Source organism: Anguilla rostrata, chromosome 6, assembly GCF_018555375.3.
Source record: "Anguilla rostrata isolate EN2019 chromosome 6, ASM1855537v3, whole genome shotgun sequence".
Taxonomy (NCBI): Eukaryota; Metazoa; Chordata; class Actinopteri; order Anguilliformes; family Anguillidae; genus Anguilla; species Anguilla rostrata.
The window spans coordinates 24,044,849-24,115,798 of record NC_057938.1 but is presented as its reverse complement, the minus strand read 5'-3'; the positions used below and the strand labels follow the sequence as shown (position 1 = coordinate 24,115,798).

At 40.7% G+C, this 70,950-nt stretch overlaps 6 protein-coding genes across 11 annotated transcripts in view; 3 read left to right on the top strand and 3 right to left on the bottom strand.

The window, feature by feature from the left end:
- The window catches only part of LOC135256883 (microtubule cross-linking factor 3-like), a 15,111-nt gene extending 14,627 nt beyond the window's left edge, over positions 1-484 (top strand). For both annotated transcript variants that reach the window (XM_064339126.1, XM_064339125.1), the window contains one exon: positions 1-484. This exon is cut by the window's left edge and continues 239 nt beyond it. The gene's annotated coding sequence lies outside the window, so the exon portion shown is untranslated.
- Positions 485-19,875: 19,391 nt separating this feature from the next.
- On the bottom strand, positions 19,876-27,302 carry cenpw (centromere protein W). Of its 2 annotated transcripts, none has more exons than XM_064339123.1 (3): positions 27,156-27,302; positions 21,930-22,043; positions 19,876-20,373 (listed from the first exon to the last, which is right to left on the bottom strand). In XM_064339123.1, the coding sequence occupies exons 1-3, from the start codon at positions 27,300-27,302 to the stop codon at positions 20,347-20,349; spliced, it is 288 nt and encodes a 95-aa protein (XP_064195193.1). In that variant the 3' UTR covers positions 19,876-20,346. The 2 variants fall into 2 exon arrangements, with proteins under 2 accessions (XP_064195193.1, XP_064195194.1); XM_064339124.1 differs by lacking the exon at positions 27,156-27,302 and adding an exon at positions 22,579-22,912.
- LOC135256878 (nuclear receptor coactivator 7) lies at positions 27,303-48,543 on the top strand. Of its 4 annotated transcripts, none has more exons than XR_010330538.1 (17): positions 27,303-27,441; positions 30,344-30,445; positions 31,863-32,095; positions 33,686-33,756; positions 33,952-34,059; positions 34,490-34,582; positions 35,568-35,690; positions 37,581-37,765; positions 38,303-38,976; positions 39,287-39,458; positions 40,813-40,960; positions 42,130-42,255; positions 42,384-42,536; positions 42,853-42,948; positions 43,044-43,117; positions 43,986-44,530; positions 44,571-48,543. XR_010330538.1 is itself a non-coding variant. In XM_064339118.1 (16 exons), the coding sequence occupies exons 2-16, from the start codon at positions 30,411-30,413 to the stop codon at positions 44,119-44,121; spliced, it is 2,394 nt and encodes a 797-aa protein (XP_064195188.1). In that variant the 5' UTR covers positions 27,303-27,441; positions 30,344-30,410; the 3' UTR covers positions 44,122-48,543. The 4 variants fall into 4 exon arrangements, 2 of the variants coding, with proteins under 2 accessions (XP_064195188.1, XP_064195187.1); XR_010330539.1 differs by having other exon boundaries at positions 43,986-44,701; positions 44,746-48,543; XM_064339118.1 differs by having other exon boundaries at positions 38,336-38,976; positions 43,986-48,543.
- Positions 48,544-50,092: 1,549 nt separating this feature from the next.
- On the top strand, positions 50,093-66,508 carry LOC135256881 (adenosine 5'-monophosphoramidase HINT3-like). The gene is made up of 5 exons (XM_064339121.1): positions 50,093-50,324; positions 63,355-63,472; positions 64,310-64,379; positions 65,397-65,523; positions 65,641-66,508. Exons 1-5 carry the CDS (start codon positions 50,241-50,243, stop codon positions 65,695-65,697), a joined length of 456 nt encoding a protein of 151 aa, XP_064195191.1. The 5' UTR covers positions 50,093-50,240; the 3' UTR covers positions 65,698-66,508.
- LOC135256880 (uncharacterized) lies at positions 50,968-53,716 on the bottom strand. Its single transcript, XM_064339120.1, has 2 exons — positions 52,869-53,716; positions 50,968-52,436 (listed from the first exon to the last, which is right to left on the bottom strand). Exons 1-2 carry the CDS (start codon positions 53,689-53,691, stop codon positions 52,243-52,245), a joined length of 1,017 nt encoding a protein of 338 aa, XP_064195190.1. The 5' UTR covers positions 53,692-53,716; the 3' UTR covers positions 50,968-52,242.
- Positions 56,497-60,470, bottom strand: LOC135256879 (uncharacterized). The gene is made up of 2 exons (XM_064339119.1): positions 59,378-60,470; positions 56,497-59,169 (listed from the first exon to the last, which is right to left on the bottom strand). The coding sequence occupies exon 2, from the start codon at positions 58,808-58,810 to the stop codon at positions 56,861-56,863; it is 1,950 nt and encodes a 649-aa protein (XP_064195189.1). The 5' UTR covers positions 58,811-59,169; positions 59,378-60,470; the 3' UTR covers positions 56,497-56,860.
- Positions 66,509-70,950: the final 4,442 nt, after the last annotated feature.

Below are 70,950 nucleotides of genomic sequence, written 5' to 3'. Positions count from 1 at the left end.
TGAAAGACTGTTTTTAATTTGTATATATCTTTCCTAGCATTGAAGTGGTTTAACTGTGCTTAAACTGTGTCTGGACACAGCGCATTTTAAGAATGCATTACATTCAAGAAGATTTTCACACCTCAACACTGAGTCTCCAGTGTTTCAGTGGCCTAATGATCTCATTTACTAAATCCAATCTTTACATTCTACCTGATTTTTTTTTTTCCTGACTGCCGTGTTCTACAAGTTTCATGGTTCTGAGCATGGCTCCAGAGTGGTGGGTGCATGTGTTTGTGAATTAATATTTCGGATGTACAGTATAGGTCATTGTAATTAACAACAAAGGGTTGTTCAGTTATAATTAGCAGCAGTATTAAATGTGGTGAATATCGGGTGCTCTTAAACCTCTTTAAACTAAATGGTGATTTTAAACATTATGTAATTATGTAAAGGAAAGTATGCTTTTTTTTCTTTTCTGATAATAAAGACAACAGTGAGCTTACTTGATATGTGTTTTACTTTAAGTTACCAGATATATGTTCTTGGGTTGTGGTTGAAGTGCTGAACCTGAGCCGCATCCATTTTCAGGGATGCTGAGGCAATTTTAGAAGGATTTATTGATGCTTTGCAGTATTCTTTACATAGCTTACTGAATTGTTTTTGGGGTCAAATTTAAGGGAATTATAATCCAAATATATATGTATTAAATAGCATCTATTTAAAGAAAGATTGACTGAATGTTAATAGGTGAACAGCCAGCGTGGCAACCAATTACTCAATATGAGTGGAAGAGACACAATGAAATCCTGCCTAAGATAGGACAAAGACACATCTGCAGTGTGTGTGTGTGTGTGCATTTACAACCCACCACTTTATTACATTTATGGATGGGTCACTTTATTGTATTGCTGTGGTGCCATGTAAGAAAGAACCTGTGTATTGTTTACAGTAATCTGATTGGTTTCCTAAGTATTTGTTGATTTCTTTTGAAAAAGTTTGTTATTTATTAATTAAAATGGTTTTCGAATAGCCAACAATGTTCCCATATGATTTTTCAACAATAGACTGCTAATGATGAACCTGTTAAAGGATCCCATTAAGCCAAAACGCATCAACATATGGGTGATGCATAACAGTGAGTGATGCTTTTGGGAAATAAAATGTAAAAGCATTAAAATACATCATTGGACAGTTCTTTTGTTAAGCTCTGTATGACTCTGTATGGCAAATCTTGAGTGAGGGCTATTTGTGCCCGGAGTACTGGCAGACCTGATCTTTATTTTTTATTTATTTTTTATTTTTCTGGAAAGATAAGCGCAGATTTAAACTTTCAACAGCAATGATATTGACAGACTCATTGAAGAACAGGTATCACAAAAAGTTCTGAAATGCATTCAGTATCATACATTTTTTATGGAAAGAAATATATACACAATATATGCATACCATCAATTTGACACAAGGGTGACATTATGCAAATTATCACATTGGGCAGTGAAATGGAAAATAATCTTTTCCCATTTCACTGCCTGAAGTCTGGGGTTCAGTCAAAATGGCAGAAAAATGCGAGAAGCCAAATTCATACAGTCGCCATTTAATTAGTTACACCTATATAATATTAGTCTCCACAACAGTCTGAATTTCTTCACGGCTTGGATTCAACATTCTTTCGGGATTTTGGTCCATACTGACTTAATAGTATGACACAGATTTCTGCATTCCTGCAGAGTTTTGGCCACACATTCCTCCTGTGAACCTCCTGCATCACCTCATTCCAAAGGTGCTGTTTTGTATTGAGATCTGAGGACTGGGCAGGACATTGGTGTAAACTGAAGTCACTAACATGTTCATGGAAACAGCTTGACATGATGCCTGCTTTGTGACATGACACATTATCCTGCTCGAATTATCCATTTTAACAGGGGTAGACTGTGGCCATGAAGGGATGCTTATGGTCAGCAACAACGCTTAGGTATGCAGTGGGACTGAAATGATAATTGGCATTAAGAAGCCTAATGTGTGCCAAGAAGACAGTTCCCAAACCATTACACCACCATCCGCTTGCACGGTTGACACAAGGAAGGAAGGATCCATGGATTAATTCTGTTTGTGCCAAATTCTGACCATACCATCTGCATGTCGTAGCAGAAATTGGATTCGTCTGACCTGGTGACATTATCCTGATCTTCAGTCACCCAGTTTTGGTGATTTACCCACTGTAGCCTCATCATCCTGTTCTTAGCTGACAGGCGTGGAACCCGTCATGTTCCTCTACTGTTGTAGCCTATCCGCCTCCAGGTTTGACACATTGCACATTCAGAGATGCTCCTCTGCATACCACCGTTGTAAAGAGCTGTTATTTGAGCATGTGTAGCCTTTCTTTTACCTTGAACAAGTCTGTCCATTCTCTGACCTTTTTACAAGGTGTTTTTAGCCACAGAATGGCTGCTCACTTGGTGTTTTCTGTTAATTGCACCATTCTCTGTAAACTCTAGAATCTGTAGTGCATAAAAATCCTAGGAGGGCATTGATTTATGAGATGCTGTAACCCATGCTGAACTATTCTTACTGACTGGACAAAAAGGCAACCTGCAGAAGCCATATGAACAAACCATGGACTTCAGAGTCCAATGAAATTCTCACATGCCCCCTGAGTTTGTGCATGGTAGGCACTGGCTACATTATGCTGAATACAGAGTTGGTGCAGGACCTGAGCAAACACACAACACATAAAATTATAGCCATGATCAGTTTGGCCCACCTTAGGTAACCCAAAGTTTGAAAAAACCTTTTAGGTAACGTAAAGGTTAAACGAAAGCTTTCAGGGGTGATATTACAGCACGTAATGGATATGCTTCAGGATATCTAGAGGCTTGGCACATCTCCATTAATAAGTATTCACTGTCAGACTTTGAACATGGGACTGATCCCACACAATCATGAATAAGATGTTCAAATGGTTTCCCTACAGATGAAATAGGGTACAAGGGAGCTGGCTTGGTACACTGATTTGGCTTACCAGTGATGTGACATGTGTTAGGCCTTACAGAATGTAGCCACATCTTTCTAACACCCAGGCCAGAAAACATGTTTTTTTCTAATGGCTAAATGGCCTGCAGGGCCATCGGGAAATTTTAAAGATTTGTTCTCTAAATACTGAAGGAATTACTATTTGCTTCATGGCCCCACCATCAGAAAAGCCTGGTCTAATCCATTTTTGTATCAACATAGGATTATGGAGGCTGTATCGCTGGGAGCTGGATTTCAACTCATCCCCAAAAAGAACTTCATAAAACAATATAGCCAATGTAGAATCAGCTTTCTGCTCCATGATAACCTCCTGGGGAGAAATTGACATAGGGCCAACTACCTTACCGGATCCTTTTTCACTCATTAAGGCTCTATCTCCAGGCAGAATAGCTTCCACAGTGTCTGCAAGTAAAGTCTCATATGTAAATCAATCAATGAAAGGGATCCTTCCTTTATAAAATTGTCAACAGGGGAATAGTGCTTTTTCAGCTCATAGCCCGAGTAATGGCACAAGACATTGTGGCATATTCTTGATAGGCACACTATGGGCCATATGCCATATTACCTAAGCATGCTGCAAATTACCATCAGGGCCGCAAAATTCTGCATTTCCGCATGTTTTCATTTTAGCAGGGTATTTATTAAGGTGGTGCAGTGGGTAGCACTGCTGTCTCATAGCAAGAAGGTCAGGGGTTCGAATCTCGCCTTGGGCCTTTCTGTGTGGAGTTTGCATGTTCTCCCAGCCTCCACATTGGTTTCTTCCGGGTACTCCGATTTCGTCCCACAGTCCAAAGACATGCAGATAGGCTAACTGGAGACTCTAAATTGCCCAAAGGTATGAGTGTGGGAGTGAATTATGTGTGTGCCCTGTGACAGATTGGCGGCCTGTCCAGGGTGTATTCCTGCCTCTCGCCCAATGCACGCTGGGATAGGCTCCAGCACCCCATGCAACCCTGCCCAGGATAAGCAGGTATAGATAATGGATGGATGGATGGATTTACTAAGACTGGTTTTATAAATATGCACAGCCACTGCAAGTAAATTTAAATGCATAAGATGCATGTTGTATATAACTGTACAAAATAAGTATTGCATCTTATTGAACCTGTGTTTTGTAGTTGGTCCAATGACCTTGATATTCACTTTTGTACGTTGCTTTGGATAAAAGCATCTGCTAAATAAATAAATGCAATGTAATGTAATGTAGTGTAATGTAATGAAGTGTAATGTTGTTTCAGTGAGAAGAAAAACTGTATGGGAGGAAATTACAGCTAAAGTAAATAGCGAAGTGAAAAGATCTATAACTGACTTTCAAAAAGAAAATGTTGCCAAACATCAGACAACGCACCAAAGAAAAGATGGCATATAATAAGATTGTTAATTAAAGGGATGGTTGACACAAATTGCATAACTCTGTAGTAGCTTTCTTCTGCTTCTCCTGCTATGGTATGTTGCAGTTAATAGTGGAATTGGACCCTCAAATCCATTATTAGCTGCACCGTAGCAGGAGAATTAGAAGGGGTATTTTATGCACACTACTTCCCATAGACAATTATTATAGAAGTATGCAATATTGGTGAACTGTCCCTTTAATTTGGACTTATTTTTGCACAGGTGAAAAATTCAAACAATGCTCATGATAAAAAAACTAATCATTGATTCTTCTCCTCCTCTCTCTCGTCTTCAAACAATTCCACTGCCATTCTCTTGTGCACTGCAACATTGTGAAGAATGCAGCAGACCATAAACAGCTGTGCCACTTTCTCTGGGCTGTACAAGAGGGCTCCACCATTACAGTCCAGACCACAGAATCAGCACTTAAGAATGCTGAATGCGTGTTCCACCAAATGTCTGAGGCAGATGTGCGCCTCCTTGGATCTTCCATCTCTGGTGAAGTCCGGTTTTGGAAAGGTGTCAGCAAAAGATAGGCACTGTCACCTTAAAATGTGCAGAGAGAATGTTACCACATCTCATTCGTAAAAACTTCAGAACGCAGTTTTAATATGGAACGGTACTTCTCTCTAGGGTTTTCGACACACTTGTTCCTGGTTATGGTTTCACACTTTGTTGTACGTCGCTCTGGATAAGAGCGTCTGCCAAATGCCTGTAATGTAATGTAATGTAATATTTCATGTTGTTTAATTTTGTACCCAATAGCCAACATCTCCATCGCCATCTCTCAACTTCTCAAACAGGCAACTTAAGATGAAAGAGTTGCAAGTGCATTTGCAGCCGCATTTGTGATGACAAAGCGGACATTGGTAGAATGCATGTGCTTTCGGTTTCTGTACACATGGTCATTTGCTGATGGGGGTATCAGTTTTACATGTTTGCAGTCAATTGCACCAAGCACGTTTAGGGAATCGGCAATGGTTTCCAGAAGGACTTGTGCTGTAATGGGACATTCGATGCAGCATGGCTTTCAGCACCAGCGACAGCGCATTTGAAAACGTGCCCTGCAAAATGCCATCTAATGTCAAGACTGTGTGCTGGAATGACCCAGGAGCCAGCAAATGCAGCGCCAGATCATCTCTAAGCTGATCCAGTAACAGGGATATGGCGTGACTTGGGAGCCTGTAAGTTATTCTCACATTCTTCTCTGACATGCCAAAAAGCAATACTCAATTTAGAAAGACTCTCTAAACATACCACACCTCCTCCCAAGAATGGCAACTGCCGAGATGCCAATCTTGTGCCGAAAAAAAGACAAGCTTTTCCCAGACATTAAAAAACAGTTACGAAGTTAACGCAATTATATTACCACCAGAATACTGTAAAATACATATGCATTAACCAAAACAGAAATTTTAGAGATTCTGCTTTTCGTTCAGTTTACCACCTCAAACCTCCAGTGCAGCACCTTAGTAAATATGACTCAATAGCATGTATAAAAGCAAAAAGTAAAACCACTTCTGAAAGAAATGATTGAGTTGCCCTGTATCTATTATAGTATATTGGTGCACAGGATTTGTTGATTATCAGAAACTGCTACCACTTATATAAAAGCAGAAACTTGGACAGTTTGGTCTGGAGCATTAGGTTTGTGTTAACACAGCATGACAATGACAAAAAGTATCTGTGATGATCTCAGAGAAGCAATTGTTGCTGGTCATAAGTCTGGGAAGGGTTATTAAACAATTTCCAGACAGAGTTCCAAACAACATGATGTCTATCACGGTAATTCACCCAGGAGCGCACATGTAAATGCACCTTAATATTAGACCAGAAGATGAGATCTTGCAAGGAACAGTAAAGCTACATTCAGGGTTATACATGCCTCTGTTAACAAGGCAAACGTTTGACTCCACCACTGGGAAAAGACTGAACAAGTATGGTTTCATGAAAGGGTAGCCAGGAGAAAACCCCTTCTCTCCAAAAAGAAGATTGTGGCATGGCTTCGGTTTGCAAAGTTGAACCTGAATGACCAAAAAGACTTCTGGAACTTAATATCAAAGTGGAGTCATTTGACCATAATGTGCTATGCCATGTTTTGTGAAAACCGAATCATTAAATCCACCATGAATTCCTCTCTGTACCACCATATTTTGGAAGAAAATGTGAAATAACCTGTCCCAAGCTAAAGCTTAGCTAAAAGTGCAACCGGTCAATGATCCTAAGCAGGCCAGTACATCTATGACTGAATGGGTGAAAAACAAAATGATCTTTCAGTCATTGTTCAATCCAATTGAGATGTGGTGACAGGACCTTAAGAGAACGGTTTTGTCAGGACAAATTGGCCAGAAGTCAATGTACTGATAAACTCACTAGAAAATGATTACTTCAGCTTATTGCTAATTACTTTTTAGAACTTGGTGAGGACTAGAGGAGGGTGAGTTATGTCCAAATTTGTGAACCCATAGACCTGAATTGTAATTAACAAGGTTCAGTCCTCTCAAATAAATTGAACCTGAACATTGTTTAAGTAACAAGGTTCAGTCCTCTCAAATAAATATGAAATAAATACATTAGTGTTTCAGGTGGTCGATACACCCCACCCCCCCTACATCTAGCAAAGTGTTTTTGTAGTCAGGGGTGCAGTATTTAGTATTTATTACGTTTGGAAAAGTATAATTAATCCAATGTGGTTTAGAATAAGTGACATAGCTGACTGTCTGCTAACGATACCAGTAGCTAAATACATCATACCAGCAATAGATAACATGTTTTTTTTTTTTCGTTGTTAGTCTCTATGTCTTTTCTTTTTTCATATGTTTTTGATAGCTGGTAGTGATAGACAACTCTGTAGAATCCAAATTCTAGTGCCACCTACCTAGCGTTACACGTTCTTTGGGGCCAGTGTCATAGATAGCCAGCTTAGTCAGTGATCATTTAGCTAATTTATTTTACTCATAATGCCATGCTGTTAAATCACGTGAGCCAACATGCAAGCCACACCACCAGAGATGTCAACCAGACAAACAATCACTAGACTAACAATCCCACGAATGTTGGCCCTTTTTCGTTAGGTCTGATTTTACGGCCAGAAGTTTCTCCCCATTAACCAGATTCAGCGGCCCACTGTCTTCTGGCACTCCACCCGGAACTGTCCGGTGGAAACGCTGTCAAAGGGTGAATCACTTATGGGTCGTTAATTCCCAGTTCGACGCCATCCACAGTTACCCGACCCAGCCCGACATCTGGCACTTCTGACTGAAATAGCGGATGAGGCGTTGTCCTGGAGCCAGAAATCTTATACTGGCGGTGATATAAATGAAGGGGGTCATTCCCGAACGCCAAGTGGTGCCCCTGTGCCCAGAGGGCAGCCGGCGCGCTGGCACATCCCCAAGGCTGGCTTTCTCAAATATTAATTAGCTGGCCATCACTGGAAAGCTGTCAAACGGAGAGGTAGTAAAGCTCTGACCTGACGCCAGGGTTATATTAAAGCCAGTCGGGTGCACGCCTACAGGAGTAGATGATCTCATCACTTATAGCATGAGACAAGGCAGTTTTCATTTCGAGGTCACTTGTGTGACCTGAGTTTACACACTTTACTGTGTTTACAATGAGCACAACAAGACGTTTAGTGTTAAATTATCTCAGTGAATTTAACTCTAATCGAGGCCAGACAGGATAAATTAAAACTACAGTACATTATTATTACAGACAATAGATTGAGTTTATTGCGCTACTCTTTGTGGTAATGGGACACTTGTTGATACATCTCTGAAATTTGAACATCAATGCCTTATTACACATTTCAGTTTCTGCTTCTTTTCTTATTGAACATTCAACTTAATAAGATAGTTTTAGCTAGATAATTAAATGTTTAAAACATGAGCAAGTAGGGCACTTTTAAATGATAACTCTGAACACTTGTACATGTGTATGGAAGGAAGAAAAATAAGCAACATCAACAGACCATGTCTTTAAGAGCTGTGGATCAAAAAAGACCAGCTTGGACTATTTATTGTCAACCTATATAACATATTACCTCTTAGCCCAAAAGGCAGGAGGACCAATAAAGGGTTAATGTACAAATTAGAAGATGGACTGGAAGGTGTTGTCCAGGATGTGCAGGTGCATGGTTTACATTCAGGTTTGATGTCATGACAGCATTTTCTATGCTAACTTGATGTAATGAAGAAACTCTTCTTTTCTTACGTCATTGAGATTAGCATATTTGTGAACCTTTATGACTTTGGTTAATTACAATGCAGGCTGTGCCAATTTCAGTTCGCTTTTTTAAATCTTAATTTCCCATAGACAGAGGTGAGGTTTCAGTTACAAGTTTTTCCTACTCTCAGATTTATTTATTTATTTATTTATTATGAATACACACATAGGGGTCCAATAAAATGTTACCATCTCTCCCCATGTCAGTGTGAAGTATAGTCATTTTACCCTCATATTAAAGTTCCTTCATCAAGAGGTCATCATAATTTATTATGCAACTCCCCTTGTTATTTTAGTCATCAGTGATATCATTTTAAGCTGTCCTTTGCATTAGGGAGAGAGAACAGCACACTGACATGCATGCTCCTCTTTTTATCTCTCCATGCTGACAGTTGACCCAAGGTCAATGACTGGAACAAAGGCAGACAAGTCATTCCTGGGCCTTCTCCTTCTCTGACTGCCACTGTTGGAGCCTTGATGGCTGACCGCAGATCAGGGGATGGGATATTGGAGCTGGGACCGCAGACCATGTGTTTGGCTCGCTGCCATCCAGTCACTGACCCCGCCCTGATAAAAAAATATGTAATCATCCTTAAAAATATCCACATCAGTCATGCAGCACAGGCTTAAAATAGAATGGATGCAAATCACACTGGATGCCTTATTATTAAAGTGATCATTGGCCTCAAATCTGTTTGCATTGATTTTGTTTTATGAACAAATATGTTAATTGTGTGAATAATCCACTCGCTAGTATTCCTAGCATGATTCCTAGTCTTCACTTAATTGTTTGTCTTGGTGTAGTATATTCTTTCTTCTCCTCATGTTCAATAATGTACAGTAAATGAGCTCAATTTAGTCAAATCAATGTCCACATTTCAAATAATATGCTGAGCGTGGTTATTCTCTGCCAAATGTATGAAGAGCCAGTTGTAAACACAATGCAGAACAAATTCTAGCACAAACTTCTTGGCTTCACTCACAGTCTGACTATCACTCTCTTTCTCTCCTTCCTCTTTTTAGTTTTTTGATTAATTTTTCAGTTTATAAAAGGACTGGTGTTGGAAACTTCTGGGACTTGCTAAAATGACAATTATTATTATTACAGACTTACATTGTATCCAATTATACAGTTGGATAGGTACTGAAGCAATGCAGGGTAAGTACCTTGCTCAAGGGTACGACGGCAGTCCTACTGGGGAATCGAACCTGCAACGTTTAGGTTACAAGACCAACTCCTTAGTCATCATACTACATTACCGCCATTGTATATATTGTGTGCCACAATATATAAAATCAGGAAGTTGGAAATGTTAGAGAATTTGTAGCTAGACCTGGTTATGCTTTATAAGGTGATGATGAAACAACAATTGAGTATGATTATAAATATTACCAGTGGAAAAATAATATTGGAATTTCTAAGAAGATGTGGTATAAAATGGTGCACATGGCAGGGTAATGCATTGTCTTTTAATTGTATTGTTTTACTCACCTTACTCACCTACTGCTGCCAAGTGACCATTTGTAGTGTTTATAATGCCAGACATGAGGATTCTGCCTTGTAATTGTGCTGGTTAAATTTATGATGAAATTTGTTCAATAAATATTTTTTTTTTCCTAATTTAAAAGATCTATGTCTGCTCACCCTTTCCACCCTGCATGATTGTTGATGTGAGTTGTTCTGGCATTCATAGGCTCCAATATGCAGGGCAGACTGGCAGCATTGTCACAGATTCCTTTCTGTCCACTGGCTAGACTGCAAGAATTAATCTGCACCTCCCAAACAGAGAGCCATTTGCCCTTGTTCGCATCCATGGGCAGCTTTCTATAGCCAGTGCTCGTAAACACACTGGTTATTCGCTTTCTTGTAGTGGAAGACTTCCCATTATCAAATGGAAATTGGTGCCAAGGAATTATTAGCAGATTAGACACATGCACTCATGGGCTGCACTATGTATAGCAAAGTGCTGCGAAAATGCATGTTGCTAAGTCCTTCCCTCACTCTAATCTGTAACTCACAAATTTAGAGCATAGTCACTTTACCCAGTACATTCCATGAAATACACAATACACTTCTCACACTCAATAAATGTTTTTTATGTATTATAGTGTATGTATTTAAATTTAAATATGCAAATAAAACATTTGCAGTGTAAAGCACCACATAACATATGCACACAGAAGCAAAAGTAATTGCTGTACCCTACAATTGTGTTCTCATCAAATTTGGCCAATTCACAACTTTTCTGTATCAGAAATGTGGTTTGTTTCATCTAATTGTCATAAGACTTCATTTGTTTTTCTATACTAGTTATCTGAACATATAACAGTAATAATCACCACTTTCATTAAATTTTAGGGTTCTGTCCTGTTTCTGGGAAAATATAGCCAGCCATAGAAAATGAATGGGTAAAACTATATTAAGGGTGAGACTAGATTAAGTCCGTCCAACAGATAACCCCCCCACACACACACACACACACACACCCAAACATCCACATGCCCTCCCGAAGACACACATGCACACACGCACACAAACACAGACACACACAGACACGTGCGTACATACACACACATGCGCACACACACACACACGCACACACACCCAAACATCCACATGCCCTCCCGAAGACACACATGCACACACGCACACAAACACACAGACACACACAGACACGTGCGTACATACACACACATGCACACACACACACACACACACACACACAAAATTGGGATGTCAGCAAAAAAAAACCTAGGCTTCAAATACTCAAACTCGACCACTGCACAGGAGAGGCGGGATTACATCTGTAATCTCATACCAATAACAAGCGTTTGATCATGCAAAAGTTTTGTTTGGAACCCCAAAATTACCGTGAGTCTAATGGCTGGTGCACACTACAGGATAATCCCTGGGGTATTCCCATTCTGAGGCTGGTTCGAACCAATTGCCTGCCCACATCATCCGGTAGTGTGAGGTGTTTACAGACAGAACCTTAACTTCCCACGTAGCAGTCACATCATCTCAATGGGCAAAATACATCCACGCTGTCGCGACTACCTCTCACATCTCTCTATTGGCCTTTACTAAAGTCAATATAATACATAAATTATGCTGATAATTACTCAAAAATGAGTGGTATAATTTTAGGTAAACGAGGACTATAGACCAAAAGTTCCAAAAAATAAGTTCAAAACTTGTGATAATGACTGAAAATGAAGTTGGTTATAAAAGTATAACACTACAATAGGGGATAATTTATGCTTTATGATTGCTTTATAAACAGTTAAAATGAACAGCCCAATTTAGGACAGGAACACAAACAATAGAAACATGGTACAAACACAACCCGATAGTTAAGCAGAAACAATTTGCTTCTATTAAGACAGTCCTATGCAGGGTCATTTGAGGACTCGAATTTCACTTTGGAATTCCAGTGACGTCTGAGAGTACAGAGCAAACTGTCCCAGGCACACCTGGGTCTACCTGGGTCAGCAACTAGTATCCTATGCTTTTTTTCTAATCTGATAATTTATTTGTGCAGACAGAACTCACATCAATAGTGGTCATTTGTGCATGCAAATTAATAGGAGGGGTATGAAACCTTTCTGTTAAAGTGATTTAACAGAATAATTTGTATCGGCAGCTAAAAGCACCTCTCTCTTACTCCTGTCTCCATGTTGTGTTTTATACTGCATGTCAGTTTATTATAATAATATTACAATAATAATAATGTATATATTTAAATGATTCAAGGTCAATTTCTTCTTATTTATATGAAATTCAGTAGTATAGTACAATCAGTTAAATCAGTTTGTTATTCAAGATGGATTTATTTTAAAGTGGCAAATCACTTTAAAAGCCCTCACTCTTTATTAGAGTACTGTGACTAGTAAAGGCGATATATTCCAGCTGGGCTGTCCAGGCTGTTAGTGCCATGCTAGAGGTGGCCATGTTACAAGCCTACTCAAGTGGTGGAAAAATGGTGGCCTTCATTGGTCACAGTGACCTTACACTACAGGAAGAGTGCGGCAGGTGGCCTGGAATTCCCAGGAAGTGTCCAATTACCAACTGGAATGTCTGCCTCTTCTAAACGGATACTGAAACAGCTTTGAAAGGGGACTCTCCTTCTGAAAGATCCATTTTCAAAACAACTGTTGCCACCTTAAAAGATTAGTCATGACCTACTTTTAAAATATAAAAATATCCAGTAATTTTTTAATGAAAATCTCTTTCACATACACACACACACTCTCTCTCTCTCTCTCTCTTGCTCTCTCTCACTCACACACACACACATACACACCAAGAAAAAACACACTCAGACTTGCATAGATACAGGTGGAATCCCAGTAGGAAATAACAGATCTCTGGCTGATTTGAGGAGGATGGAAATGAAAGCACAGGAGGCAACTTTTTTCAACCTATATCCCTGACAACAGGGCATTTTTAACTGCCAACAGCTGCAGCATTCTACTGCCCAATGACAGTGCCCATGCCGTCCGAAGCAGTGTACACAACATATTGATGCTGAGCGTCTCCACTTTGCCTATTACTTGCTGTCAGTTCTCCACACAGGACATTTAGACAGTCTAAGATGTGTTAATAACAAAACATATAATAGTTTAGGGAGGCATTTCCTCAACATCCAACAATCATTCAAACACACATTGTAAATGTGAGTCCAGCAGTAATAACATTTCTGACTGTGACTCTTTCAGTATGAGGCTCTACAGGGAAGTGACTGTGATTCTTCCAGTATGAGGTTCATCAAGCTGATTGGCTGTGACTTTGGCAGTGTTAGGCTTTATGGGGAGAATGTGATTGGCAGTATAAAGGTTGGGGGAGTGACTCTGGCAGCATGAGGCTCTGTCTGCACGGCGACAGTGGCTCTGGAAGACACAGTTGTGTGAGAGACAGTGGCTGCGGCTGCCAATAACAGGCCCTGTCCATAGCATGGCGGTTAATCACATGATGAGTGAGCTCAACAGCTGTTCTGGTCAGAAGGGAATTCAAGGCTTTGCGCTCGGACAATCTGACTCCAGTGACCAACTTTTTCCTCTCTCCCTTTGATCTGTTTGCGCCACTCAAAGTGAAGCCCGGAAAACCTTAGCTTTATTAATGTTTACAGGGCAAGGTCATTACAGTATAATGAGGTCAGATAGACTCATGTTCGACACCGTTTGTATATTTTCAGGCGCACAGATGCTCCTCCCAATGCTGTGACGCAGATTGTTCTCTCTTCCACAGAATTGAAAAATTTCATTTTTGTACACTAAAACACAACTTACCGGTATTGGATCTTTGATCATATCAGTACAGTAGGTCTAAGACCTGGCAATTCAATTTTGTCTCAAGAATCATACATTCTGCTACGCTGAAACTTACAATGCATGGGATATTCACTAAAAATAAAAAATAAAAAATATTTTCAGTTTAACATGTTTTCATCATCAAAAAATTTTAATAATGAAAGTTTTTTTTACCTGCCAGGTCTCAGGAGGATAATGGGTAGAAATCTAAAGTGGTAGGACCTGTTCCTATAATCGAGGTATTATCAAGGTTATCTTAACTGCTTAGCTGGTTCACATAGGTTACACCAGGGGTCCTCAATCTTATCCAGAAAGGGCCAGTATGGGTGCAGGCTTTTGTTCCAACCAAGCAGTAACACACCTGATTCTACTAAGCAACCTCTTGGAATCTTTGCTAAGCACCTTAATTAGTAGAATCAGGTGTGTAACTGCCCAGTTGGAACAAAAGCCTGCACCCAGACCGGCCCTTTCTGGATAATATTGAGGACCCCTGGTGTAACCTATGTGAACCAGCTAAGCAGTTAAGATAACCTTGATAATACCTTGATTATAGGAGCAGGATTATAGGACCCCCGGGTTACACAATTTTCATAGTGAGAAGCGTTACTGACAAGTAAATTAATGAATAGAGAGATGACTGTCTTCTACCTGACTCTGTGCAGTGCGAGAGCATAACGTGTTCTATTCCCGGACAGAGTGACATGTATTTTTTTCCTTGCATGGAAAGAAGCAGACGTCAGTCCGCTTTGGGAGAATTATGCGCAGTCATGTGACTGGCATGCTATACTTCACTGTTGTCTACCCTTTCTGTCCAGATGACCGAGCACTGTCCAGATGACCGAGCAGACCGCCTGCACTTCAATATTAAACCCAGCCAGACATCACTTTTACACCCACACAGCTGTAATCCCATGTACATCGTTATCTGAGTGTTTTCTATTAAAGGCACATCTCTCTTCATCCCACGCAGACCCAGCCCACAGTGTGCCCTTGACCACATATCCGGTCAATATCCCTGTCAGTGCACAATCCAAAGATTTGTTTTAGCACTGGAGGTAAAGGCATTATAGAGGCACTATATCCTTATTTTAAGAGCACATGCTTATTGATTAACCATTTGCCTTGAACAACATTTATTTCTAAAGATACAGGCATTAAAAACATGGAACAAAATGTGCATAAAATAAATGTTTAAAATCATAAACGTTTAAGTCAATTATTGGCCATTTTTATTATATTTAATAATTATTCTGAACCAGTTTTATTATTATACGTGGCTAAGCATGTCAGTTTACATAAAATCCCAAATTAGCAGCTAATTATTTTAGTTTTTATCAAAAAACATTTTAATAAAAAACTGATGTAATCCATTTGTTATGATTAAATATTTACTTGAACTGATCACAATTAGCACAGTTTAATGAATAATTGAAATGCATACAAGTAAAAATGAGACAAATCAATAGCTAATGAATAGTCCCATTGGGCAGAAATACATCTTTGGCAAACATGAGAGTTGCACAGCAATGACAGTGGCTGGTTAAAACCTTGAACACTTATCCTCACCTTAAACACACTTCAGTCACCTAATACATTTTGAGTCACCTTAAAACACTTCAGGTTACCTTATATTTTTCAGGTCATATAAGCAAGTCAGGTCATAGTGAACACCTCGAGTCACATTAAATTCCTTTGGTCATCGTAAACACATAGCATTACTTTAAATACTCAAACGCAGACACTAAAGAGGTCATCACCAGTCTCCCTGACACCAATACCCAAGAGACCAAAGTGTTTTTGCGTCTGCTCTGTACGTTTGTGCTGTGACTGCTGCTTAGGCTAGCTTGAACATGTTTTATATTGAATATACACACAACCAAATCTTATTCAGATAAGAAATTATATTGTTAACTCTTCATGTATTCACTTAAATTTTTGAGAACACTGTACACTGTGAGAGGCTTGGATTTAAAAAAATTTTGCTTGAATATTTTGGATATTAATCATTAACATTATATGTTAACATTTTTAGGCTGCACATAGGGTTTTTTTGTTTACTATCCAATTTTTGTATGTTATTCAATATTTCACACCATTTAGTGTTCATACTCTCAAAACAAATTGTGAAATTGATTATTATTTTGACTGATCCTTATTTTCTACAGTCACAGTAATTTGCATTGGAAAGTCAAATCCTGTCGTTCTATCAATAACAAGAAAAATATCATGATGTTTGGGTCATATCACCCAGTTTTATTTCTGAGTCTGTAGCCTACCATTTGAGAATGTTGCATTTGGAGACCAATAAATAAATAAAAGAAACACATCCAGCCATATTGTGTACCTGTATTTAGGTCTATTTAGCAGAATTATTTTTCAGTAGAATTGTTTTATCTTACCCCAAGCTGGGTGTTCTTGTGTGTAGACTTGCCGTTGAATAATTTTACTAGACAAATATATATGTATCGAATAGGTATCGGCCGACATTGAACGTTACTGGACTCTGATCGGGTCGGAGATGGGATCAGGACATCACTAGGTTAGGTGACACGGAACATATTCATGCACTTCTTCTTCAGCTTATTTCACAAGGTTTAGATGTGGGGCCTTTATTTAACCCTACTTACAATATAATACTTTACATTTAGGAACAGAATAGATGTATGATAACTTCTGAATGCTTCATCAGTAGACAGGATTGGGTTCAGCATTGACTCAAAGGCCACACAGATCTAAGTGATGCATACAGTCCCCCCTACTGACCGTAAAGTGTAGTGTTTAACAGAAATCATAAATAAAGGTAAGCTGATGTTTTAATATAAAATACACATGGCATTATAAATAAAAAAATAGGACATTCATAAGCAAGATACAAAACCCATCTTGTACATAGGCAATTGAACAACAAATTGTATGTGAAGTAGTGGTGAGTCAAAAAAGCATGTTTCAGATGCATGACGTGGCGAGACAAGTACAACTTAACCTTCCTATAGTGGAGGGATCAGAAAGATCCAAAAAAATAATTAATTAATTAATTAATTAAATACCCAGTTAAGATTAAGTTCCTCTTTACATATGAAAGAAACATTTTTAAGGAAATACATTGAGACATTTACAACGGAGAGGGGTACACTGAAGTAAGAACAGGAAGATGAAATCGCTATTAATTAATCGCTCATGATTTTGCCTCCGACAATGATAAGCTACACTGCAGCTTTGCAATGTTTTGCCCTTACCAGGCAAGCCTCAAGTAATTAAATCTTTTTAAATGAGTTTTCCAGTCCTGTTTTTTTGCCTGGATAATTAGTTGAAGTCAGCAGTACAGAAGGCTGGCTTATAATGGTGAGGGAGTAGATCTTATTTAGCATGGGGGGGCGTGGGGTTCAAGAGTTCACACTTCAGTCGCAGTGCTGCCCAACAGGCTTTCTGGATCTCATAAGACTGCTAAAGGACTCGCCACCAGGGAGCACCCAATCTGCCTGACCCGACCTGAAACACTTCCTTTCCTGTTCGAACTGCTCCAACCTCCTGTCCGAACCACACCCCCTTATGGATGCGGCCCTGTGTGATGTGGCCCTGTGCCCACCTCAGCCACCTTCTGCCCATTCCCCCCATCCTTATCCTCATTGCCATTTTACTTCTTGCTGCTCCTGGAATCTTATTTGTCCACAAAGGTGTCGGGGTTCCGAGACATGCTCCTCCCCCTTTGCGTTTATGCAGTGTTCAAACTCCATGGAGCTGATCTGAAGCTGGAGGAGGGAGTTCAGGCCCTCAAGGGACTGGGTGGGGTGGCTAATGACAGCCAGGACTCCCAGGACAGCAGGGGGCCTAAGGCAGGTTAGGTTGCCACCTGCCCGCAAGCGTGCGACACCCACCCCATCTGTGGAGTCCTGGCAACCCCCTGTGGCCACAGCCTGGTCCTCCAGCCTCAACCCCACCATGCCATTCAAGGGAAGGCCTGGGATGTCGGGCCTCATCCCACGGCGGTGCCCACGCTCATCGCACTGGTACTGCGTCATGTACTCCAGGTCAGCCATGTACAGGAAGCCAGCAATAAGCAACTGAGTGCTCTTCTTGTCCCTGGCAAAGCCCTCCTCCAGATCATGGCTGGAGCTGGCGTCATACTGCCAACAGCCGTTCCCGCCCTTGTACTACCAGGACCAGGCAAGCTCCGCCCCCGTGTTCCCGCTCTTCGAGTGACAATAGGGTGGGTTGCAACAGGAAGTCCTCAGGGACCTCCTGCCTACAGAGGGCACAGTGGCAGCTGCGCCAGGGCGCCCACGTGGTGTACAGGAAGCAGAAGACGGAGCTGGCAGGGGAGCAGGACCAGGCACGCGCAACTTTGCAGACAGATGGCACAGTCTGGCACGGGCAGGGAAGAAGAGAGGCACACCTCATATCAAAGGGCCCCTCATCCATAATAATCACATTAATAATCATTATTACAATAATAATATGTGCCCTACGATAGAGTGGCATCCTGTCCAGGGTGTATTCCTGCCTCTTGCCCAATGCCTACTGGGATAGGCTCCAGCAACCCCCCGCAACCCTGCTCAGAATAAGCGCGTATAGATAATGGATGGATGGACAAATAATCATTAATCACAGAGAAGACCTCAGTGCAGCAAGCCATCCTGCGAGAACACAATATGGACTGCATTTTTATATAGCGCTTTTATCCAAAGCGCTTTACAATTGGTGCCTCTCATTCACCAGAGCAGTTAGGGGTTAGGGGTTAGGTGTCTTGCTCAAGGACACTTCAACATGCCCAGGGCGGGGTTTGAACCGCCAACCCTCCGACTGCCAGACAATCGGTCTTACCTCCTGAGCTATGTCGCCCCAATATGACTAACAGGGCCTCTCAACCGTGCATAATCATCACATTAATGATCATAATACATGTTCACAGAGAGGTCAGGGGCTGGTGTTAAGGGCAGTGATAGGGCTTTCTGAGAACTTTCTCATCATTTATGTGCAGGCCTGCATACATATACACTCACCGGCCACTTCATTAGGTGGCAGGAGTGGCACCCGGTGTGGTCTTCTGCTGCTGTAGCCCATCTGCTTCAAGGTTTGATGTGGTGTGTGTTCAGAGATGCTCTTCTGCATACCTCGGTTGTAACGAGTGGTTGAGTTACTGTTGCCTTTCTATCAGCTCAAACCAGTCTGGCCATTCTCCTCTGACCTCTGCCATCAACAAGGCGTTGTCGCCGAGAGAACTGCCGCTCACTGGATATTTTCTCTTTTTCGGACCATTCTCTGTAAACCCTAGAGATGGTTGTGCGTGAAAATCCCAGTAGATCAGCAGTTTCTGAAATACTCAAACCAGCCCGTCTGGCACCAACAACCATGCCACATTCAAAGTCACTTAAATCACCTTTCTTCCCCATTCTGATGCTTGGTTTGAACTTCAGCAGATCATCTTGACCATGTCTACATGCCTAAATGCATTGAGTTGCTGCCACGTGATTGCCTATGCGTTAACAGGTGCAGTTTGCAGTTCAACAGGTAGTCCTAATGAAGTGGCCGGTGAGTGTATATATATATGCACACACATACACAGTATATATCACACAAATTAACAGAATACTTATCTACCAAAAAAAAAAAAAAACAGGTGGCCTAGTAGTTTTGGCCTGTGTTGTATGTGTGCATTCATCCTGGCCAATGATCATTATAAAAAATATTTTTATTGCAATAATTATACAGTTTTTGTTCTTCTGCCTCCAAATTATCCACTCATTTTAAGAATGCTACTATTAAATAATTTTACTGATCTAGATCTATGTCTCCCCTTGGCTTAACAGATAGGCCTATGTTTGAAATTCCCATACTCTGCATTGCAGCTGGATTTCAAGGATCGTTTCAAGCTTCTTTTGGATACTGTGTGTATGGTGCCGAGAAGGAAATTTTTATATTTAGGTTATTGCCAGTAAAATGTGAGGGATGATAATATACTTTAATAACAATAAAAACTATAATTTATTATTTATAAGAATTAGAACAATAATCTTTAACAACAAAATACCAAATGGTGAATGGAGAAATTTCCACAAATTCAAATCCAAAAGAAATGTTTCCTTGAGTAAAATTTCACCATGCCAAAACAATGTTTTTTTAACACCACTAAGTGTCACCCAAGGTTGTTTCCAGATATTTTCACACAGTTTGCTTACAGGAGACAAATGTTTGAGCTTTTCAAATGCATTTTCACAAAGTTAAACACATGAACAACCTACCCCCCCACCCCACTAGCAGCTCCATCCAAATCCCACCCCAAATCTAACCCATTCAAGAGAAAGAAAAATAAATAAATAAAAAAAGGGAATGACACAAGTCAAAAAACACACAAATTAAAATCTAAATAAACCAAAAAAAGTAAGCGGTCTTCACAATTTCATCTCTTTCTCTTCATCCTCTGGCTCCCTTCAGCAATTTCTGAAAAAAAAAAAACAAACTATGATAATAATCTTGCCCTTGTCTTTTTGCTCTTTAGAAACATTCACTAATTGGCAGTTACAAACATGGCATGGCATGTATAATAACCAATAACAATGAAAACAAACCAACTGATTATGCAATGCAATGTACGCAATGTAACCCCAATCAACCCCTAATACATAGCAATTTGATTTGACCCTGTACAAAGGAGCTGGATCTTTCGTAATGTGCTGGGAGTATTAGGACTTACACTGAATTATGTCAACACCGAGGGGGGGGGTCTATGGTGTGCGGAAATCAGGTGAATTATGGTTATTAATATTATTGTTATTGTTATTAAGGATGTCTTCCAATGGGGCAGAGGGATTATGAAACTGTACGTGGAATACTGATCTTTTTTTTTTGTTCCAACAGCACACAGGAAATGGAAAAAATATTATTTAATACTAAAAACAAAATGACATACAAGCACAACGTGTCATACTACAAAATACTTACCCTTTGCCTGAAAACTGACTGTTCTACCAATAGGACAACACTGGCCTGGATTCAATCAACATAAGTCCAATACTCTGACTGACATTAACTCAGGATACTTGAATATTTTAGCAAAATTGACCACACAATGTCTGAATTTTGGTTGAGATGGAATGACCCATGATTCTCATCAATAGAAGAAAAGTATCATTTCATATTACGGCTACATTAACAAAAACATTTCTCAGAGATCTCAAGTGTGAATGTCCGCCCTTGCATGTGCTCGCACACACCACTGTCAGGAGCCCCTATTTGTGTACATTCCATGTTCAAAAGCCAGATTGTGTCCCATATATTATGGGGAAGCAGTGTATTATAATGGGTAAGGAGGTAGTCTTGTTAATCTAAAGATCACAGGTTCGATTCCGGGGAAGGACACTGCTGTTGTACCCTTGAGCAAGGTACTTGCATTATATTACATTAGATACAATGCAAATGCTATGTAAAAAGTTGTGTGCATAAGACTGTTGGTTAAATACCAGTAATGTAATGTAATATAACATTAATTCGGAAGTTTGGTGTTGCATTTCCTACTAGTTCGGTAAGGTAAGCACTATAAAATACTGTAGGGCATATTCTGCATTTATTAACTAAAGAAAGAGTTAGAGAAAAGAAGCTTGATAATGTTCAAGATAATTGGAAAGCACTGGGAGACTGGTGAAACATGATCATCTATGCTTCAAAACATCTTCAACTTCTCCACCAGTTTCATAAAATCTTGTCAGTCACCTTCCATAAACTACTGCTTATGCATTGCAGCTGTATAATTAGATACAATGTAAATGCTATGTAAAAAGTCGTGTGAATAAGAGCGTTTGTTAAATGCCTGTAGAGTAATGTAATATTAATCCTTGTTTGCTGTTGCATTCCCTGCTGGTTTGGCAAGGTAAGCACTATGAAATACGATAGGGTATATTCTGCCAAAATACTATAGTGTGTACACCTCCCATAAACTACCCCCTATGATCGATTTCAGGGCACCTGAAGCGTGCTCGAATAACTCAGGCAATGGTTACCTTAGAAACATCTTTTATGTGTTGTGGTTTGATGGTGGCGCTCTTCTCCTCAAAGGCTTTGGCCCTCGATTCCTCTGCAAGGCGATGCAGAAACATCATCACACTCAGCTGCACCTTGGATGAAAAAGGGGATAGAAGAGGAAGTCAAAATCGGCTTCTGTGTCAAAGGCGATTTTGAGCGTTATATTTTCTCGAAGGTAAGTGAAAATGGGATAAAAACTCAATGTGCCACGAAGGTATTTCCCTTACGTTGCTCAACTTGACTCTATTTTTCAAAAAGCAGCTGCCCACACCCTTGGCAGGCAGAGTTGCGTTGGACACCATTAGAATCACGTATTGAACTGTATCATTCTGAAAAGCTCTGGAACGCAGCATTGTCATAACATCAGTCAAAGTTAGATGCGACGTAATATATGCAGCGGAGCCTTTTCAGCATTGCGATCTCCAAGTTTTCACACAAAACCAAGCTAAAAGAGTACGCGTTAGTCAGATGTGAACAGCTCGTCAAATAGCAATATGCATAAACTAAATTTTCTTTTCGACATCTTGCAAACATATGTGGCAACTACTTTAACGTAACGTAGAATACATAGGCTCTCTAAGCGGAAATCTGAACGTCGCCTATTTAGCTAGTTAACACGTTACTCACCATTAAATCTGCATTTGTACCGATTTTTAAATGAGCTTTCTTCTTCATTAGAGATTTCAGGTTTTTCCTTGGCGCTTTCGTCAACATCTTTTCAGATATGAACTCTAAACTGGCGAAATACTTCTTAGGACAATTTTAAATTTCCCTGGCGCTTCACAACTGTCGCATTGTGTGACGTCTTTATTGACGAGCGTACCAAAGATGGTGGAGCTCGGACAAGATGGAAATGTTAAGCTTGCAGTCAATGGAGAACGGTGTCCTCAAGTTGTCAGATTTCTGTCCATCCGTAAATTTTCTGGATATATACATTTTTTTTAACAATAGAAATGCTACAGTATCTTCAATCGGAAACTAAAAGCTGTCATTCCACAACGGCAGCTAGTTTTCAGTGCTTAGTTAGACCTATGCAGGAAGAGTGCCATCTGTTGGCTTGGCGGTGTATCGTAACCCACGACTCGCAATTCTAAGAACCTTTAACTGTGATAATAGGCTATTTTGTGCAAACACAAGAAATATTTAAATTTGCGCATATAACGGCGGGAGGTGGGGTATATGCATGCATGCATGCATGCATGTCAGGTATATCTCTTTAAACAGTCTGGAAGATTCCAGAAATTGATGTAATGAATTTTTAGAAGCTTCTGATTAGCCAATTGTCATAATTAGGAGTTAATTGGCACCCGTGGCTGTAGGCCTATTTAAAGGCCTACCTTTAGAGCCACTGCCTTTTTGCCCTTGATACCATGGGAAAATCCAAGAAACTCAGCCAAGACCTCAGAAAAAAAAATTGTGGACCTCCACAAGTCCGGTTCCTTTTTAGGAGCAATTTCCAGACAACTGAAGGTACCACAAGCATCTGTACAAACAACATGCAAATATATCTTGGGACCACACAGACACTGCATCGTTCAGGAAGGAGGTACAAATTAACTCCCAAGGCTGAATGAACTTTGGTCTGAAAAGGTTCAACTGAACCCCAAGACAACAACAAACAAACCGGCGAAGGAGTTGGCATCAGGTATCAAAGTATCTACATCCACCATTAAGAGAATCCTACATTGCCATGGCCTGAAAGGCTGTCGCGCAAGGAAGAAGCCCCTACTCCAAGTCCGGCATAAAAGAATCCAGAATGAAGTTTGCAGGTGATCACCAGGACAAAGACCTAGCCTTTTGGAGGAGTGTTCTCTGGTCAGATTAAACAAAAATTGAACTGTTTGGCCATAATGAGCCAGCACTATGTATGGAGGAAAAAGGGTGAGGCTTTTAACCTGAAGAACACCATCCCAACTCTGAAGCATAGGGGTGGCAGCATCATGTTGTGGGGCTGTTTTACTGGAAAAGGGACTGGTGCACTTCAGAAAATAGATGGCATCATGAGGAAGGATTATCTAGAAATACTGAAGCAACACCAAGACATCAGCTAGAAAGGTAAAACTTGGTCACAACTTGGTTCCAGCATGACAATGATCCTAAGAATATCTCCAAAGATGTAACAAAATGGCTTAAAGACAACAAAGTGAAAGTATTGGAGTGGCCATCACAAAGCTCTGACCTGAATCCCATAGAAAATTTGTGGACTGAACTGAAAAGGTGTGTCCAAGCAAGGAGGCCCACAAACCTGACTGAGTTACACCAATCCTGTCAGGAGGAATGGCAAAAAATTCCGGAAAAGTATTGTGGAAGGCTACCCCAAGTGTTTGATTCAAGCAATTAAAAGGCATTGTCACCAAAGTGTATGTAAACTTCTGACCCGCTGAAAAACTGATACATAAAAGCTGAAATAAATCTGTCTCTTAGCTATTAGTTTGAAATTACCTCTTATGGAAATAAAGTAGATAACCTAATTGACTTAACACAGGAAATGTATGCTAACATGAAATGTGTGGAGTTGTGAAAAATTGAGTTTGAATATCTTTAGCCTAGGTGTATGTAAACTTTTGGCCTCAACTGTATTTCTTCTTCATATTACCCAATGCTGAACTGAGTGGTGCAAATTCCAAGCATCCATGTGCTGGCAGAGGTGTTTAGCCATTGGCTCTCTTTAGGTGTGTTACAGGCAGGTGTGTTATAGTGGCATTTTTCTGTCAGTCTCTTGTTTCTTGTGTCTTCTCACAATGACATTTTGTGGCACTTGGGGCTTGAGCAGTGTTTCAGTGGAGGGTAAAAGCATGCACATGTGCCTGAACATGAGTTGCTGAAGAGAAGTGCTGTTGATTCCCTCTGCTGTAGTGTTCTTCCATGCAAACACTGCTTTCTATCCAATGCAGCCTTTGTGTACGACAGTCAGCTTGGACCTCCAACCAGTTTTCAGAGATTTTGGACTGCAGAGCTTGAAACATTAGGTCATTGGAATGAATACACTTTGATTGATTGTAGTGTCATTTTGGAGAAACTGATATCACTGCTGTGATGTGCTAAACATCAGGTGAGGTGTGGCCCATAGCCTATACTCAAGTGGTTTGTGATTGGTATGCACTGTGATACACAGGTTCCTGCTATGCTTTAACTTATCACTTTCAAAGGCAATGGCAAGACATTATTTCTCAAGCTGTGCATATTTCTGTTAATGTTCTGGAATTTAATTCAACAGGTTGAAGAAGAGCTATACCCAGGCTTTGTGTTGCACTGGAGAGTGACTTCACCTTTCATGTTACAGTATTTGAGCACTGGATGATTAGTGACAAAGACTGTGGTAGCCATGTCCATTCAATATGTGTTTATCATTCGATCACATATCAGACGGGTGTTGGAAAATTTGGAGATCACAAAAAGCCAGTGTAGTGGCTTTATGTTGTTCAGCGTGTTCTGAAAGGTGGTCATTTTCTCTGGGTGAAGGAGAAGGCCCTTCATATCCAGGGGCTCTGGTACAATAATCAGCAGGTAAAATCCATGTTGCTGTTTACGCTTGCTAGAGCTATACTAGTGGGAAAATCCCTTCACAGACTGCATTTCTCTGTTAATTGATTGTGTCGGTGAATTGTATCAGACATGCCTCTTCGGTTCTGGCTTCTGACATCATGTTTTGTGTGCCAGTTTAACAATGCAAATGCTGTAGTATGTGAAACATTGCAGGCTTTAATGCCACAATGGTAGTTAACTTTTAGTACATACTGAACAATCACTCATTCATTCACTGATATCACAATATTTGCTGGGCTAGACCTACACCTGATAAAAGCTCCCTTAACATTGCCTTGCTGAAAGATAAAAAAATAAATTTGTGGTCAAGTTTGAGCTTGTACACCGATAATAATAAAAAAAAGTGTTTTGTGTTTACTCTGGTTCCCTTCGTCTAATATTACTTTTGGTCTGAAAGCGTTCAGTGTGACAAACATACAATAATAGTGAAAATCAGGAAGGGGGCATATCATTTTTTGGCACAGTTTTTTTTATTGTGTTAAAAACTTCTCATAAATAAAAAGAAAACCATCTGCATTAAATAATTGATCTGTCAGTATAATATTACTGCAAAACCAATATACCAAAAAGGGCGGCACGGTGGTGCAGTGGGTAGCACTGTCGCCTCTCAGCAAATAGGTCGTAGGTCCAAATCTCGGCTTGGGGCCTTTTGTGTGGAGTTTGCATGTTCTCCCCGTGTTTGCGTGGGTTTCCTCTGGGTACTCTGGTTTCCTCCTACAGTCCAAAGACATGCAAGTAGGCCCTAAATCGCCCATATGTATGAGTGTCCAGGGTGTATTCCTGCCTCTTGCCCAATACATGCTGGGATAGGCTCCAGCACCGCCCACGACCCTGACCAGGATAAGCGGGTATAGAAAATGGATGGATGGATATACCAAAAAGAAAGATTTTTTGTTGTATATGTTCCATATAAAATATCTATGAGGTGAAAAATTGTGTTTGTAGATTAGAGACCATGACAAGAAGGCCTGACAATGACTTTAAATGTATTCATTAATGCAATAAAATAAAATTAATAATTCAGCCCACCATTATGATAAGAGTTCAAATGAACTGTTTTCCTTATGTAATGTGTCCTGTTTTTCTGGATGAAACTGAATAGCCTAGCATTTGTGATGGCACAGACTCTCAACATTATCTTCACAATTAATGACACAAAAAGTTGAATGACCACATTCTCTTCAGAAGGTAAGATAAAAAAACACAGGGCCAAGTTGCGTGCCATAATTGAGGGACCACTGCTTTGGAACAAAGCTAGTTTAATTTGTGTGAGTTAAGATATTAGCCAATATTGTTTAGTAACATGGCCTCATTTTGATCAATACTTTTAACGGCAGGCCTAGATTTAGCTAGTTTTAATTAATGACTTATAGACAGTGCATTGTGTGCGTTTCTTGGCATTTATGTACGTTGAAAACGTGTTTTAGTTCGGATAAAATAAACACGCTACTTTGTATTTATGTATTGTAAACATTTTAACAGAACATATAAACATAAAATTTACAAACTTTAAAGTCAGGGGTATACACCATTCTCAAACAAAAATACATAAAGCTTCACACACATTCAGGGTTCGCTTTGTTTTGCTATTTTTTATCCTGTGTAACATGTTAAGATAATGTTCAAATTCAATTTTGAACAATACACATGCTACTTACCCTCGACTGAGTTGCTCCCATGACGTCACCATGGAAAAGGTGGAGCTTGGAGCGTGAGGGGCACAGAGTGTGGAACAGTCGGAAGCGAATTGATGCGTTTGGAGAAAGCGGATGTCTGAGGGAGCACACGCTGTCAGCTGGCTGCATGTTATTTTTTTAAATCATTTTTATAACAAAATATTGGTTTCATATTCATATATCTCCGGATAACACGGCATACATGTCTTCTCACATTGCATTTTGCGAGTAAGCCTGCTGCTGTTTCCTGTAACCTAGCTACGGCGATGTGAGTACTGTGGACCTTGTCCTGCATGTTATTTATTAAATTATTATAATTTGTGTTGTTGCGATGCTTGGATTGCAGATCTTGAAAATTCCAGAGGAAAAGCGCATCTCAAATGATTCCGGATGCGAATAAATTATAAGCTTTATTTGGTTCGAGGCGGTATAAACGGCAAGCTCAGGAGCACAAGGTCCAGGGAGGGGATGCTGCTTCACTTAATGTTACCTCCTAGCTAACGAGTTTATTTTAGCTAGGTAGCTTGCCAGCTAACCAGCGAACGCGATAACAAGCTTTGCTTTAGCTAGGTGCAGAGGAGCTAAACACGCCATTTGGGCGAGGACTAACGTCAAATTTATCCCCAGATATGAAGCCAGATTGCTAACAATGGTCATTTAAATGAGTGTTTTGTCATCACACTTGCTGCCTTACTGTGCAATGTTTTGAACAGCAAATTAGAAGTGGTTAGTCAGATAATTAGCCTCGATTGACTTTCCATTGTCGTTCATGGATCCAGATAGCTGCGACAGTATTGCAGGCACTGCGCCGAAAACTAGCTTGATTGCTCGCTAAACGAATGTTTTTTTCACGCATATTTACTTTATTAGGGAGCTAAGCTGCAGAATAAGTGCCACGTACTAAATTAAAAATTGGCCTATTTGAAAAACAAGCAAACGTTGATGCTAATTTCAGCATCCTCAAGCGGCTTCACATTGTTTACATTGTGTTACTAGGGTTGACTATGATAATGATTCTGCAGATGTGCACAGAAAGCACTCGGGGTAATTGTCCGCTAAATGCGTAACGTTTCATTTGATTAGTAGGCTTTCAAATCGCCGGTTTCTGTTGTTTGCATTGAGTGCAGTTGGATCCCTTCGAAAATGCAGTACCTCATCTTAATGAACATGCGTCGTTTAAATGCAGGCCATTTATCTGTTTGCATTGTTAATATGGGCAGCTAAGTGCAAAGAAGCAATTTGGTCCCAGCATCACAATGCCCAGTTTTACAATGCCTTTCGGATTGTTGTACAGAATAGGTTACCCCTCTTGTTCAGTAAACGGTATCTCGTCATTTTAGCTAACACAGATTAAACAAGCTGTATTCCATAGCAATGCTGCCAAATGTTTCCTCAATTATTTCATGCAACTTTTCCTTGTGTCTTTTTATCTTCCCATCTGAAAAGAATGTGGTCATTCAAACTTGTTGTGTCATTGATTGTGAAGTTAATGTTCTTAAGGGCTGAGAGTCTGTGGTCATTGTGGTTATTTCTGAAGGAAACCCTGAAAAGTTCCAAACTCTCAGTGCTGTATAGGCCTGTGGATGCCCCGCGAAGGCGTACCTTAGTGGATGGCATACCTGCCACCCCAGTACTTGCCTATGTGTTTATACACATATGTTTATAAATATTGTCTAACTCAGCCAGTTATATGTTCAAAAGGCGAGGATAATATTTTTATTTTATTTTGGCTCATGATATGTATCCTAAATGAGATGGATTGTGGGATAGTTTGCATATGTGCATATAAGTGCATACATGCAAACCATATCGAAATCTGTTACATTTAGGATGAGTGAGCCAGAGTTCACATACTTCTCTAATACGACTTATGAGGCAATCCATATCAACAGGACTGAGGTGTTACCATAACATTTTAGATTTAAAACTAAATTATAAGCCAGTAGGCTCCCTGTGGAATATAGCCTATTTGCTATCCTGTAGATTGCCTGAACAAGTTTGAAAAAAACATGAAAATTTTATTTAGCTGTTATGGGGAGGTCAATTCTGCATGGGAAAAACTACGGGAATCCTTGGTTAAGCTGCTTTTCTCAATTTAGGGTGGCCATTGCCACCTTGCTGATCTAAAGGGCAAATAAACAAAGAACAGCATGAAATAAAATTAGAAAAGATCTCAATGAACTTGAAAACGAATTGGTTGTTTATTCTATCAAAACTGAGAAGATGACTAGGCTGTTTAAAATTTTTGGTTGGGTAACACATAGGTTATATAATTTAAAGGTGAACATATAGCCTAATGGCATAAGCCTTTGTTGATACAGTAGAATTATGAGAATTAGCCTACTATCTGCTTTTGACAACAGTGCATGTTTACACAGTAGCAAAGGAAAAATGGGATGTTCCCTTTATACAGGAACTGAAACAAAACATATGAAACCCTTATTTGTATATATGTCTATTTAACACAGTTTTTCCCCATGGCAATTTTAGGTGCTTTTCATATATCTCTGAAGTACTGACTCATGTACCTAATCAGAATCTTTAGTCATAAAACTGTGGAATTCTGTTAATACGAGCAAGCCATTTAAAAACAAAAAAGGGACAAAGCCTTCACTGTACAGACCCCTAAACTGTAACCTCACTGCCGGAGACATCAGAGATGCACAAACATTTTTTCTCTTAAAAAAACATTTTGTAGCACTGCTTTTTATTCCTTTTCCTCTTAACTGTCTGCTATCAGCTGGGGCCTCACAAAGGAGGATTACTGAGTTAGCTGCATCTCTGCACTGAGTAAAATGCAGAACAGCTCTTTTTGCTTCAGTGTTCCCGATTTCGGAGGGTTCTGGGTTTTACTCAGTGCAGTTACCCAGCTGACTCAGTAATCCTGCTTTGTGATACAGGCCACCTGGATAAGGGTTACCAAGCTGTGTTCCTGTATGTGTAGCTTTTAGCATACTGCATTACATTTAGTTCATCTGCCTTATTACATTTTTGTGCCCATTTTATTTTCATTTTCCTTCTTTTTGTTTTGGAAAGCGCAACGGACATCTTGTAAGAATTGCATTTGATAAATGAAGTCCAACATTTTTCATTTTGAGACATTCAGAAACGGCTGTTGATTGCTGCACTGTCATCAACGTTTGATTTTTCTCTGTATGTCCTTTCCCAAGGATTTGTAACATTGGAGGAGCAGAGAGGTAAACATCTCGACTGAAGGCTTGAGTCCAGCAGGGTGTGATGGAGAAGGAGAGGAAGTCAGGTTATTTTGCCAGGTGAGAAAGAAACTGCTGCTCTGGGCTTTATGATATTGTGACTGCACTCTTCTTTCACGTGCGGTTTGAGGGGAAGATCTTCCCTTCTCTTTGTGCTGTACTGTAGTGATTGGGAGGCGTTTCCTCCTTCTACTGTGTGGATAATTTATAGGTTTTCTTGTGTGCATCATTCTGTGGTGATTAAGGGTGGATTATACTGTGGTCATTGACAGAAGCTCTTGCAGTGACAGTTTTCAAATGGAAGCATAGACAGTAGTGAATCATGAGTTATGCTTTTCTTTGTATGTTATAGTTCATTGCCCAAATTATTCAATGTTCACATTATACACAATGCAACATTTACATTTTACACACCCAGTTTCATTATAGTGATCATAACCAATATTTCGTCACACTTGTCTGATCTGATCATCATATACAGTGAACATTACATTAGACATTTTTTATCTGATGATCTTATCCAGGGGGACTTACACAGTTCATGTTCTTTTTATTTATGTGCAATACTTTTATGTCCACGTTAAATACATTACTCAAGTGTTCAACATCAGTGCCCCACCTAGGAAGCCTACAACTTCGAAGCTGCAAGCCCAGTTCCAAACACATTGTGCTATGTTGCCGCTCGATACCATAGCCAGTATTTTATAACGGTTGAAAGATTGATTTAGGTCTCATTGCTTTCCCTGACACTGTTTTGGGGTTTTTCATGGTCTCTCTTCTCTGTGTCACTGTTGTCCTCTAACTCAGATGGATGTAGTTGCAATTTTTGGCCTTCTAATTAGCTTTGAGGAAAAGCATCTGCTAAATTAATGTAATGTAATCTAATGGACTGTTGCCTTGGTTGCTCTTGTGAGGTCCTTGGAGATGCTGAATATGCAGGCGAGTTGATCCAGGTAGAGGTTTAATGGGAGAGTCACGTCCAGCTAATCAGCGTTCGTTTGCTCTGGTCTTGCCCTCTGATAATCCTTGACATGGATAGGGAGGGAGGGGAAATGAACATTGAAGCCAAAGCACTGAAGGTTTCTGATCCTGTTAATGATTTATCAGAGAGGTGGCTTGGGCAAAAAGCAGACGGGGGTGTCTGGTCCAAGGTCTCGCTACCTTTGTAGCTTCTGCAGGACCCTGAAAAGCCCCGTTCCTCTTCTTACACTTTATTTGTTTTGCAGCAACTTCTGGGACTAGATAAAAGCTCTCTGATGCCTGGACTAAGGAAGCAATTGAGCAGACTGTCGAAACGTAAAGCTGTTGTCCATAAAATATTGTGCCCTAAATTGTGGGGGGCGGGGGTTCTTGATTTAATCTTGGGTTGTGTCAACCCAAACGCTATAAGAGAAGCACACATAATTGTAGGAGAGTAAGTTAGCAGGACTGTTGTCATGAGAGTATTGAATATGTAAACCATAAACACATCCCTCAGGTTGAAGAGGAGGAAGCAGACCAAACAGAGCCTTTCACAGTCCATGGCAGCTGGGCAGAACCAATCAAAACCATCCGTAGCGGGTCTCCCAAACACCGCCGTAGATCAGGAGAAGAACGCACCCTCTTCAGTGACTGGCTTAGACACCCCTGGACCAGTAACCATACCTGCAGACCTCCAGGGAAAGTCCCTGGATGAGGGCTGCCCCAGCAGTCCTGTCCTTGACAATCCAGGTAGTCACACTATGCCTGTGCAGGGTTTCGAGTCCACTACGCTGCATGTGCTGCTGTGGGGTTACACTGCAGAACACGCACCTTTGGAAGGCTTACAGAGACAAAGCGGTTAAAAAAGAAACTTTAAGCTAAAAGTGGGTTTTGGCTAACTTAGACGTAAGTAACATTGTTAGCACTGATGTCTCAAAACTTTGAGAGTTTGTAGATGGGCAGGCAACATGTTTGAAATTGTATTCCACAATTACATCCAGGTAATGTATAACCAGCTCCCTGAGCTATGCAGTTCAAAACGTAAAGCCTGAAACTTATGCAGTTTTACGGATCATAACGTACTGAAGTTTAAATTGTATATGAAAACTATATATATATATATATATATATATATATACACACACTCACACACACACTCACATGGCTGGCTAAATAATTAAGCCAAGTGCCAGTTTTGAAAATGTTTTACCTGTTGTGTTAAAATCATAACCGTTTCAGTGAACAAGGCATTTTAAGTAACAAGATCATTACTTAGGTTTATTTAAATTACAAAAAAAGCAACATAGTGTGTGCCAGTTGAACGTTTACATTTGTTTTACAGTTCAAGTTGCATTAGGTATTTGAGTGATACTTTCAATTGAAAGCGTTGAAATCATTTTATAAGTGATCATTCTGAGCTCATGTATATATGTGTATATAAACATATGTATATATATATATATATATGAGTATGTTTTTATGTACAATTTAAACTTCACTAAGTTATGATCCATACCACCGTATATGCTGCATATTTTTCATGGTTGGAACCATGTGACATTGTTAACTTTGTTGCTCAGGGTAAAAAGAGGTAAAGTGCAGAACCGCTGTAAACAGGAAGCCGGTAATGCACAAATCCGGTGCCTATATGTAATAGAAGCCTGACAAGAAGACAAAAGGGCCTGCAATTCATATGGTCCTTGCATCCTGGTATCCTGGTGAGTCAGCTGTTAAAGAGAACATATCCAACATGTCCTTGACTTCACGCCATCGTGTTTCCTGCAAAGAGGGAAAGGGGAAAGACAAACAGCAAAAGCCAGGAACAATGTCCTCCTCAATCACGAAATAAATTGAGCAGAATATGACCAGTAGTGTAAACGGTGGGGAACGCAAGAGCATTTGTGCACTTTACATTGTTCATATGCTGCACCTGGAGCGGTGTTGCATAACAGTATAATGTTGACAAAACCTTGTCGTTTATGGGTTCGGGAACAGCGACGTGTGATTGTGCCAGCACGGGCTTTGTCAGCTCTGTAAACTTTAATAGTGCAACTACCGTGCATCACGCTGCTTGTGTAAACACAAGCTCAGCTCCATTTTCATTTCCTGAGAATATGCTTGAAAAGCAAAGGTGATGAGGGCGGCATAGAAGTTTCATGGTGGCGGGGTTGCTGGTTTTCCGCTCAACAATATGGAAGTTGAACTGGGCTCTGTATAGATTATGATATATGAATCGGGTGGAAGAAAATCAGCTCTCCAGGGGGAATATGGTTACAAGAATGTTAAATGTCTCTCGTTCTCCCTCTTCCCCCCCCCCCCATTCCCCAACAATCGTGTCAGATGACATTACGCGTTCTAAATGTCAGATGAAGAGGGGCAGGAGGAAACCCCCAGGAACGGTCGAGTACACAGTGAGTGCCTCCCCCGGCCCGCTCCACACACAGACAAACGCTCTTCATCACAGTCTTTCATCAGTCCACCAATATTGACATCACACCTCCCCCAGTGCTCGCATCACAGCACCCCCCCCCCCCCTCCTCCACCCAGAGTGCTACTGGAGTACCCGTCACATGGGCACACACTCCACCTGTCCTTCCTTTCTGTAGGTGCGGCCCCAGGACACTCTGAACAGCATCGCGCTGAAGTTCAACATCACCCCAAACAAACTAGTGCAGCTGAACCGGCTCTTTTCCCGCAGTGTGGTCGCAGGGCAGGTGAGCTCTCCTCTGCTCGATTCATTCCTCAAATCTGGCTAGGCCGTTACCTGAATTTCCAATTGCCTCATTTCCCCCTACTGCCTATGTATATACATCAGTCATACCTTTATCTGTACAACTGTTAGTTTCCTTCATATCTTGCATATGGGCATATACACCTTTTGTCTGCTGAGAAAAATACACATTATGGTTTAATGGTCCCAGTGGAGGATGTGAGCTGATAAGATAAGTGGGGGAACCTCGGGTTAAAGTGGAACATTTAAGACTCACAATTCTCTTTCCCTTGCACATTTTAATAAACTGGAGGTTACTGAGTAAAGCCTGTGTCTGACCAGGCTCCTGACTCTCCTCATTTGCTGAGGCTCTTTGGGCGAAGACCGCTGCAGAAGAGCAATCAAAGCTAACCTGCCATCTGCTGCATCCACAGACCCTGTTTGTCCCCGATGTTGGCCAGTCGAGACCAGGCCTCGATAGCTCCGCCCCCAGAACCTCCTCCGGACAGGATCACAGCAAGCAGCCGGTAGGAGACCTCTCGGTCGCACTCCCTTACCCAGCCAGTGTCTGTCAACCCCTACGCTACCTCTCCAGACAGCGTCATCACTGATTTAATGTAGTCCAAGCATAACCCTTCTTCCTCCACATTTGGTAATAAAGCTCACTGAAGAACAATGGCTAGAGCGTCACATAAAAATCGTCAAGCAAGACAGTTGATGACCAGCTTCCTTTATTAAGGAAGCATTTTCCATCATCAGCACTTCCACTGGATTAATGGAATGAGTGACTCACTGATCAGTGGCTGAGTCGTCAATAGGCTGGCGCCATACTGTCCACGGCAGCACCAGCCTCCTTTAATTATGTATCATGAGGCAAATGAATCGTTTTTATATGTTCCTTGTAGTTTCTGTATGCATTTAAATGTGGATGTAACAAATTATGCTGCCGTAAGAATGCGAAATGATGGTGTGTCTAACCTGGTTTTCAAGACGTGAGTAATCCATATGGAGTTGCTGAGATTTTTGTTATTTGTGAAATATCCGTTGAAACAAGGGTCACACTGAAAAGGTGTCGCACAGCGATACACGGTGCTGCGTTACGTTAAATGGAAGTACTCCTGGGACTCGTCCTTTTTATATATATTTTTTTACAAGCCATCACGAATGATTATGAGTGGGCAGGTTTTCAAATGTCTATGGCGTAAAACCACAGCAGCACTTCCATTTACTAAAAAGCTTGGGCAAAGTGCGTCATCAACAAGAAGCATTATAGGGTAGTGTTTTAATGAAAGGGCTGCAGCGTAGGAGTGGGCAAAGCGTAGGAGCTGGCAATAACACAGCTACCCACTCAATGCATCAGCATGTCACCGAGTTATGAAGTTATGAAGGCTGTTGCAGTATGTATGCAGACTCAACAACAGGGTAAAGCTAGCGTCTAGCGTTTCTGCGCTTGGGTGCTATTTGAACGTGTCTGTGCAGGTTTTTTGTGCTGAATGTGCCATCTCTGTGCAGGATGACCCTCTGTGCAGGGAGGCAAAGCCTCTCCACAGGCTGCTCTCCCCGGCATCGGAAGACGAGGAGCCAGTGACGGTCAAATTCCTGAAGATAAGCTGCAGATACTTCACGGATGGCATGGTACATTATGACTTCATGACAGCTCAGCACCTGGTCAGGGTGTGTGAGGGCATCTACTGGGAAGGAGGAAGGCAGTAGAGGCTGACTGGCCCATAAGCCATAGGGCCAGAGACTTGCCCCATCCCCACAGAATCAGACTATGGAAGTCTAGTCTATATGTTTATTTATACAGAATATATTCAAAGAGTGATTCAGCAAAAAATGCAAAACTTTCGACAAATTTTAAAGAGTAAATACAGCGTAATTTTGTATTTTTCAACAAAACCGTGTGAAAAGAACAAAACGTACAATGCTTCGGTTCGGCTCAATGTTGTCTGACATTCTCCTACCCTATTTAGTGATCAACCAGGAAGCCATCATTATTTAAAATTATCCTGTAAAATCATTATATACAGCTCAGAAATACATATTTTCATTTTCAGAAAATGTGCCCTATTATTATGAAAAACATGGTCATTGTAGTTCTTTATCGAAAAAGCAAAGGTTGTTATAGTAAAAAGTGCAAAGGCCAGGCTATTCATAACGATAATAGCTACTGGGATATTGATAATATCTAGCGTTGGTTAGATGGAAGGATAAATTCATTGCAGGTTTCACAAGAAGAAAATCTCATCATAGAACCTCAGCTAAAACATGAAAAATAAGTATACATGTTTCTGAAATTAAACCTAGATATAACACAATGACTCTAGCAAAGTGCTCTCTCCTTCCTTTTTCTTAAAACCATCCAATGAAAGGCTTACATTTACCGTTGCTTTGAGTAAAGCTGGGGGCATTACATTACATTACATTTATTTGGCAGATGCTTTTATCCAAAGTGACGTACAATAAGTGCATACAAGGGTCATTGGAACAATCGCTGTGGCAATCACTGTCTGATGTCTGTCTGGGTTAGGCTGTCTTTATGGCAGAATGTGATTTAAGGTGTACTGAGTCTGCTGTTTGTTGGAAAAACATTTTTAAAGCAAATGACGAAATCATGTTTGTGGCTGACTTCAGCTAGCTAACATGACACCCTCATTGCTGACTTGCTAATGTGGCTGTACATGCTGGCTAATGTTTACGATTATACTAATGTTGGTTAGCGGGTCTGTTATGATGGTATCATGGTAGCTAATATTTCCCACAAACGTGATTTTCTGATTTGCTTTGAAAATATTTTGCAAACAAAACTGCTGACTGACACTTTGCAAATGAAGCTTTTACCAGTCTTTGAGTTTGTGGTGACATTTGTTTTGCTCACTTGAGGGTGCATTTGCTAAATTTTGGGCGAGAACAAGATACAGCCACATATACAGCAGCTCTACAGAATGTTAGCATTTGGTGCATACTGGAATGTTTGCCCATGCAAACCCCCTGAGACATTTCCCCACAATTCTGACACAACACTGGTCTAATAGACACAGCATAAATAATGCATTGCCTGTGCTGCATGTTCTGTTCTCTGCCAGAACCACAAGAGTGGAGGAAAACTGAACTGATCAATGGTATCAGAAGCAGCACTGAGTAACATCTAAAATAGAACTCCACCAGTTCCTGTGCTGTGATGTTGTGCTGTTTATACAAAAAGGAAAAAATGTGGTTTAATCAAAACCGGCTACTTTTTAGAGAATACCTTCTTAAATCTTAGCAAGCATTTGTAGCTTATAGGCTATATTGGACTGTAGTTATTTATGATGGAGGCATCCTGGATGAGGATAAGATCTGATTCAGAGAACTCCTGTTGGAGTTCAGTGGGAAGAACTTCCATGAGACTAGTTCAGGATTTCATATTGCACTTTAGCCCCGATTTCTACCGACTATGCCCAGTGCACTGGTCAGTGTCTCACTGCTAAATACTGGCTCTGACTGGTCCCAGTCTCCCTCTTAACCTCTGTGTGTTGGTCACAGGGCGTGGTCGGTGGGGTGATGATTGTGACGCCCAATAACATCATGTTCGACCCGCACAAGTCGGACCCGCTGGTGATCGAGCACGGGTGCGAGGAGTACGGTCTGATATGCCCCATGGAGGAGGTGCTGTCCATCGCGCTGTACGACGACATCTCCCGCATGGAGCTGAAGGATGCGCTGCCATCGTAAGGACCTGCTGCTGGGGCAGTGAACCCCCCCTCCCTCCCGTGCTCTCTGTCGTTCCTTCTCTCTCTCTCTCTCTCTCTCTCTCGAATCTACTTCTCTAGCTCTATGTTTTAACTCTACCTTTCTCCGCATTTCATTGTCAATTAATCACTTTATTTCACTCTCTGTCACTACCATTTACTTTCTCTCGTCAATGGAGTGATCTCCTCTCTGGGCCCTAAGTGTCTTAACAGTCATCTCCCGAGCTGCACCTGGTTTCTGTGTGCAGAACCCAAGTCATAAATCATCACACATCTATTGATTTAAGTTTTGCTTTGAGTTATAAAATTTTATTCTCAGTTATTTTATTATTATTATTCTTTTATTAGTATTACCATTATTATCATTATTATTTTATCATTTTTTAAATTATTATGGCCATTTTTACTATTGTTTTGAGTATCAGTATTAGTTTTCTTTTCCCATGTTGTTTTATTTTTTGCCATTTTGCGTTTTGATTTTTCCATCCTCCTCCTGGTCACCCCTCTCCCCTGCAGAGACCTACCACAGGGTCTGTGTCCCCTGTACAGGCCCGGGACTTGGGGCGACATGCCCTCCGAGCGAGAGCTCAACCCCTTCAGCCGCTTCCAGAGCCCGAACCGGGACAAGCGGCCCATCATCCTGGACCACATTGACACCATCGTCACGGAAACGGGCAACCAAGAGGCAGCCGAGAACTCGTCACCGGACGAGGGGTTCACCGAGCTGGAGGTGGAGTCTGGGAGTAACATGGGGGTGAGCATGGAGGAGCTGGAGGAGAGCCCTGCTCCACAGGGCGAAACAGAATCCCAGCCCCTGGCAGACAGAACCCAGGTAGTCCCAAACGAGCCAAAGATGGTGGAGGAGGAGATGGAGAAGGTGCCTGGACAGAACACCCCTGCGGAGGAGGTTGTACCCCAATGCAGTTTTGCTCATGGGGAAAATGTCACAGGAGCTAAGCATTCTGGGATAAGTAACAAACAAGCGGACCAACCTACAGACAAGGACTGCACAGGGACAGAGAAGCTGCTGAATGGAGGTACTGACTCTGCAGAGGTAACAGGGTGCCAGAGTGAGTTGAGGCACGATGAACATGCAGCGGATTCTGGGAAATGTAGTCAGCCGAAACCAAACCCAGCTGTGGAGGAGATGAACTCTTGGCTGAGAAAGAGGATGCAGGGACCAATTGAAGGTAATAAACACATCACACAGTGATTCCTAGTCATTAGGCTTAGTCCAAATATTGTTTACCAAGACTATGAAGTTCTACCATTGGTGACTAAATTATTTTGATTCGTTAAACTTACTTTGAGTTTGTTTTTCCAACTGAGAAAAACAGTTGTGTTCCTTTTAAAATGAGCTCATTCAGGCACTATTTATGGGATAACCGTGCGAGTCTCTATTTTTCCTTCATGTCATGGTTTTGTGTCTGTGACAAATGTCTTAAGTGTAATATGGCATGGCTTTTATGTATGCTTGTATGTTATGTCCCCTTTCTGTAGATATGCTGCTGAATAAGGAGGACAAGAGTAAGACTCCGCCCATGTTCCTGTGCTTCAAGGTTGGAAAACCTATGAGGAAGTCCTTTGCCATTGGCCGAATGTCAAGCCCCGCCCACCAGTATGGCAGGAGCAGAAAGCAGCCAGAGTATTGGTTTGCAGTCCCTCAGGAAAGGTGAGGCTCTTCAGTGCAGCAACTCAGTTTTTAAAGACCAGCGCTGCACTGAATTCTGTTCAGAGAATGGTGTACTTACAGTGACATTTTTCACAAAGAAGCTTTTCATGGAGGAAGCATATTTGAGATTTGGGTTGCACATAGCTTTTGCACGATAATCAAAGTTATCATTGTGGGTTTTTTTTGGCTCTATAGGTGTCTCCTTTAAGACCCTGTTGATATCACAAGGATGCCATGTCTTTTTTCAATGTGAGACGGTCACATGGTCCAGCTGAATCGAGACGGCTCCCTCTCACTTTTTATATCTGTCCAGCCAAAAAAAAAAAACAAATAGGGACTTTGATTGCGTTTTTTTTTTTTGTATTTGGCCGCCACTCTTAAATATGCATTAACTATAGTTTCTCCATAGGGAGGCTTCCGTGATCAGAAACAAATGGAATTTGTGTCCATATTCACATGGAATGTTGAATGTTGAAAAGGCCGTAATTTTTGACCCCTGTGCCTAACCTTCTGTATGGTTGTGAATGTGCACAGTATTCACATTCTGTTACCAAAAGTAAAAGCTCATTGGAATATATGTATGACAAAGGAACTAAGTTTTAGCGTGGAAGAAGATAACGCATTCACTGTGACAATGAAGTTCATATTACACTTTGTTAAATGATTTGTGAACGCTAGGTCATAAGCCTGGTTTGAGCCAAAACACTTTGTACCTTCCACAGAGAGGCTCTTTTGTTATATTTTTAAACTTTGAACCTTAACAACAAAAACATAAGCTGAAACTGACATATCTATCTCCTCATGCTGAAAGTTTGAAAAATTACTTAGTCATCCATACGTTACATTTACAGCCAATGGAAGGGAAGCAAAGTAACCAGAGCCAGTGTGATAGCCTAACCTATTGAGTTTAATTGGACTCTTGACATCACTTCTGAGCTAAACCATGAGGCCCTGCATTTTGTTCTAAAAGGGACTTGTGTCTTAGCCGGACATATTATGCACAAAAATTTGGGGGGGTTTCATAATCTATCCACTTTAACATCCTATAATTTTAGTCTTTCTACAGACAACATGAAATTGTCCATTTTATGCAGTAGCACCACCAAGTGGCCCGTCAGCATCACAATTAATTGGCGTGTAATTTCCTCCTGTACCTGCCTCTACAAATCTGTAGTATTTCATGTCATTTTACACATCCAGAATTTTTAAAGATTGAGTAATAATAGCCAGCCATTAATCACTTAAACCATCTGAGGGCTGTGTGTGTGGCTGTGTACCTGCACATGTCTATATTGGTGCATGTTTGTGGACAACCTCCCACGGTGGCCCATCTCATCTGTGATTGATTGATCAGGGTGGACCATCTATACAACTTCTTCGTCCAGTGGTCTCCGGACGTGTACGGGAAAGAGTCTGGAGAGGCGGGGTTTGTGGTGGTGGAGAAGGAGGAGCTGGACATGATTGACAACTTCTTCAGTGACCCCACCCCCAAAGGCTGGGAGGTGAGCCGCTGCAATGCCACATGAATGCATGCAGCTGAAGATCTTAAAAAAGTTCATGTTCATTATCCATCCTTCATCTTTCATGAAAATAACCATTTTATGCACAAAACACATTATGCACACATGAAATGTGCACACACAGTGAAAAATGGTAAACACCTGCATAGTCCGTTAATAAGTTACTGAACCACTATATGTGGCCTGGGCAGCCATGGCACCATGGCATAGAGTCTGCCGGCATCTACCAGGAGTTCTGCAGGGGTAATATGACACCACCCTTCAATGCCAAATTCGGCCAACTCATGCTTAGTTGGCGAGAGTGGAAAATGCTGCGTCAGGCTTCGTTCCGTTGTGTACCGTAAATTCACGATTGGGTTCAGATCTGGTGACTGAGAAGGCGTGGATAACGTCAGTGCCGTGCTCCTCGAGCCACTGTGTGACTATTCATGCCGTGGGAACTGGGGCAGTTTCATCCTGAGAGAAACCCCTCTCTGCAGGAAATAAATGGGCGGAGATGATTACTCCGTACCATTAAGTAGTGATTGGCCTTGCCTTTTAAAAGGCATGAATGCATTCAAACCGTGTCGGATGCTCTGCAAAAAATTAAAATAAAAACTACCGCAAGTTTGTTGCACAGAGGTTATATACAGTTAAATGCAAAAGCCTTGGGACAGTTTTGTTGAATTGTTTTTCCTCTGTGCTAATTCATTTTTTATTTTAAATCAAATGGTGACTGTGAGGCAAAATTTGCATGGTGTGAATATATTATTCTTAAAAAAATTAATTTAATTGATTTGGTTTTTAAACAGGCATTGAACTATATTATAACAATGCCATTCAAACTGTGACAGTGTGCATGGAGTAGTTTGATCATTCATTTATGGACTAGTTTCCCCATTGATATGTCATGCACCTTCTTTTCACCTGTAACATGACCTTGAGTTTTTAATCTCTTAGTTTGGTTTTGACGGTGCTGTTGTAGTTTTGACATGCGGTTCTGGTTTTGGCTGTGTGGTTGGAGTTTTTCTGTGCTGTGGGATATTTGCTCATTTTGACTGTGTACAGTTTGGTTTTAACCGTCTAGGTTTTCACCATGCGAGTTTCGACCGCGGTAGCTGTTTTGACCCTGCCATTGGGCTGCTTTTTGACTGTGCGGTTGCCCTGCCCAGATCATCACGGTGAACGAGGCGAAGAGGCGTCAGAGCCTGGGGAGCTTTGAAGACGAGGAGCCGCTGGACCTGCTGCCCGTGCTGACCGACGCCAGCCTGCTGCTTCAGACGGCCCAGATTGAGAAGGTTTGTCCTGATCCCTGAACCCCACGATCCCACATCCATAGCCCTGAATCCTGCAAGCCTCAAGAACCTCGAACCCCAGAGGCTATTACCCTTTCAGCTTTCACCAAATGGCCTCCTTGTACCCGCAGCTGGCCTATCACTTGCCGGCACGCACTCAGGGGTATCCATGGCAACTAGTGTACAGCACAGCAGTGCACGGAACAAGCCTGAAGACACTGTACAGGAACCTGGCTGACCTGGACTGCCCTGTACTGCTCGTCATTAAGGACAGGGACAACCAGGTATATCACACACCACACAAACCTCCTGTACACACACACACCTGTTTTATACATCTTTGTCATGCGTATACACTCTTATCACGCACATGCCTTTACTAAACGCGCACTACGTACATCGCACGTACAGACCCGTGTCTCGCACACGCTCTTGTGCTATCCGTTGAAACAACTTTGTTGCAAATATGCATACCTATTCAACAAACTGAACTCTTTCACTGTATTCTGTCCCTGCTCTCTCCCTCTTCTCTCTCACTCTTTATTTCTCTCTGTTTGCTTTTGCTTGAGGTGTTTTACCAGTCTTCCGTCTCTTCCTCAGGTTTTTGGGGCCTTCTCGACACACCCCTTCAGAGTCAGTGAGCACTGCTATGGCACGGGGGAGACCTTCCTGTTCAGCTTCAGCCCAGAGATTAAGGCACACTGTCCTTTATCTTCCCTCATGCTCCACACTGTCATTTTGCTTGGGCTTGTTTTTGATGTATGAAGTTGAAATTGGGCTTTCTGCTGCAGGTCTTCCACTGGAGCGGGGAAAACTCCTACTTTGTGAAGGGAAACATAGATTCTCTACAGCTGGGAGGAGGGGGGTGAGTGTCACTGCGTCATTCAGTGTTACCGTCGCTGAAATATCACTGTGACTTTCAGTTAATTTCAAAGGTGCCTACTTGCAGAGACAAATTTAAGATTATTTGGATTCAAGGATTATTATTTTTATTTTATTTTTTGGCATTATTTTTTTGGGTTGTCCGTCTGTCCATCCGTCTGTCCTGATTCTTGTGAACACGATATCTCAATAACGCCTTGAGGGAATTTCTTAAGATTTGGCACAAACGTCCACTTAGACTCAAGGATGAACTGATTAGATTTTGTGGTCAAGGTTCAATGGTCATCTGGGTGTCCTCACAACCGTTTTGACTTGAGGAATACAACGTTTTGCCTTGAGGGAATTTCTTCACATTTGGCAAACACGTCCACTTGGACTCAAGGAAGAACTGATTAGATTTTGGTGGTCAAAGGTCAAGGTAGGTCACTGTGACCTCACGTCTGTCCCATTCTCTCGTGAACGCGATATCTCAGGAACACCTTGAGAGAATTTTTTCAAATTTGGCACAAATGTTCACTTGGACTCAAGGATGAACTGATTAGATTTTGGTGGTCAAAGGTCAAGGTCACTGTGACCTCACAAAACACGTTTTTGGCCATAACTCAAGAATTCATTGTCTAATTATGACAAAGTTTCTCACAAATATCTAATAGGATAAAATGATGAAGTGATGACATTTTACATCCAAACTGGCTACTGGTTGGCGGAGGCATACAACCGCAAGGCAGTATTTCTAGTTTTTTCTGAGTTGAATTTGTTTTAGTCTTCTTTGTGTGCATGTGCGTATGTGTGCATGTATGCACGTGTGCTTGTGTTTCCTGCTCTGAGTCTTATTTTCTGCATGTTTTCAGGGGTCACTTTGGCTTGTGGCTGGACGCTGACCTGTATCACGGCTCCAGCTCCACCTGCTCCACCTTCCGCAACCAGCCTCTCTCCGCCGAGCAGGACTTCACTGTTCAGGACCTTGAGGTCTGGGCCTTCCAGTAAAACCCCCTCTCACACAGAAGAGAGAGCGCCTTTAGTTCTGGGCTAAGACTGTTTCCAGTAAACCTCTCTCACACACAGGAAAAAGTCACTTGCTTCTTGTCTAAACCAGTGTCCAGCTCTCACACATCCTAGCATGCAACAGATCCAAACTCCCAACCACTACATGCAGAGCGAGGATGATGCTAGAGGAATGCCACGTTTAAACCCAAAATGGCTCCAGACTGTGAGGAGGAATTGTTTACAGACTTATATCACCATTAGCTAAGGGCTGCTTCATTTTGTATGTATTCCACAGCCGATAAATGTAAAACTGCTTCTAAAAATAAGTTTGCCAGTAAATGTAAAACCCTACTTGCCAATAAATGTGAAAACATTGTTAGAAAATGTAAAAAGAATTTTAATGCTGAATGTTAAAAAACAAAAAAAAAAAAAAAAAAAAAAAAACAGAGGTCAATGTGAGAAATGCCAGTAAATGCCCGACTAGCAGTGAATATTGAATGAACCTTAAATTATGGAACAAAGTTTGTGTATTGAGAGAACTATGTACATCCCTTTAGGACAGGTTTACATGAAACAAGGAGTTTGTATCTAAGTCATCTTATTTTTGTATTTTATCCTGGCTAGCTGTGACCTCAACAGCTTTTCAAAGGACAGCAGTGTAAAGGCGGTGGCTACTTTATGACCAATTCCAGACATTCCAGTGGTGGTATACGCTAGTGCATCCCTTGCTTACTGCATGCACAAGTAACAAAATAAGGACTATATTAAATTATATTATAGGCATATTTTGCCTCATTCACAAGACTTTTTAAATTATTCTTTTGTTCTTAAGAACAGTTCCCACGAAAAATCAAGGCAGGATTCATGAAACGTGCAGAAGTGAGGAAAGTATTTGCCCCTTCCTTATATTATTGCATATTTGTCCCACTGGATGGTTGAATTTTATTTTCACAAAAATTTTATATTAGACAAAGGGGACATTTTAAAATTATTGTTTCAGTTATTTAATGAAAAATGTACGTTATCAAATCACCCATGTGAAAAAGGTATTGCTGCTCTCTTAAATCTAATAACTAGTTGTACCACATTTAGCAGCAAGAACTAAGATGAAAACTTGGTGTTAAAAAAAAAACCATCATTGTAAATTTTAATAAAAAATAAAAATGAGTTTTGAACGAAACAAAAACTAAAGCTAATAAACCCAATCTTAAAACTAACTAAAACTAAAAATATAACTCAATTTTTGAAATCAAAATTGAGATTAAAGTAGTTAAGTAAAAATGAATAGCCTATTTAGAACTATAATTTCCTTGCTAAACATTCAGATTTTTCAAGTAAGAAACAAAATGAAGGCCGAAGTGTTCGTGGAAACATTTGTGCGTACAGTTAAAGATCAAATCTAATTACACGCATGCTTCATGAATAATGTCCATTATATCTATACTTCGAGAACGTATTTAGCTAGTGTACAAGCAAATGCAAAATTGTGGATTTGCATTTACCATTAAAAATTATTTTAGATTTACTGGCAATGTTTTTACGTTTTTATGAGCAAGTAGGTTTCTACAGCGATCAGCAACTTATTGTATTTTGTTTTTTTAATCTGGTGATTTGGATCTTATTATAAATCCAAACTCACCATGATACAAACAGGTTATCAAATTAAGGATTGACCAAATATTTTTTTTATTTCGCTTTTTATATTTTCATTGTGTTTTTTTATGTTCACCAACATTTAAATGAAATGTTATACAGAATTTTTATAATTTTCTTTCTTTTTTTCTTTGTTTTTGTTATGTCAGTGGCACCACTGTTTGTTCATGGTTCATTCCCAAACTGAAATCTAGGGTTGATTCATTTGAATCACTGAAGTCATAATGTGACAGACTTTATTTTTAACTTTTATATTTGTCACGATTGAAAAGCTTTTTTGTTGTAATTTTTAAAGGGATTGTGCAATTTATTTTATCACCAAATGTATTTATCAGTTTGTTTTATATTAGCAGTAGTGATTTGATTCATTTCAGCCCCACCACCTTTTCCATGTGTCCAGTGGTAGCACCCTTCAGGAAATTGAGGGAAACAACATTAGGGGCTCAGTTGAACCATCTGATAAACCTGCAAGTCATAATTGAGTTATTATCACGGATAATGTTATTTTACCAGGAATGCTCTTTGTTGTAGAAAAATGGTGGAGGCTGAACTTACTTTTGTATGTCACCAGTTTACATAAGGGTTCCACAGTCCTATCCAAGAAGGGCTTGTAGGCCTGTGCCCTCCAACCCTTTTTGGATAAAATTAGGGATTTGTTAAAAATATTTGAATCTGCTCTTTTTTCAGGGTCTCTTCTGTAGCATAGGTTAACATTTTGCTCATACTGAAAGTTGGATTATTCCACATCATCCAAAGTGTGTGTGTGTGTGGGGGGGGGGGGTTGATAGGTTTAATCAATTGTTTTTTATAAGACATTGCATGTTTGTTTAGTTTTTTTCCACCTCTGTCCACAGCGTTGTGCTAATAGGTCTTCTCATTTGGCTAGTTAACAGCTGTGTGTGTGTGTGTGTGTGTGGGTCTAAACCAACTCTGATGATGATGGAAAGTTTTGATAAAAATATGATTTGTTGGTCAGTTAAGAGAGCCTATGGTTTTTTTTTTTTTTTTTTTTGGGTAATAAACTACTCTTAAACACTAGCCTAATTCCCACAGGCTATGGCCAGTATAGGCAGCGCACCCATAGCCTTACACGTTTCAGTTTGGACAGTAAATTACAGTAATAACTCACGCATTTTCATGTAATTTAATTAGTCCAGTTTTTGTTGTTGTTTTCGTGGTTTTGATACTTTGTTGGAAACCAATGTCAGGGTAGAGGTCCTATTCGTTATCCAAAGAGGTCCATGCTGCATACATCCCCTCTCACTTTCTTGTAGTTGCCGTATTGTCAGAATAACTGAAGGCTCCATTTCCAGATAAAGTTACTGAATTATGTATGACTCATCTGTAGACTACATTGAGTCCTGATTTGAGATGGTGTCTGTGTGAATATATGATCCGATTAACTACCAACATTCACTGCCACAGATACAGATGTACATAGATGGCTGAAAATGAAAAAGGAAGTGAAGTGTTCAGTATTAATCCTCGCCCTTGGAATTTGTTATCTTTTGTAATTCTTAGAAGGGAATTGATTGGATTTAGGGGCCATATAAATACACGTTTCCTTGGAAACAAAGACATTTAAAGATTCAGTGGCATAAGTGGGCCCCCTAGGGGTCTACCCCTGTTACTGAGACCTGTGAAAACCTTTTTTGTTTTTTAAACATAAAACATTCTACAGAATTGTGTAATAACTGCCATCTTACCAAGAGAGAAGGGATCTTGTGTGTGACAGCAATCTAAGATTGACAGAAAAGCGATGAACAAATAAAGGGCTTTAATAGTGGTGTCAATGTCATTTGTCAAAACATAATGCATTCGTCTAAATTTTTGACAGGCATCAATCTGGTTTATTTTTACACTTTGTAATTCAATAATACGGTTACCATAGAGCAATATCGGCAATAAAGAATCTTCTTAAAAACATACAAAATAATAATCAAATCATTGACATCCCATTTTGTGATACGGTTGTTTGTTGCAACAATACAATGGAATATTGTATTGATCAAAGAGAGATCTAAAAGTGATTTACATGTTGGCTTTGGTTTTTGGTAGATTTCATTGTAAATAGAGCTTCATTTTGTGTAAGTGCACTGTGACAAGCTTGGGCTGTCATCTAAACGCTAAGCATTTACTCGCCATTTCTAGAAGATGAAGCATCACAGGTTGTTTCAATGGAAATGTGTTGTGTTCAGTGCTGCTGTGTTTGGATCAAAGGGTAAAAATAGGAATTGACACTTTATAGGAGCATTTTATTTTGCAGGAGCTTGAAAATGTGATGAATATATGAATTCAATGTAAAGTTGAGCCATTTCCTTTGGTCTGGCAATCCCTAGCATTTAACTGTTTATCACAAACATTCTATTGGCGTGTCCCCTGCCAGCACAAGATTCCAAACCCACCATCTCCTCTGAGAACTTTTGTCATGTTTTCGTAGTAACTGTTCTTGCTAAAAGTGTCTTGCAAACTATCTCATGTTGTTACCAGTTCTCTTCTGCCTCGTATCAAATGCAACCCCCACTAACTGTCTACAAAACATTTCCGTGTAATGGCAAATGCTTACTTTAAATCTTTCACCATGTAGTATTCTCAAAGCCATATACAGGTAAATGTGGAATGGTCTCTACACTCGAAGTGCACTGTTTTGTTCTATATTCCATATGTGTGAAGCCAAAACTTCTGTAATCTGTGGTATTGCCGAGACTATATTTGCTGTGTTGTCCAAAATGTTTAATTGTAAAATAAACTATATATGGGCAATTCTAATTCATCTCTGTTCCTGGTGTTCATCTTTCCAAACCCTTACTGAGAGCTCATTTGGTGTGAAACGATTTTCAGTAGAAAATTGATTTTATAGTTTCAACACACTAGTAAAATTGTAATTGCAGTGCCTCACAGCAAGAAAGTACCAAGTTTGAATCCTGACTGTGAGCCTTTCTGTGTGGAGTTTGCAAGTGCTCCCCATGTCTGCATGGGTTTCTTCACACAATCCAAAGACGTGCAGTAGGCTAATGGAAGACAGTGAATTGCCCATAGGTATGCATATGTGAGTGAATGATGTGTGGGCCCTGCGATAGATTGTAAACCTGCCCAGGGTGTATTCCTGCCTCTAGTGCATTGCATGCTGGGATAAGCTCCTGCCCCCGTGTGATTCTGACCAGGAATAAGCAGTTTAGAAAATGGATGGATGTTCAAAAGGAGACATTAGAATAAAGAATATGTCATGTGTATGTTACTACCTTTTTTTCCCTTGATGAGCAAATTCTCCAACCCCCTTATTTATCTTGTTCACTTAGGAGGGGGGAAGCACAGAAACTTACAGATGGACACTATACAGAAGTGGCATGGCTGGAAATTAAGCCTGCAGCCATATGAGTATGGATTGAGAGTTGACTCTACTCCAGACTGTGCCACATGGTGTTTCAACTCCATTACACTCTTGCCATTTTTTATCATTTATTTTTTTCCAAGCAGAAATGAAGCAATTTCAAATAATCCAGTCGGATTAAATAAAAAATAGATTGCACATTATAATTAATAATGTTTATTGTCATGGTGGTGAGAAGATGTTTTGCTATAGGTACTGAATGTGTTTATGTTTGGCCTCACAGACTTAACTGGTGATCATTTATTAATAAACCATCACCATCATACTTTGATTTCTTCTGCATCTTCCTTTCTAGCTATATTGCAACTTCACAAATACCAAGAACCCAGATATAAACCCCACAAGAGCCGGTGCGTATGTTTCTATGTGCAACTGTGTCCCAGGCACAGTGGTATGTACACTTGAATGTTGGAGTCAGCCCCCACACCTCACTCAGAACTAGGTACACGTCATACAAGACCTCTGAGTTCAGAGTTAGGTAACAAGTTTAAGAGTTTCTAGCAATAGAACTCAGTCACAACACCTCTCAGTACCCAATTAGATAGAAATTCTCCAAATTTCTAGCAGTAGAATCCAGTTCATTTAACAGAAGGCTGGTGGGTGGAGGTGTGAAGATCTGTATTCAACTGAGGCATACATGTGCTGAGGGTTGCACCCTATTTAACTCTTTCTCCCATTCTAGTGGGGCTTCTTTGTTTGCTTGCCTCATGATGGTTCATGAGTTGTCATACTCTAAAACATAGGCCATGAAATTATATTGATGAAGCATGAGTGAAATAGTCATATTTCATTTTTGGAATGGTACATTTTATATCTTGCATTCCGATTAAATTACAAACTCAGATCAGACGTTATCTGACAACGTGGCTACAGCATGTGGTGGCAAACTACTTTGGAGTTACGTGAAAAGTAATCTATCCCTTTAAGGCGGGGCGGCGATTTCGATTCAGGACCTAGGCATGTGAGCGCAACAACATTGTTCTTTCCTGGCTCTATGTACCAGTGATTGTCATACAGGAAGACATTCGTAAAAACTTGGATCTTAATTAGGCCAGCCACTGAAGCGCAAAACAGTATGGATCACTGCAATGAATATGACCAAAATTGTATCTTCTGTGAGATTGTACAGAGAAAAACTGATACCGAAATACTTCAAAGTGTAAGTATGCAATGTGCCACGTTAAAGATATAGAGCTGAAGTAAATTTTTTATTCCCCGCTTTGACGCGCTTTGACGTAGCCGGTTCAGTATGCAATGTGCCACGTTAAAGATATAGAGCCGAAGTAAATTTTTTATTCCGCGCTTTGACGTAGCCGGTTCAGTTTACGGCTGAAGCGTAGTAGTCTACCGTATTTGCGTTATAGAAAGTCAATTTTCTGCTTCAAAAGTACCACTCCTAAAATGCTTCATATGAACTAATGCGCGACACTTCTGCTAAAAGTATTCAGACATGCTTGGTAGACTATATCCCGGAGTATTAACCTACGTCAAATGGCAGGTAACTTATCGAAAATCTAACTTTTCAATATTTCTTCCCTTTTCACAAAGGGGATCAAAACAAAATTACGGTAAACTGCGTAGAAGCAAGAAACGCCTTACGTCAGTCGTCCACTTTTGAAAGGGAAAAACGTACGCACAGAATCATTCATATTCTGGATCAGAAAATGTTGACTAAATACAAAATCAAATATGTTTCCATTTTCATAACTGGTGTCGTGTCTAGGAAACGACAGAGTTCCACGCCAATCGCCAATCTGTAGAAAACAATTTCAGGAGGGAAAAGACACAACAGCAGCAAGCTCTTCAGAAAGTTTAGACTTTATTGCACAGGTGCACAAAGCCGGATCAATTCAGGGGAATTGAACCTCGATTGTCAGTTTTGCATACATTTTATACACAATTTGTGCCCACAACCCCCCTTTAACACATTTCTAAAAATATCAGCCCTCTGGTCTTTTCTGGCACAGCAAGGAGTTTCACTTTCCTGTTCGTGGGTCAACTTGACCTTTTTGGCATAAAGATGATTTTCGGTCCTTATGATGTTCTATTTATTCTTATCATAGTGGACAGGTGCCCCAAAACTGATTTTTAGTTCTATTGATGTCTTTAATTAGTCTATTGATGTTCTTAATTAATCTTCATCAGTGGACAGGTACCCCAATTTTCCCTTACTTTGTACTTTCCCATTTACGCATACACCACGTCATTGCTGTCTGTATTTTTCCAATTTTCCCTTACTCTGTACTTTTTCACTGTGCATACACGTCATTGCTTTCTGTATTTTTCCATTTACACATACAAGTTCATAGAGATATAGCCTCCTGTACCTTTTTTACTTTATTCAGGTTACACATGGGTCACTGTAAAGTATTAGTTTTCTAGCATATCTAGTTGGCACTAATTTTCTGCTGAGTAAGTATGATTTTTCTTAAGCCTTCTGCGTTTGCCTTTTTTCTACAGTGGATACTGTGGTTTCTTGCGTTACCATAAGCTTTGCTGCAACTACTGATATAGAGTTATTGGATTACATATTGATTATATTAGTATATAGTTATACATGTGATATATGAGTGTATATAATTTTTATCATGAAGCATTGAGAGTTTGGAGGAAACAGTCTGATCAACATTGATGGGAATACCTTTAACTTTAACATGTGACTTCATCACACTCATGGGGAGTCTCAAAATTCTCCTACATTCCCCCTTTCGGGGTCAAACCTCATGGCCCCGAAAAACACCCCTCGCTGTGTTCTTATTCTCAGCGTCAGACAGTGTCGGGTGTGCACCACCCCTGTATATTATGTTGGGTGCCTGCGCATCCCCTGCTGCCATAGCAGCATCCAAATGTATCAGATTCCTCAATGTAACGTTGTTCCCATGGTTCCTCCAACACTCTCTCTAGTCGCAAAAAATTGATTATACATATCAAAGCTGTATATATTATTCTAAATGACCCAACAAAGTTATTATACACAATTTCTTAACACGTTGATTCGTAGCACGATGTGTTGCTGCAGTCCTCATAGGTGGTAGGTTCCTGGTATATCTTCCCATCCAGAGTACGCGGTCTGCGCGTCACTCCCCTGGAAAGCCGACCTGCGATTCTGGTACTGGACCCGCAGGGGCACTGTTGGTGCTGTTGCTCCCTGGGCTGGTGTCAGCGCCCGCAGTCCCTCCGCTCTCCCCATCTTCTGAGAGCAGAGCTGCAGCTTCTTCCTGGACACCTTGTGTCCCCCCTTTTGCCCCCCTTATGTACTGTTCTTTTGTATCTGCACATAGTATTAAGTCATCAACATATTGCAACACCACACTTTTGAGATTTCTCGTTTTGTACCCTCTTCCCACGGTACCCTCACCATTTGGGGCTTTCCCCACATCTGAGCATTTACCATAATTTTGATCATTGTTTGATCTGCTGTGCACCAAATTAAAGAATTTTCTGTTGGCCTGAACTGGAGCTCTTCTGCTCTCTTAACCATAGGTCCTAGGTCCTGAGCTTGGTACCCTGGATTGACTTTTAACGTTATGTGTGGGGCCGCACGTTCCCCCTGAAACATAAAAATTCTGTTGGTTCCAATTTCTATTTTGCATGTTGTTATTCTGATTCAGCTGCCCTTTCCACTGATTATTTTGACCACCATTCCCTGGCCCTCCCCCCCTTTGATACCCACCCGGTTGGGTGCCCCCCCCTTTCATATTACCTTGCATGGCCACTGGGTGAGGGATGCCGGAGAAGTCGTAGACCACCGTCGGCTGGGGCACCATCCGGCTGCTCCGTGGTTCAGGCAGGGGAGTGGCTTCAAAGTCAAAGAATTCATTGTCCATATTCTGTATTTTCACCGATGCCACTTTTTTCACCTCTTTTTCTTTGGCTCTCAGCTCCGTTATTTCTCGCCTTTTTTCTTTGGCTCTCAGCTCCTCCAGCTGCAACTGCAGTAGCTTCCTTTGAATGTCTTTTGTTCGATCTTCCAGCTTTTTCCCTTCTTTCCGCTGCCTGTCCACAGCGTGCACCACGTGATCCACAAACTCTCTGTGTGTCATGGTGTTCAGTCCCACCACCTCATCGAGGCGGCGCCCCAATTCCGGTGACATCCCCTCCTGGATGGCTTTGCGGAAGAGGGTGGTCATTATGGGATCTGCCTGTACGTCCCTTTCAGTTAACGATCTCCATCTGCGCAACTGCATGTGGATGTATGTTGCCGGTAGTTCATTGTCTTTTAACGGCGGTCCCGTTAAGGCCGTCATGTCCGGTCGTGCGGGATACAGGGCTCGCAGAGCAGTCCAAACAATCCCACACACGTTATCAAACGGCCCACCATCCACTGCTGGAGACTGCGCATGGTTTCTGTCAAAGCCAGCCTGCTCAAATATGTCCAGCATTGTTTCCATCCCCACAACCTTTCCCAGGAGAGCCTTCAGGTCCCCCACAGCCAGGATCCGGCCTGTCGTCTCCTCCTCCAGCACCCTGATCCAGTGGCTTGCTCCATTCTGCAAATCAGGGAGATTGGTTATTACATTATGCATATCTTGGGTGGACCAGGGAATGCATCGGGTACACCCCTTCCTTAATCAACAATGGTGCTATAGTATTGGGTTTACTAGCATTATGGCTATATCCTTCTGCTGCTGGGTTACGCCGGTTGGCGGCCTTTCTCTTGTTTTTGATATCGCCCAGCTAAATCTCCTCCCACCTGTGCAGGCCCCTCTCCCCCGTCTGACTCTTCTGCCTCGCTATTACTTGCTTGGCATACCTCATTGTCGCTCGCCTCACTTTTTTCTGCTGGGGAGAACTCCTCCCCTTCATTGTTTTCTAATTCATACTCTGCTTGGGGGATTTGCTTTTTACTTGTAGTGCCTTTTGTTAAACTTGTCTTATGTTTATCTCGGGAATCTGTTCTCTTGGTAATTTTTTTCTTCAGCTCTTCCCACTTGTTATACGGGAGCTTTTCCCATCTAAAATTTCCCCACCCCGCAGTTTTGCATTTTTTATGTGTTTCCCCGTCCCTTTTTGGCCCCACCTGTTCAGGCTTTTGGCATATTTTAGATGTTTGCTGTTTTTTCTCAGTGTCTCTTACTCCTTTGCCTTTTTATTAACCGGCTATGGTATTCATCATACTGGTTATATTTTTCTTTTAACAGCTCTTCTAACTCCTCCACTTCCTTGTATTCTCTCCTTAGCTCTGTTACCCTTTTTTCTATTTTTCCCTTTTCTTCCTCAAGCCGCGCTCTCTCTATCCTGAGCTGTTCCTCACTTTCCTCATGTTCTACCCACCCTTGTATCTGAACCTGTATTTTTACTACTGGACACACTGTTACTGCAGATGTTACCGGGCCTATTGGGTACACGCCCTTCTCTTTTATTTCCGCATGTCCTGATGACTGCGGGGTATACGGAGGGGGCTCATTTCTTCACTGCGACCCCCACTCATTCCTACATATTTTTCTAGGGAAGCGGACCTAAACCATCCTAAAATTCTTTTTTCCTGTTCTCTTTTTCGCTTTCTTTTTTCTGACTTGTCTCCTGTCTATAATTTGCTATTACCCCTCCCATCTGATCGCATATTTCTACATCAAACGTGCCCTCTTTAGGCCATTTTGTCGCCATTCTTTTAGTCCTTTTTTTCCATTTTCCTGATATATGTTCTATCTCCTTTTTACATTCAGGATATTTTCCCGTGATTATTTCAACCGGCGTTTTCTCTCCTTTTTCCATTATTTTATGGTTATTTTAATACTTTTATCCTATTTCCCTATTTGAAGATTTTATTATATATTTAACCTTTATTTTCCCCTTTTTTATACTTTCTACACACTTCACGTTTCTTTACTTATTTTCCTTTATAGTTGCACTCTACACAAATCACAATTTTTTCCTCAATACAACGTTAGTTCTGCGCAAGCACAAGCATCTAATCTAAGCATAAACACAGTTGAACAATATTTTACCTTACCAACAATACTTTTTTCTTACTTTATACCTCAGAGGACAGTGTTTTTCCCAAACACGCTTTTACCAGAGCTCTTGCAGGTGGCCTTTTTGGGTTTCTCTCCTCCCAAGTCTCTGGCACCTCTTTTTAAACAACAGCAACAGTGAAAACCTTCAGCAGCCACAATGCATTTAAACACTATTCCAGCACATTTTGCAACAAACAACAGCAACAGCGAAAACCTTCAGCAGCCACAATGCATTTAAACACTTATCCTAGTTTCAGCACATTTTGCAACAAACAAAAAAACATATATTGTCCTGTTCTTATACCACACTCAATTCACTCACGGTTCGTAGCGCACGTTTCTGAAGAGCTCTGCTGCTTTTCTTTCACTCAATTTTCGGTGTTAGTGTCCGGGTTGGTTTTACGAAAGGATGGTACCCTTTTTCGTATCCCGGGACGAGCCCCCAAATGTCGTGTCTGGAAACGACAGAGTTCCACACGCCATCGCCAATCTGTAGAAAACAATTTCAGGAGGGAAAAGACACAACAGCAGCAAAGCTCTTCAGAAAGTTTAGACTTTATTGCACAGGTGCACAAAGCCGGATCAATTCAGGGGAATTGAACCTCGATTGTCAGTTTTGCATACATTTTATAACACATTTGTGCCCACAAACCCCCCTTTAACACATTTCTAAAAATATCAGCCTCTGGTCTTTTCTGGCACAGAAGGAGTTTCCACTTTCTGTTCGTGGGTCAACTTGACCTTTTTGGCATAAAGATGATTTTCGGTCTGTATGATGTTCTATTTATTCTTATCATAGTGGACAGGTGCCCCAAAACTGATTTTTAGTTCTATTGATGTCTTTAATTAGTCTATTGATGTTCTTAATTAATCTTCATCAGTGGACGGTACCCCAATTTTCCCTTACTTTTGTACTTTCCCATTTACGCATACACCACGTCATTGCTGTCTGTATTTTTCCAATTTTCCCTTACTCTGTACTTTTCCACTGTGCATACACGTCATTGCTTCTGTATTTTTCCATTTACACATACAAGTTCATAGAGTTAGCCTCCTGTACCTTTTTTACTTTATCAGGTTACACATGGGTCACTGTAAAGTATTAGTTTTCTAGCATTTCATTGGCAATATTTTCTGCTGAGTAAGTATGGTTTTTTAAGCCTTCTGCGTTTGCCTTTTTCTACAGTGGATACTGTGGTTTTCTTGCGTTACCATAAGCTTTGCTTGCAACTACTGATATAGAGTTATTGGATTACATATTGATTATATTAGTATATAGTTTATACATGTGATATATGAGTGTATATAATTTTTATCATGAAGCATTGAGAGTTTGGAGGAAACAGTCTGATCAAAAAATTGATGGGAATCTGCTGTGCACCAAATTAAAGAATTTTCTGTTGGCCTGAACTGGAGCTCTTCTGCTCTCTTAACCATAGGTCCTAGGTCCTGAGCTTGGTACCCTGGATTGACTTTTAACGTTATGTGTGGGGCCGCACGTTCCCCTGAAACATAAAAATTCTGTTGGTTCCAATTTCTATTTTGCATGTTGTTATTCTGATTCAGCTGCCCTTTCCACTGATTATTTTGACCACCATTCCCTGGCCCTCCCCCCCTTTGATACCCACCCGGTTGGGTGCCCCCCCCTTTCATATTACCTTGCATGGCCACTGGGTGAGGGATGCCGGAGAAGTCGTAGACCACCGTCGGCTGGGGCACCATCCGGCTGCTCCGTGGTTCAGGCGGGGGGAGTGGCTTCAAAGTCAAAGAATTCATTGTCCATATTCTGTATTTTCACCGATGCCACTTTTTCCGCCTCTTTTTCTTTGGCTCTCAGCTCCGTTATTTCTCTCGCCTTTTTTTCTTTGGCTCTCAGCTCCTCCAGCTGCAACTGCAGTAGCTTCCTTTGAATGTCTTTTGTTTGATCTTCCAGCTTTTTCCCTTCTTTCCGCTGCCTGTCCACAGCGTGCACCACGTGATCCACAAACTCTCTGTGTGTCATGGTGTTCAGTCCCACCACCTCATTGAGGCGGCGCCCCACTTCCGGTGACATCCCCTCCTGGATGGCTTTGCGGAAGAGGGTGGTCATTATGGGATCTGCCCGTACGTCCCTTTTAGTTAACAATCTCCACCTGCGCAACTGCATGTGGATGTATGTCGCCGGTGGTTCATTGTCTTTTAACGGCGGTCCCGTTAAGGCCGCCATGTCCAGTCGTGCGGGATACAGGGCTCGCAGAGCAGTCCAAACAACCCCACGCACGTTATCAAACGGCCCACCGTCCACTGCTGGAGACTGCGCATGGTTTCTGTCAAAGCCAGCCTGCTCAAATATGTCCAGCATTGTTTCCATCCCCACAACCTTTCCCAGGAGAGCCTTCAGGTCCCCCACAGCCAGGATCCGGCCTGTCGTCTCCTCCTCCAGCACCCTGATCCAGTGGCTTGCTCCATTCTGCAAATCAGGGAGATTGGTTATTACATTATGCATATCTTGGGTGGACCAGGGAATGTATCGGGGTACACCCTCTTCCTTAATCAACAATGGTGCTATAGTATTGGGTTTACTAGCATTATGGCTATATCCTTCTGCTGCTGGGTTACGCCGGGTTGGCGGCCTTTCTCTTGTGTTTTGATATCGCCCAGCTAAATCTCCTCCCACCTGTGCAGGCCCCTCTCCCCCGTCTGACTCTTCTGCCTTGCTATTACTTGCTTGGCATACCTCATTGTCGCTCGCCTCACTTTTTTCTGCTGGGGAGAACTCCTCCCCTTCATTGTTTTCTAATTCATACTCTGATTGGGGGATTTGCTTTTTACTTGTAGTGCCTTTTGTTAAACTTGTCTTATGTTTATCTCGGGAATCTGTTCTCTTGGTAATTTTTTTCTTCAGCTCTTCCCACTTGTTATACGGGAGCTTTTCCCATCTAAAATTTCCCCACCCCGCAGTTTTGCATTTTTTATGTGTTTCCCCGTCCCTTTTTGGCCCCACCTGTTCAGGCTTTTGGCATATTTTAGACGTTTGCTGTTTTTTCTCAGTGTCTCTTATCTCCTTTGCCTTTTTTATTAACCGGCTATGGTATTCATCATACTGGTTATATTTTTCTTTTAACAGCTCTTCTAACTCCTCCACTTCCTTGTATTCTCTCCTTAGCTCTGTTACCCTTTTTTCTATTTTTCCCTTTTCTTCCTCAAGCCGCGCTCTCTCTATCCCGAGCTGTTCCTCACTTTCCTCATGTTCTACCCACCCTTGTATCTGAACCTGTATTTTTACTACTGGACACACTGACACTGTTACTGCAGATGTTACCGGGCCTATTGGGTACACGCCCTTCTCTTTTATGTCCGCATGTCCTGATGACTGCGGGGTATACGGAGGGGGGGTCATTTCTTCACTGCGACCCCCACTCATTCCTACATATTTTTCTAGGGAAGCGGACCTAAACCATCCTAAAATTCTTTTTTCCTGTTCTCTTTTTCGCTTTCTTTTTTCTGACTTGTCTCCTGTTCTATAATTTGCTATTACCCCTCCCATCTGATCGCATATTTCTACATCAAACGTGCCCTCTTTAGGCCATTTTGTCGCCATTCTTTTAGTCCTTTTTTTCCATTTTCCTGATATATGTTCTATCTCCTTTTTACATTCAGGATATTTTCCCGTGATTATTTCAACCGGCGTTTTCTCTCCTTTTTCCATTATTTTATGGTTATTTTAATACTTTTATCCTATTTCCCTATTTGAAGATTTTATTATATATTTAACCTTTATTTTCCCCTTTTTTATACTTTCTACACACTTCACGTTTCTTTACTTATTTTCCTTTATAGTTGCACCTACACATAAATCACAATTTTTTCCTCAATACAACGTTAGTTCTGCGCAAGCACAAGCATCTAATCTAAGCATAAACACAGTTGAACAATATTTTACCTTACCAACAATACTTTTTTCTTACTTTATACCTCAGAGGACAGTGTTTTTCCCAAACACGCTTTTACCAGAGCTCTTGCAGGTGGCCTTTTTTGGGTTTCTCTCCTCCCAAGTCTCTGGCACCTCTTTTTAAAACAACAGCAACAGTGAAAACCTTCAGCAGCCACAATGCATTTAAACACTATTCCAGCACATTTTGCAACAAACAACAGCAACAGCGAAAACCTTCAGCAGCCACAATGCATTTAAACACTTATCCTAGTTTCAGCACATTTTGCAACAAACAAAAAAACATATATTGTCCTGTTCTTATACCACACTCAATTCACTCACGGTTCGTAGCGCACGTTTCTGAAGAGCTCGCTGCTTTTCTTTCACTCAATTTTCGGTGTTAGTGTCCGGGTTGGTTTTACGAAAGGATGGTACCTTTTTCGTATCCCGGACGAGCCCCCAAATGTCGTGTCTAGGAAACGACAGAGTTCCACGCCAATCGCCAATCTGTAGAAAACAATTTCAGGAGGGAAAAGACACAACAGCAGCAAACTCTTCAGAAAGTTTAGACTTTATTGCACAGGTGCACAAAGCCGGATCAATTCAGGGGAATTGAACCTCGATTGTCAGTTTTGCATACATTTTATACACAATTTGTGCCCACAACCCCCCTTTAACACATTTCTAAAAATATCAGCCCTCTGGTCTTTTCTGGCACAGCAAGGAGTTTCACTTTCCTGTTCGTGGGTCAACTTGACCTTTTTGGCATAAAGATGATTTTCGGTCCTTATGATGTTCTATTTATTCTTATCATAGTGGACAGGTGCCCCAAAACTGATTTTTAGTTCTATTGATGTCTTTAATTAGTCTATTGATGTTCTTAATTAATCTTCATCAGTGGACAGGTACCCCAATTTTCCCTTACTTTGTACTTTCCCATTTACGCATACACCACGTCATTGCTGTCTGTATTTTTCCAATTTTCCCTTACTCTGTACTTTTTCACTGTGCATACACGTCATTGCTTTCTGTATTTTTCCATTTACACATACAAGTTCATAGAGATATAGCCTCCTGTACCTTTTTTACTTTATTCAGGTTACACATGGGTCACTGTAAAGTATTAGTTTTCTAGCATATCTAGTTGGCACTAATTTTCTGCTGAGTAAGTATGATTTTTCTTAAGCCTTCTGCGTTTGCCTTTTTTCTACAGTGGATACTGTGGTTTCTTGCGTTACCATAAGCTTTGCTGCAACTACTGATATAGAGTTATTGGATTACATATTGATTATATTAGTATATAGTTATACATGTGATATATGAGTGTATATAATTTTTATCATGAAGCATTGAGAGTTTGGAGGAAACAGTCTGATCAACATTGATGGGAATACCTTTAACTTTAACATGTGACTTCATCACACTCATGGGGAGTCTCAAAATTCTCCTACACTGGATGCAGCAGCAACGCAAAACCTTGCAACGTACTTTATAATGAAACCATAAGCAGCCATGTTATTACTCTCACAGGAGAGGTGGTATCATACTGTAACTGGTGAGGGTTTTTTTTAGCCTAGGGAAGGACGAGGAAATGAGCGAAGATCGTAGAGGATCTAATAAAATAATCAAGACAATTTACAAAATTAGGCAGAGGAAGTGGTACTCTGCTTTGCATAGGAATAAAAAATATCGTGTCCAACCTTGTCACAAGTGAGCCGTTGTACAGTACAGAAATTAAAGCATGCCCCCCCCCCCCCCCCCCCCCTTTTTGTGAATAATATTGGTAATGCCTTGGAATCAAGAACCATTACAGTGTTTTGACACAATTGTATTCAGTTCAGACCTTCAAATTTGTGCACAAACTAAAACAATGTCAAATCTGAACAAAATACATTTTACTTGCTTGCACAACGCATGTACATCTGCAAAAAAAATGGTTTTCATTCCAAAAATGGTTCTGCATACAAAATTGACATCAAAATGTATCAATTTTGAAAAAAATGTACGAGGATTTTAATTGGTCCTATTGTAATGCTATTTAACGAATCTACATGTAATAATAAGACTTTCCATTCCTAAGAATAAATTTTGGTTTCGTCAAAACATTGGATATACAGACTGCCAAATCTTTTGATGCTACAGTTTATCATTTCAACACAATTAAGGAGCTTAAAAAAAAAACATGAAATAAGTTGATGCAGCAAAGGGGGCAAAATAAAAGAAAGAATCTTTCTTGGGGGTAGGCTTTGCCTGCTTCAATAGTTTGACAGTCTGAAAAGCAAAAGTTAAAAGGGTGAGTCTGAATACCCTCAGTCTACACTGAAAGACAGGGATATGTGAAGTTAGTAAACAGAAAACAGCTGAATTGTCTAGTGTAGTTCACCGCATCAAAAATCATGAAGCAATGTCTTTAACACTGGACAGGTTTATCAAAGCAAGGGGAGATCTGAGTATGGTTAATGGGGAGGAATGGAAAGTTGGAAAATGACTGATAGTGGATTAAACCCCTGAGGTTTAATTTGCCTAATCTTTGCGGGTCTTTAGACCGCGGTGGAAATGCAGACAACAATGAGCTGAAGGAACCTTTTAGTTGCTTGAAAAGTAGTTCCTGGGACTACTAGTTCCTGGTACTTTTGGTGGAAACGCGGCTTTTGTTTGATGCAAACTGTCTTGGTACTAATCATTTACAACACAAAGGAGCCAGCTATGTTTGTCTCACACTTTCGGTTTTTGCTGGCAGTAGATCTGCTGAGCACTGTGGGACAAAGAAATGTAAGGAATGTCACACAGATACCCAGCTGCATTGTCTCAGTCACCCCCTTATCCAGGAAATGTGAGATGCAGACACATACAAGCAAGGAATTTTCTTTCCTATTCTTTTACATTTTTATTATATTATTCCTTTGCTTTTTGGCTGGACCGCAACAGCAGAGCCAGCCCTATAACTGCAAATGTCTGTGACGGAGTGAGTGATGAAGTTACACCATTGATCGGCCGAGTTATGAAGTTACACCATTGGTCGGCCGGTCCAGGCATATACTAGGTTTTGACTTGGTCTTGTTCGATGTAGTGGTGGGCGGACCGATTCTTTTCACAGTATCGGTTCCTTCGAGTTGACACATGTAAATGTACCAAACCTTTCAAACCTCTCGAGTTTTGATACTTCTAAACAATGGTGTCAGTTTCTCTGTGAAAAACTGTAAGTGGTAAGCTGACCGCTCTTGACACTATTTATAGAATATAAACTTTTTTCGTCAGTTATTCCAGGAAACGGGGTGAGTATTGATACCAATTAATTTTTTTTGGGTGTACAGTAAAACATCTAATTTTTGCTAAACTGTGTATTATTTATATATATGACATTTTCTGAGTAACGAGCCCATGCTTGTATGTAGGTAGGCTATATAACCCCAATACGATGTTACAGAAATGTGACTTGACTACATCAATTTGTCATTCTTCCTGGCATTCGAACTCGTTCAGTGAGTGCAGGCTGCCTGTCTCGACTCAAGTCTGATTCAACTCGCTCATTCTTTGACATCTGGGTTTGAGAGAACGGTTCATTCGATCTCGTTCAGTGAGTGCAGGCTGTCTGTCTCGAGTCTGATTAAACTCGCTCATTCATTGGTTGTTCCACTTGCTATGATTTGCGCGCTGCACCTACCGTAGCAGGTAGAAGTTTTGAGTGGAAAAATGCAGGGAGAATCCGATTCATGAGCACTCAGACGTTCGACAGGCTGACCCGGTACATACCGGACACTAAAAAGAATAATTCAAAAAGAATCGTTTGTTCATTTTTGCCCATCTCTAGTTCGATGGCGACCAGGGAAATTACTGCCCAGTCGGTGCTGGACGCATGTTTGGAGAGCAATGCTGACACGTACAAGCAAGGCATTTACTTTCCTATTCCAGTACTCTTTTTTTCATTTTGTTATATTATTCCTTTGCTTCTTCGATACTGACCTAGCAAATTACTACCCAGCAGGCACTGGACGTGTGTTTGGAGTGCTATGCTAAATGAAAATCGGAGAACATTTATTTCGGTACCGGTCTCGCTGGGTGCTCCGGCGTCTCGCGATCTCTGTCCATTTGCCATATTACAGTCTCCTAGCATGAGTCTATGGTAAAATAACAGATAGGACAATTTTGTACTGAAAAAAATCATATGTAAGACGTGATGTGCAATATACTGAACAGCAAAAATCCGAGGGCCCCCCAAAATTGGGAAAATAGGTCTAGTCCTCTCAGTGTTAAAATGTGTTTTGCAACTTTAGCTGTTTGATATACTTAAATTCTTATGTGTTCTGTCCTTCTGGCAGGATGAAGAGCTGTGCTGCTTCCGAGATTTGGTACCTGGAGCTAAGCATCACTACCTCGTCGTTCCCAATACGCACATAGTCAGCTGTCTTTCACTCAGGAAGGAGCATGTGCCCTTGGGTAATTCAAAAAGGAGTAATGACATACACTATTCATTGTTGCACTTCCAGGTTTTAGCTTTAATGTGTGGCTGGCTGAATTTTGGATATTCACCTGATGTCAGATGGTACAGTATTTGATGTTTTTAAGGAGTGAGTCTGTGGTTGTTGTAGTTATTATATGTGGGAAACTCTGAGAAGTGCAAACTCTCAGTACTGTATAGGTATGGGGTGTGCCTACCAAGCATATTAGTGAACGGCAGACCTGCCATATCATTCAAATTGTGCTGTCTTCCAAAACAAGGGATGTCAGCCACTGCTTCTTTTCACATTGCAGTCGCCAGGTGGAGCTTGCACGAAGGAAGACATTTCATGTGCAGCCTGAGCACGCAGAATGTGGGCATCCAATTGACCAGTATGGGTCACTGTGCTATGAGGCATGGTTACCCTCACCCTCGCTGGGCAGCAGTTATGGCCACTGTCAGCTCTAGCACGGTTCAGATTCGAAGGCAGACCAGGGCACATTACATTTCTGACATTTGGCAGATGGTCGTATTCAGAGCGATATACAATGAGAAGACAAGTGCATAAATTGGTGTTAAGGGCAACAGTAACCATATAGGTGGAAGGGAAATACTCAGAAACCAAAAATGGAAAAACCTTGGATCAACTAAAATAGTTAAACCTGTTAGAGAAAATATAAGAGGATTACACGATAAATACAACTTATCAAAATACATCAATTAACCAAGACAAACACTGGGGCAGTGCCTTAAGAGGATGAGCCATGTAGTAGTCCCCTAACTTGTGCTATTTGCTTGACTGGTTGATTGATCAGCCAATTGCGTTTTCTTGGCAGTGAAGAAGATGATGGAGGTGGGAAAAGCTGTGCTGCTGAAACATAATTTCACTGATCTTCGTGACATCAGGTACAGCCCCCAGTGCCTCAACCAGTTGTCAGAAATCTAATGAATGCATCATTATTTTTTTTTTCATTGTAGAGGAAGTCGTTGTAAAGTTGTATGTCGCTTTGGATAAAAGCGTCTGCCAAATAACTGTAATGTAATGAAGTTTCATTGACTGAGGTATTCATTGACTGAAAAAGATTATAAGGAGCTAGAGTCCATATTTGACACAGTTGTGGATACTACTATCTATACTGTAGGTAAATGATGACCCTAAATCCATTGAATGGTCTGGTGTCATCATTATGTATTATTTTGTTGTTACATTGCACTTTGGCCATGATGCATTCAGAGAGACCACTTTGATCCTGGTGTGTTTCTCAAGAGGATCACTGATCCAAGGATCACCGATCCAGGTGTATTTGTCAGGATGACTACTGATCCAGGATTGGTGTTCCAATATCACATCGGTTAGGTGTGGTGCTCAATAGATCATTCTGATCCAGTTCAGTGTTCCCCTGCCAAATATTTCAGGGGGTTCAGAGGGCTGTTTATGTTGCCTGCATATTCTGCAGAACATCTCCATAAATACCACTCCATTAAGAATAATCAACCTAATCAACTGATTTCCCCCCCCCCCCATCAAAATAAATAAATAAATAACTATATATTAGGCTAGGTATACGTTATGGTTTCACTAAAAAGAAGTAGCCACTCACCCAACACCATTTTAGTTCCCCTTCACTCAAAATATGTGAAAAATATGTTTTAAATAAATACGTTTATTTCTTTCAAGTGATGTGTGCAATTAATGAGGTAGTCGAGAATTAATGTGTACAATTAGAGTAGGTCAGGTGATGGTATTGACAAGCCAGTTATTCACAATACAATTATTTTCTTAAAGTTATTTATATAAATGAAGGTATGAACTGTTCCACTACATTGCAGTCTGTTTACATGTATGGGATTCTTGTGCAGAACACTTGTTGCAAATGCTGCATGCATAGTCCTCAAGATCACCAGGCGTTGCTGTCTGTCTAGGTTGGGGTTTCATGTCCCTCCTTTCTACTCTGTGCCTCACCTGCACCTACATGTGCTGGCACCTGCCAGTGAGATGGACTCCAGATCTCTCCGCAACTATGGGCCTCAATCCTTCAGGTTTCTAACAGTGAGTATTTACTGTGCACGCTCCCAAAGCCCTCCTCACAGTGAGAAGCTGCTCTCCACAACCATAAACAAGAGAGCCCTGTTCAGATGTATGTAACTGATGTGACTTTTTTTGCAGGCTGAAAAGTTGCTCAAGAAGCTGAAATCCCAGAAGGACCAGCCTAGTAAACCCTGACTTTATTGAATGTGTCATCTGTATCATCACTGGAGCGACAGTGTAGCATAATTATTTGAGAACTGAGCTTGTAACTCCGAGATTGTAATGCATCATTGAGCGAGTTCCTTTATCCAATGAATTACTTCAGTATATGTCTAAAGGTGTAGTCATTCATGTAAAATTTGAAGTGACTGTGCAAATTCCATTTTGAGAGGGGCTCAGAGAATGACAATTACACAGTCCGGTGAGCAGAAAGTCTCACGTAAAGAGAGACTAGCAAAATGTTTACTGATTATTTATGTTGCTGTTAAAGCTTTCTGCACCATACTCTACACAAGCACTTTATCAACAGAGAGAGAGAGAAAGACTGAGAGATGACGACTGGCCGGCTGGCTGGCTGAGAGAGAGATAGGAATGTTATCTTCCATCCATCCATCCATTATCTATACCCGCTAATTCTGGTTAGGGTCACAGAGGGTGCTAGAGCCTATCCCAGCATGCATTGGGTAAGAAGCAGGAAGGAATGTTGTCTTGCTGAAGGTAATCTATTTCCACTGGAGTGTCCTGTGGCTGTTAGGGGGCAGTCTCTTTTTTGATTTGCATCAAACCACACAGACAGACACCAGGTTCCACATACACAATTCCACCTTACAGTTCCCCCTTTGGCCCAAAAGAAATGCAAGGTTAGGCCACATTCAACACTCATTCAACGCTAAATCAAAATTACAAGGCAATTTAGAATTCTACAGTGCTTTACAACATTCCATCTGACTTTTTTTAGTTTTTATTTATTTTTTGGATGTCAAACAAATAAAATAAGACCAACCAATGTTGTGTTGTCTGTTATTCTACACACAGGGATTGAGTATGTTGCCAAGTAATACAATGTTCAAAAGTTTCAAACAACCTCCATTCATGAAGTGTTCTCATCTCAAGGGGGTTGCTGTACTTATACTGCAAACATATCCCATGAAATCTAATAATATGTAGGTTTGAATACAAATTCATTGCATTTCACGTATTTTAAAATACGTACAAATATTTATCAACCAGGAAGTTTTTGCATTTCCTAGACTTTTATCATTTTTACCAGCCAAAAACCAGCAAACAAAGTCTAGTTCCAATGTTGTTTATCAAAATTCTAACTCCAAATAGGCCTCTTATTTTTGTTGATTGACTTCAGTTAGGGTTTGTTTTCTGGCAAGCCATCCAAAAAGCCTATTGGCATGAAGGTTTCTGATGGTTGATTTGTACACTGGACTTTTTGTGGTCAGGACACAGCCAACTTTTCTAGATCACCAACTGTGTGTGGGGGCAAAGTGCTCTTTAATCTACCACCAGCCAGGTTTTCCATTGAATTCCTTTCATTCCTGGCCATTGTGTGACAGAGAAAGGACAGAGCAAGCCAGCTAATGTGGGAAATACTCTGTGACACTTTGGAACTAGTTGCAGGTTGTCCATAACTCCTAACGGTGGTGGTGGTGGTCAGCACAGAAAGCTGTCCAGTATTTTAGTCAATGAAATCATTAGAAAGAAGAGGCATTGTACTGCATTGTAAGGACAATAGTCTCTGTTTTGTTTGTGCATCTTTTGCATCCAGAATACACAAATTGTGAGGCAGAGCAAGCTGGTCGAGCAACACTGCCAGGCATTTACCGGCATTTCAGAAGTTGCTGGGTGTAAAGACATTTGACTTTTAGTAGATTTTTGGAGTTTCAAAACAACTCCATTCCAAAACTGTCTATTGTACTTCACAACAAATACTGTGGTATAAAGAATCTGTTTTAATTTTTGTTTTTTTTACATGCCTTATGTATATGAATGTTGCTATACCAAAACAAAGTACAGCTGTAATCGGGTTAAATTGGGATTTTGGAGGTGAGTGGACCCTGAGATCTGGTGTGAGGTGGGTGAAAAAGGGTACAAACCAATGAATGTCTCAGCTGAAAATAATTGTATCTTTAATGTATTGTGCACATAATTGTAATTAAGGAAAACAATGTTTTTAATAGAATGTATACTATTGATGCAAGCTTTTACATACAATATTTCAAGTTTATTGAGTGTCATTAATGCTGATAATTTGTTTTACCCACGAAAATAATCGGTCATCCTCCTCTTTTGTCCTCCCTTTCTTCCTCCTTTAACTGTTGAATTGAAACAAAATAAAACCAGCGGCAACTGGTGAGCTGAAAACTGGTGATGCGCAAAACTTTCCTTTATACTAATCATTGACCTCAAAATGTTTTAATTAAGTTTCAGTGATTAACAAGCATGCAAACTATCTGACTAAGCAATTGGAAAGGGACACACAGCTTCTTCGCATTGTGTTAGGGCGGAGGTCGGCAACCCGCGGCTCCGGAGCCGCATGCGGCTCTTAAGCCCCTCTGCAGTGGCTCCCTATAGCTTTGGGAAAAAAAAAAAAAATATATATATATATATATATATATGGAAATAAATAACTGTTTTATTTATTTTATTTTTTTTCAAAGGGAACGCCTCTTATTTTGGAGATCGAGGTGATATTGTGACACACTGAAGAAAAAAAAAAACTGTTTAATATGTCGTCAACTAAAATATGCGTCACACCCCCGGCGCCTCTCCGGGCAGTCTGAAGGTGGCTAATCTTGACCCCAAGATTTTCTGACCCCAGGTAAGCTAACCGTGGATAAATCTAAAAAAAGAAAAGTCTCTGAGGAAAATAGAGGGTTTAACTCAGCGTGGACAGATTCATTTGCTTTCACTGCTGACGATGCGGGTTTACCTGTATGCTTGATATGTGGCGAGAAATTAGCAAACAACAAAAAATGCAATTTTGAAAGACATTTCCAGAAGAAACACACAGCATTTGCTGAAAAGTACCAAGCTGGAGATGAACGAAAAAGAGCGATTTCGGAACTGCTGCGGAAAGCTGAGCAGAGCAAATCTACTTTCAATAAGTGGATCAAGTCTCCAAACTCAACTACTGCTGCTAGTTTTGTGGCAGCTCAGGAGATAGTAAGACGCGGAAAGCCGTTCACAGATGGAGAATACATGAAATAATAATTTATTAAAATATCAGAACATCTATTCTCGGACTTCAAAAACAAACGTGAAATTGTTCAGAAAATTTGAGATATGCCTCTATCAGCAAACACCGTCAAGGACAGGACCATTAAGATGGCAGAAAACATCACCAGTCAACAAATTAAGGAGATTAATTCAGCTCCAGCATACTCAATCGCCTGTGACGAGTCAAGTGATGTAAACGATATTGAGCAGACAGCGCTGCTAAGTCACGTCTTACATCCCTAATATAGAGAAGCTCTGCAGTGATGTTCAGAAACAGAAATCACATTAAACAGGTGAGAACACTATCATTTAATAGGTTATTATTTTGCAAAAACATATTTATTTTAGAACCTGAGCTGATGTAGTTTTATGTTCAGGCTCGATGGTTGATTGCTGTACGTGGCTGAGGAGAAAACAAGAGGATGAGAACACACTGAAATGGACTTAAGTCATAATTAAATACGAACTGGCCTATTTTTATGTTTACTCTTTTTAAAGTTATTAAGCTGCAGCTATACATTTTATTTCAAAGTGGGGTACTTTTTTTATTTTATTAATGTTCTACAAATAAGACTGAAATGGACTTAAATCATAATTAAATACAAACTGGCCTATTTTTATGTTTACTCTTTTTTTAAAAGTTATTAGGCTGCAGCTATACATTTGATTTATTTCAAAGTCGGCTACTTTTTATTTTATTAATGTTCTACAAATAAGGAAATGACTGAAATAGACCTGCATGGTTCTTTGTTTGTATTTCAAAGTAGGTCTACACATGCCAGTGTTTTTTCTCTCCTCTTCATAAGAGTTTGAGGTTTTCCTTTGTTATAAGGTAAAAACAGCAATAAAATGTCAACAGTTGTCTTTTTGTTGTTCTATGATTTCATAAATGCAACAAACTATTGTTCTTTTACAGTGGATGACAAAAAAAATTGGAAACGAAGATTTTTTTTGGAATCTTGTATGACCTCCTTTTGCATTAAAAACTTATGTCAAACATACTAGAAATAAGCTTTTGGATAGATTCAAATCCCTCTGAATATAGTATAACTATATATAAAACTTTATACACTGTGTTATCTTCATTTTAAGGGTCAAAAAGGTTTTGCGGCTCCAGATGAATTTTATTTAGGGGAGAGGGGCCAAAAATGGCTCTTTTGATAGTAAAGGTTGCTGACCCCTGTGTTAGGGAGATTAAATGATAAATGTGATTTAGAAAAATCTGTTTTAATCTCTAAGCAGTGGCGGAATCTTCCCCTGATTTTCCTTGATTATCAATGCAATTAGTTTAATCCACAAAATAGGCCACTCTTGCAATACTATCATATATAGCCAGCTCTCCCCAAATAGGCAGTTTTAACGAGTAGCCTAGGCCTTAGCCTCCATTTATTTTCATTTGCAGTATGAAATTTTGCACATTTTAATCAACATTAGGCTAACAGGAAACCAAAAGGCCACGCGGGGCACTACCAAAAAACACAAAACAGAAAACTCAAAATTCAAAACACACACAGAGCAGAACACAGGTAGGACAGAAACCAGGCAGGAACTAACAGGCAGAAACACAGTCACACACACAAGCAGGTCAAAAACACAGGCAGGCAGATACATGTAAGTCAAACAAACACAGGCAGGTACATACGGTCTGAAACAAACACAAGGAACCAGCACCCGAGTCAAGGGAACAAAGAACTTAAATAGACAGGGGGTAACAAGACACAGATGAACTCAAAAACCAATCAAACCAGAAAAGGAGGGGATAACAAGACACAGGTGGGAACAATGATAGAATAACGAGACAATTGGAAACAATCATACAATTAACAGGGGGGAGCAGGACACAAAACAGAAGTGCCGCCACCTCCCCAAGCCCCCATAAGATTCCCCCCCCCCCCCCGCCCCTCGTTACACAGGCTCCCTCCCCTTGACAGAGGACCAAATGACTGACACCACATATCCAGGTCCCCCTTCCTCCTTTCTCAGCCTGTTCATTAGCACCAGTCAGGTAAGTAGAAAGCTGATGAGGTTTTGACCAGGCAAGGCTGCTGATCCTGACAGTGTCAGCAGAAGAGTACTCAAAGATTGTGCAGGCATCATCCAACACCTCTTCAACCTCTCTGTAGGACTGAAGAAAACATCCTGCTTCGTTCCAGTGCTGAAGACGAGTTCAATGACTACAGACCAGTGGCACCAATGTACATATCGTGAAGACTTTCGAGA

What these genes read in the sequence shown, in the direction of transcription:
- cenpw (XM_064339123.1), bottom strand. Translation starts at nt 27,302, where the DNA reads ATGCAGCCAGCTGACAGCGTGTGCTCCCTCAGACATCCGCTTTCTCCA. An exon ending in TGGGAGCAACTCAGTCGAGG is followed by an intron (nt 22,044 to 27,155) that starts GTAAGTAGCATG and finishes TTTTCATCCAAG; the next exon opens with GTGCAGCTGAGTGTGATGAT. An exon ending in ACATAAAAGATGTTTCTAAG is followed by an intron (nt 20,374 to 21,929) that starts GTAACCATTGCC and finishes TTTTTTTTTCAG; the next exon opens with AAATTGCTGAAGGGAGCCAG.
- LOC135256878 (XM_064339117.1), top strand. Translation starts at nt 30,411, where the DNA reads ATGGAGAAGGAGAGGAAGTCAGGTTATTTTGCCAG. An exon ending in GATACTTCACGGATGGCATG is followed by an intron (nt 35,691 to 37,580) that starts GTACATTATGAC and finishes TGTTGGTCACAG; the next exon opens with GGCGTGGTCGGTGGGGTGAT. An exon ending in GCTTCAGCCCAGAGATTAAG is followed by an intron (nt 42,949 to 43,043) that starts GCACACTGTCCT and finishes TTTCTGCTGCAG; the next exon opens with GTCTTCCACTGGAGCGGGGA.
- LOC135256881 (XM_064339121.1), top strand. Translation starts at nt 50,241, where the DNA reads ATGGATCACTGCAATGAATATGACCAAAATTGTATCTTCTGTGAGATT. An exon ending in ATACCGAAATACTTCAAAGT is followed by an intron (nt 50,325 to 63,354) that starts GTAAGTATGCAA and finishes TCCTTCTGGCAG; the next exon opens with GATGAAGAGCTGTGCTGCTT. An exon ending in AATCCTTCAGGTTTCTAACA is followed by an intron (nt 65,524 to 65,640) that starts GTGAGTATTTAC and finishes CTTTTTTTGCAG; the next exon opens with GCTGAAAAGTTGCTCAAGAA.
- LOC135256880 (XM_064339120.1), bottom strand. Translation starts at nt 53,691, where the DNA reads ATGCATAATGTAATAACCAATCTCCCTGATTTGCAGAATGGAGCAAGC. An exon ending in TCACCCAGTGGCCATGCAAG is followed by an intron (nt 52,437 to 52,868) that starts GTAATATGAAAG and finishes TACTATGTGCAG; the next exon opens with ATACAAAAGAACAGTACATA.
- LOC135256879 (XM_064339119.1), bottom strand. Translation starts at nt 58,810, where the DNA reads ATGGAAAAAGGAGAGAAAACGCCGGTTGAAATAATCACGGGAAAATAT.